Below are 66,558 nucleotides of genomic sequence, written 5' to 3'. Positions count from 1 at the left end.
GTAAGTGGCTTCCAAGACGGGGTCGTCCCCATGGTACTTGATGTTTTTTCCTCTTCCAATACTTCAAGTGCTGGTTTGCAACACTCTGCTCATGTGACTGAGTCTCCCACCACCTTGTAAACACGTGTGTCCAGGAGGCGCCATGTTGGTCCATCTTTGCATTTCATTATCCTAGTAGGTGCTCACTGCACACACTTGCCCGAATGGGAGTGGAGAGTGTGAGGGAGCACATTGGGTGAAGGGGACCCCGGGAGTGTGTGGGGGCCTCTTGGCATGGCGAGGCTCTGTGCCACAGTGAGTGGAGTGTGCCTGCTCCAGTGGTCACTGTGGGTTGCTGTGGCCACAGTGTATGCCTGCACTGGGGTCTGGATGAACCTCTGGGTAAGTGATGACCTAAGAGGGTGTGTGACTGAGTGAGGGCGTGTGTGCATGTGTGTGTGCGTGTGCATGCTGGTGGAGGCTCTGTGTGTGTGGCTGCATGTCGTGCTCTGTTTGGGAGGAACTATATCTACCTGTGAGGGGCGGTTGGGGGGGACACAGGCAGTGTGGCTGTGCCTGAGGATCTGCCAAAGGCTTCCAGTGGGGGTGAGATCTTTAGAAGGGCAGATAAAGTCTTCAAACAGATTCTTCCTTCCTAAGCTCCTCACCTCAAAACTGGGAGAGGAAAAACAGTAAGAGCCCATTTTCTTCCCCAGAGTGGGGTAAGCGAGAGGGAGCTACACCATAACCATAGTGCCTTACTCCGCTCCTGGTCCAAAGGAACAGATGAAATGCCAGCAGTGGGTTTCCATGGAGGCCCAGGAAGCTGAGTGGTCCCATGGGGTGGGGTCAGAGCATGGGAGCCTCCACTGGCTGTGTGGCCAAGTGATGGTCTACCCTTGCACGAGAGGCGTGATTCCACAGTTTCTGAGATCATTGTGGGTTCTTCTCTCAGTCTCTTAAGGTTCCTACCACCCAAAAGCAAATAAGTTTTGGTGTCTAACCCAAGTCCTCTAGAGGTATTCCAGACCTAGCCAGGGCCCTGCCCTCCCACTGTCAGAATTCTTAGATAGACACGAAGAATTGACAACCGGACCCTGAATCCTCAAATCAGGGTCACTGATATGATGGTTTCTTCACTTTCCCTCTAAGCCTCATCGCTTCTCTTCATCCTCCCATATCCCCTCTTCTGACCCCGCCTGTCTCTGGGAAATGTCATTCCCTGAGCTCCTCCTGACAGCAGGTCCTTCTGGCATCTAACCGACTTATCTCATGCTCTCAGGCCCTGTTTGGGGACTGGTGCAGGGGGACCCTCACTGGGGCAGAGCGATAAGACGGGGTCTGACGGCCTGGCTGAGGTCATCAGCCGCCGAAGTACGTCAGCGATGGGTGTGTACGTCCCAGCCGGCCGCACAACCTCGCTTTCATCCTTTGTTCCTGCCAGCCCGGCCCATTCCCACCACAGATTCTCAGATTCCCAGCGTGGCGTGTCCGATGAGCAGGAGTCTTCGCCCGGACACGATCCTCTCCTGGCTCTGCCCTCTGCTCACCTCCCCCTCCCTGTCTCCCGCCCAGCCACTTTCAGAGGGGCAGTCGCTTTCCATCTCCCCGCTGCCCTCTCCTTGCCAAGCCTCCAAAGGCCACCAGAGGAATTGTGGTTGGACACAAGGGAGAACGTTTGGGGTTGCTGCCAAGCAGGGAACTTGGCAGGTGGTGGGCGCCCCTTTCCAGAGTGCCGATCAGCGGGTTGGGTGGGAAAGAAACACGTGTGCCTGCGGGGAGAGGGGTGGGCAAGGTGATTTCTCCATCTCCCATCAGGCCTCAAATGCGATCCCAGAGCCTTTGTTCACAGTGGCTGTCTGGCTGCTCCGGTCCGGCAGCCAATCCCCAAACATTTCTCCATTCACCCTGGCTTAAAACTAGGTTTCCACATCACTGGAATGGTTGTTTGTATTTGGCCCTCCCACTTGCCTGCGTCATCTCTGGCAGGGATTTGAACCCTATCTCCTGGCTCCCAGCCCCTTCCCAGGCATCACCGTGGCCCCCAACCTGGGCCCATATTCCTCCTTGTCTCCAAGCAGTCTGTAGTTTTGATTTTCTACTCCATACCCCTCCTCACATCTTCCTTGCCCTCCTTCTCCAAGAAACCCTCTCAGACACCCCTCCCTGGCCCTGCCTCTGCCTTTCTTCCCTGCCCTCCCTCTCCTCATCCTGATACCCACGTTCTTTCCAGCCAGAGTCTTCCCATTTCTCTTCTCTTCTGGGTGCTTGTGAGTGTTGGGTCTATATACCCTCCTACCCCAGTCAGGTGCTCCTCAGGGAAAGGAACCTTTATATTTCCCCCAATTCCTAGAAAAGCCATGAGACCAGAGCTTGGAGAAGTGAGGGAGGAGAGGAGGGCAGTTATCAGGGGAGGTGATAAAAAATTGGTAAGAGGCCGGGCGCGGTGGCTCAAGCCTGTAATCCCAGCACTTTGGGAGGCCGAGACAGGCGGATCACAAGGTCAGGAGATCGAGACCATCCTGGCTAACACGGTGAAACCCCGTCTCTACTAAAAGATACAAAAAACTAGCCGGGCGAAGTGGCAGGCGCCTGTAGTCCCAGCTACTCTGGAGGCTGAGGCAGGAGAATGGCGTAAACCCGGGAGGCGGAGCTTGCAGTGAGCTGAGATCCGGCCACTGCACTCCAGCCTGGGAGACAGAGCCAGACTCCGTCTCAAAAAAAAAAAAAAAAAATGGTAAGAGCTGAAGCATAAAGATGAAGCATGTCTCCCCTGAGCCCTGGCCCGGTGATCAGCATACAGAAGAGAAAGGAAGAGCTATGAACATTTAGTGGGGTAGATGGGGTGGGAAAAGAAAAATTACCCATCATTCCTCTTGTGGGTCTGAAGGGAGGTCCCCTGGAAGTTTTTCAAAGCGAAGACCAGGAGAGGTGAAAGGGCATGGTTGGGGCAGAATGGGGGCCTGATGACTGGGGGTGGAGGGAGCCCACTGCACCAGCTCCTCTTTAGACTTTGCCCGTAGGGATAGCAGCAGCATTTAGATGCTGTTTGCTCACAGGAGCAACCCAGTGTCACAAAGGTGCTAACAAAAGTCCCCAGGCACCCACTGATCCTGGCCTGGAAGAGAACCCACTGGTTCTTATCCTGGATCTGCCATTAATTAATTTGCTGAGTGATCTCTGGCAAGTCTCTCAACTTCTCTGGGCCTCCCTTTCCTGTCCTCACCCCTCCACAGCAGGAACAGGTGCCTGAGGTGGGGAGGTGGAGCCTTCCCCAGGCTAGCTTGGAGGCAGGAGGATGGAGGAGGGATGGACCCTCTCAGAGGCTCTTTCAGTCCTGGTGGTTGGAGCCAAGCGGTACCTTCTTGGATCCTTTCCCTGGTCAGTCGGGGAGGTTGACAAGGGAGACACAGTGCCGTTTCACTCCTGAGAGGAGCATGAATCTCTCCAAAGCTTCTCTTCCTACCCCTCCTTAGGGTGGCTCCCGGGAATCCCTTTTGCACCCTAGGTCCCCTCCCCTAATATTTCCCCTCCTCCTGCACAAGAGCAGGAGCACACCCTCAGGAGAGAGACTAGCCCAGCACTCCTGATGAGCAATAATTTGTTTTATGACAGAAAAGGAAATTGTCTTCAGTTTCACAAGAGCGAAACGAATTCGTTTGAAGTAGTTTGCCCTGCGGCAGGCAGGAGAAGAAGGTTTCTCTCTAGAGCTTGCTTTCGCTCTCCTTCTCTCCTCCTCTCTCCCTCTCCCCTTCTAATTACTGCAGCTTCCAAGCTGTTGGCATGAGTCGATGCCAGGCTGTCAGATGCCAACTGCCCCAGGATCTCACCTCTTGGGTGTGGATAGGGGGATGGAGCCACAGTCACAAGGTGGAGTGGCTCTCAGTTCAGCCTCTGCCATGCCTGAAGCCTTACCTGACACCATCAGGTAGGGAGGAGGAGGGCAGGGGCAAAGGGCAGCAAGACAGGGCCCAGAACAGCAATCACATCCTGGACCTTGGAAGGCCACTGTTGGAAGACCACTGTTGGAAGGCCACTGTTGGAAGGCCACTGTTGGAAGGCCACTGGCACCGTCGATGCCCAGAGACGGCCTGTTAGAGGCTGGGGGGCTTTCCTGTAAGAGTTACCCATATTTCTAGATCAGCATTCTTTCTTCATTCTCTGTGATTGCAGCCTGGAAGCTGAAGTCCCTATGGGCATCTGGGCAAGGAACTGGACCATGACCACCTACTGGTGTCAAGACTCAAAGATTCGGCAGGGTGCCGTGGCTCATATCTGTAATCCCAGCACTTTGGGAGGCTAAGATGGGAGGATCACTTGAAGCCAGGAGTTTGAGACCAGCCTGGATAACACAGCGAGACACCCATCTCTACAAAAAAAAAAAAAAAATTAAAAAATAGCTGGATGTGGTGGCACACCTGTAGTCCCAGCTACTTGGAAGGCTGAGTCAGGAGGATTGCTTGAGCCCAGGAGTTAGAGGCTTCTGTAAGCTATGATGGTGCCACTGCACTCCAACCTGGGAAATAGAGTAAAATCTTGTCTCTTAAAAAACAAACAGAAAAACAAACAAAAAGGAAAAAAAGACTCAAAGATTCATTCAGAGGTGGACAGAATGGAATGGAGAGGACAGCACTTGTGGATCATCAATGCTGTCATTAGGAAGTCCAGTGTAGGCCGGGCGTGTTGGCTCACGCCTGTAATCCCAGCACTTTGGGAGGCCAAGGTGGACAGATCACCTGAGGTCAGGAGTTCGAGACCAGCCTGACCAACATGGTGAACCCCCATCTCTACTATATATATATATACACACACACATAAAATTAGTCGGGCGTGGTGGCACATGCCTGTAATCCCAGATACTTGGGAGGCTGAGGCAGGAGAATTGTTTGAACCCAGGAGGCAGAGGTTGCAGTGAGCTGAGATCGCACCATTGCACTCCAGCCTGGGCAACAAGAGGGAAACTCCATCTCAAAAAAAAAAAAAGAAGTCCAGTATACTGAAAAATCATGGACCCTCCTATGCCTGCTTTAAGGGCCCCCTTCCCCCCCTTTCCTTCTTTCCTTCCTTTCTTCCTTCCTTCCCTCCCTCCCTCCTCCCTCCCTTCCTTCCTTCCCTCCCTCCCTCCCTCTCTCTCTCTTTCCTCCTCCACCTCCTTCCTTCCTTCCTTCCTTCCTTCCTTCCTTCCTTCCTTCCTTCCATCCATCTATTGATCCTTCCATTAACTTATTCAACAAACATACAAAGCACTTATAGAGTCCCAGGCACCATTCCAAGCACTGGGAGTAGTGCAATGAGTGAAACCCCCTGCCTCCATGAAGCTTACATTCTAGTGAGGACAATGTTAGCTTGTAACTCAGTACAAGAGGCTGTACCAAGCACATGCCTGGAACAGAGAAGGCACTTAAAAATATTTGTGGAATGAGTGACTAAATGCCCAGAATGAATCAGAGGTGACACTGCAGATGTTCAGCTGGTGGGTAAAAAAGAACCACTTGCTTAACCCATTCCCTGCCATGTTCCACCCCATCCTCCCTTCCTGTCCAGAGGGCCCTCCTGCTGTGGTCCAAGGGGCAGCTGGCTGTGCAGAGAGCAGGCAGACATCAGTCTCCAGGGCTGCCAACCTGGCACCGCTGCTTGGCGCTGGGCGCCCTCTAAAACAACAAACTTCGTGTCTCTAATTTGGCGCTTCCTGTTTATCTTGATATTATCTCCTGTCCTTGAAGCCCACAGGCCCAATCAAGGATGAGGCAAAGGGCCAGAACTTTGGGGACTCAGAGTTGGAAGAGGCAAGAGTGCCCTTCCCCCTAGGGTTCTAGGCTGTGCCCACAGGCACTGGGCAGAGGTCCGAAGTCCAATGCTCCAGCCACTAGAGGAGGCTGAGTCTCCTCTGCACCTACACAGCAGGAAGTCCCACATGCTGGATTCTAGTTGTCCCAGGTTCATAGATCAATGCCACTTTTTCCCCTCTATGACTCTTGGTTTTCTGAACACCACAGAACAGGAAGGATTCAGCAGGGGACTCCCCTAGCTTCACTGCTCTCTCTTTCTCATCCCCACATGGCTTGGAAGCTCTTCTTAATGAATGACTTCAACTCTTCACAGTCTTTGAGAAATGGATCGAACTTTGGGTGGTTTACGTTTTTTTTTTTTTTTTTTTTTTTTTTTTTGAGACAAAGTTTCCCTCTGTGGTCCAGGCTGGAGTGCAGTGGCGCGATCTCGGCTCACTGCAACCTTTGCTTCTCAGGTTCAAATGATTCTTGTGCCTCAGCCTCCCAAGTAGCTTGGACTACAGGTGTGTGCCACCATGCCCAATTCTTTTCTTTTTTTTTTTTTTTTGAGACAAAGTCTTGTTCTGTCACCCAGTCTGGAGGGCAGTGGCATGATCTCATCTCATTGCAGTCTCTGCCTCCCAGGTTCAAGCAATTCTTCTGCCTCAGCCTCCCAAGTAGCTGGGATTACAGGTGCAAGCCACCACACCTTGCTAATTTTTGTATTTGATAGAGATGGGGTTTCACCACGTTGGCCAGGCTGATCTCGAACTCCTGACCTCAAGTGATCCACCCGTCTTGGCGTCTCAAAGTGCTGGGATTACAGGCATGAGCCACCACCGTGCCAGGCCTTTTTTTTTTTTTTTTTTTTTTTGGTGGGGGGGCAGAGTCTCATTCTGTCTCCCAGGCTGGAATGCAGTGGTGTGATCATAGCTCACTGCAGCCTTGACCTCCTGGGCTCAGGTGATCCTCCTACCTCAGCCTCCCAAGTAGCTGGGACTACAGGCACCCCCACCATGCCCAACTAATTTTTGTACTTTTGTAGAAAAGGGGTCTGGCTATGTTGCCCAGGCTGGTCTTGAATCCCTGGGCTTAAGCAGTCTGCCCACTTTGGCCTCCTAAAGTGCTGGGATTATAGGTGTGAGCCACCATGGCTAGCTGTCTCAGGTTCTTTTGTTTTTTTCCAAAGGGAATCTCACTCTGTCTGAGTGAGACCCAGACTGGAGTGCAGTGGTGTGATCTCAGCTCACTGTAACCTCTGCCTCCTGGGTTCAAGAGATTCTTGTGCCTCAGCCTCCCAAGTAGCTGGGACTACAGGCGCGCACCACCATGCCTGGCTAATTTTTGTATTTTGGGTAAAGATGGGTTTTTGCCATGTTGGCCAAGCTGATCTCGAACTCCTGACCCACCTGCCTCGGCTTCCCAAAGTGCTGGGATTACAGGCGTGAGCCACCGCGCCTGGCCCTTCAGGTTCTTGAATCCATAATCTAGGCACTTGAAAGATGAAGCTTCCTCTAGACATTGAAGTCTGCCTGGGATCAGCTGACTCTTGGAACCAAGTGAGTGTGTCCACTATGCTGGGCATCAAGATGGCTGCCCTGTGGGTGGAAGGATCAGGGCAGATTCCAGACAGGCCCCCACCCCGGCCAGAGGGGCAGCCTCTGCCACCCCCAGAGCTCCAGGTAATAACCTAGGGGCCACGCCAGGCTCGCCAGCACCTGAGCCACCGGCAGCAGATAATGACGGGGGAGCTGGGCAGTCAGAGCCAACCCCTCAATCAGGAAGCAAATTAAAAAGGGGAGGAATCTCCCAGACAGACCACAACAATGAGACCGGCCCCCTTTGCAGGGCACTGCCCTCCCTCCCCCTACCCGCCTGATTCCGCCTGCCAGGTCCTGATACCCAGCCTCCTCTCTAATTCCCCTCTCGTGGGATCCTGCTGGAGGTTCTCTGGATGACCCTGGCTGAGGGTTGGTGGCCGTGCCCAGCTGGCCAGGACACAGGGCCTCTTATGGAGCCTCATCTGCCAGCCCTGACCTTGGATACCTGACAGGGCACTGGGCACAGTGTCAGGGTGAAAGAGGAAGGGTCAGGGCATGTTTTTGATGCAGTGTCTTGAAGGTCATGAGGCCAACTCTCAGTGACATGACAAAAGGGATTTATTTATTTATTTTAACTTTTTTTTTGTAGAGTCGGAGTCTCGCTATGTTGTCCAGGCTGGTCTGCAACTTCTGGCCTTGAGTAATCCTCCTGCCTCTGCCTCCCAAAGTGCTGGGGTTACAGGCGTGAGCCACTGCACCCAGCCGACAAAGGGATTTATAGAGAACTCACCAACCTCTGACCTGGCTGCCCCTTGTCCTCTGCAAAGGGTGTAAATTCAATCCAGTGCAACATGTATTCATTGCACACTCAGTACTAGTTGCTGTATAAGATGCTGGGGGAGATACAAAGATGAACAGAAATTTCCAGTCCCTCAAGGAACCCATGATCTGACACATGCATATAGCTAATTGTATTACCCATCAGAAAATATTAAATGCTCTATATTTTACAACTATGGGGGCACAGAAACGTATAACTTGAAAAACTGGAGAAGGCTTTAGAGAGCATGGGGACATAGGAGTTGGGATTTAAAAGATCAGTAGGAGCTCATCAGGCAGAGAAATGGGGAAGAGCATTTCACACATGGAACAGTGTGGGGTGTAAAAGTATGTGGATGGTAAGGATGGAGTAAAAGTCTCCTAGGGAATAGGAAGGACTCCTGGGGAGTGGGAAGGGATGTGGCTGGAAAGGGAGGCTGAGGCCAGATGGGGAATGGGGCTTCAATTCTAGGCCTAAGAGTGTAGATTTTCTCCTGTAGGTAATGGGGAGCCATTGAATGTTTTTGAGCTGAGGCATGCCATGATTGGGATCTTTCCATCCTTGTAAGAAGTTTAAATTCCTACTGAGGGACTAAGGGGATTCTCCTTTTTCTACCTCTGCCTGTCTCCGTGACTGACACCCAGCCAGCCTTTTCTCTCAGCTCCACTTACAAGCCTTGCTCCTTTGCCCCAAACCTCCAATTCCTTGTTCCAGGCATCCCAAACCTCCAATTCCTTGTTCCAAGCAGGGTGACAGGGTTGGGGGGCTTCACTCTCCCTCAGCCCCCACTCCAACCCTGCATGTCCCAGATACTCTCTGGGTCCTTCCACCTCCGTCACACAACCAGGCTCAGCCAGGGGGACAGTAGGAAGTTGTGTGTGCCTGCTTCACGGATCTTTTGGTTTTAAGTCCCCCTGACCCAGGATTCTCCCTTCACTGATGCCTTCCCCCAGCTGAGGAGCTTCTGGAAGCTGGGATTCTGGGGAGCCCTTTCTCTAATTCACTCAGCTGTGGCTTATCCACCCCTTTCTCAAAGAAAGGCTCTGGGCTGAGGACCCTGTGGCATGAAAAGGATATAGTTCTTGCCCTCAAGGATCCAACCAATAGAGGAGATAAGAAAACAACCCCATGGAAGCAGAGCATGAGGCAATAAGTGCTGAGGAAGTTCAGAGAAGCACGCCAGTGATGTGCTGATAAGAGAAGCCTTTGCAGAGAAAGCCGCCTATGTACCAGCCAGGAGCTTGAAGGATAATGTGCTTTCCGGAGGCAAGAATGGCTGGCAGGGGTGGAAATGATTTCAACAAAGGTCGGAAGGTTGGACATGTTTGGCGAACATTAAGTCCCTTGGGCTGAGCTGGGCTGTAGGGTTTGTATGACGACCAGCGGGAGACAAGACTGCATAGGTGAAGTAGGAGGGTCCTGGATGGCACAGTTAGCACTGTGGAGTCACTGGACGTGTTGGAGATGGAAGTGCCAAGATGGAGTGGCATTTTAGGATGCTTAGACCAGGCATCATGTCTCACGCCTGTAATCCCAGCACTTTGGGAGGCTGAGGCAGGCGGATCACTTGAGGCCAGGAGTTCGAGATGAGCCCAGTCAACATGGCAAAACTCCGTCTTTACTAAAACTACAAAAATTTGCCAGGCATGGTGGCGGGTGCCTGTAATCCCAGTTACTCAGGAGGTTGAGGCATGAGAATCGCTTGAACCTGGGAGGCGGAGATTGCAGTGAGCCAAGATGGTGCCACTGCACTCCAGTCTGGGTGATAGAGGAAGACTCTGTCTCAAAAAGAAAAACAAAAAAAAAGGGTGCTTAATCTGTCATTGATTAGGTGCAGGAAAGCTTAGGTTGGTAGGTACAATAGGAGACCTAAAAATTAATCGAGACAAGAAGTAATTTTTGTCAGCAAGTTGACACTTCCAGAGAATTTCCACAGACCAGTGCCCATTTCCACCTCATTTGTCAATTCAACGAATATTTGTAAAATACTTGCTAAGTATCAGACACCATTTTAGGCTCTTTCTTCATCATCTTTCCCTGCCCTAAGATAAAAAGATGAAGGTAAACTCTCACCTGCACACACTTGGGAGACCTCACTTAGCCCAGCCTCCCCCTTGCAGCCTAAGCGAATGCAGTAGCTTCTGTCTTTGGAGCAGGTATATTGAGAAAAATCAGACAACTACATGCAGTAAGGATTTGGGGGACAGTGAGGTAAGCAAGCTTAGGGGTGGGAGGAAGAGTAGCTTGGAAAGCAGAAAGCAGTTGGTGGGTGGGAAAAGAGAAGTTGACAGCCAAGTGTAGGGGAGCCCTGGGATCTTTAGGGGAGGGAGGCTGGGCAAGGAGGAGAAAGATGGAAGGAAGAACAGTAGGAGATGGGCCTCTGGGGCTGAGGATGGGGGCCGGAGGGATGAACAAATTAGAGAGCTGAAGAAGGAAGTAGAGTCTTAGCAGCTAGGGGCGGGGGGAGGAGGTGGGAGACCGAGAGGCGAGGGCAGAGGAAATAGGCCCAGGCACTGGAGACGAAAGTCTGGGAGTCTGAGCCGCTGAGGAGCCACCTGGAAGGTGCAGGCAGCGGCAACATCAAACCTGAGATTCGAGGGTTGGCGCTGGGAGTGAGCTGGAGTTGGGGGAGGTGGCTCGGTGTGGGGGGCCAGGGGGTGGGTAGGGGAGCTGAGATCAAGAGAGAGGGGCTTGAATTGAATCTACCCTTAGCCCCACTTGGTCTTCAGCTTCCTCAGCCCCCTCCCCTCTTCTGGCTCCAAAGGCCAGAAGCCAGGACTCTGGAGTCCCGCCCCCCACTCCAAGCTATAGGCCCCATGGCACCCACCCCTGGCTTTCCCAGCTCCTCTCTCCCGCCCATCACTGGTGTTGGGAAAGCACATTGTCTGGAGGTGTGAATAGAGGAGGAATGGGGGTCTCCTGCCAAGTAGGCTGCTGGCTGTGTTCATTGCTGTCCAGGCAGGGTCTCCACACACCCCTGACTGATCCAAAGGCCAGGGGAAGGTGTGTGGGCCTGAAGGTCCAGGTTGAGGGCTGGGTCTTTTTCCTCTCCCAAACTCCCCCCAACCCCAAGATTCTCCCATCTTTTGGACTGGACCTGCTACCTAAGCATATGGAACCGATTGAAAGAATTTGTATGCTCACCTTATAATTTATGCAAATCAACTCTGTAATTAACTATAATTTGGAGGCATCCTTTGGTATTTGAGACATTTATCCATGAGGAAATGCCCTGGTGATAATGCTCCCGTATTAACATTATTTACTCCACCTGTGTGGTCTCCTCAGCTTGTTCCCCTCCCCACTCTGATTTTCTGTGCTGGAAAGTGGGGAGGGACAGGGAAGCCCCTCCCTGGAGCCTGCCTCAGTCCTGACGCCTGGGTTCCCCCAGGGGATTGTGCTGGCTCTGTCCTCCCAATTTTGCCTAAGATTGAAGAAAGGGGTCCAGCTGTGCCTCCTAAGCTCTCTGCTACTCTATTCTCTCCTGCTTGATGGGTGGCTTTCTGCTGACCTTTTACCTCTTTAGGGCCTCAGTGTTCTCATCTCTGAAATGGGGAGAGGAAGGACCTGTCGGGGCCTTTATGGGATAATTGCTGAAAAGTTAATGAAGAGACTGGGAATCCCCAGTCTAGGGGTTGCTGAGGGTATAGGGGAGGAGCAGGAGAAGAGTTTTGGGTGAAGACTCCCTGGCTCATCCTGAGAGGGAGGTAGCATGCAAGTCTTGGGGTACTGGGTTCTGGTGTGTGTAGAGGGGGTACAACTGCTCCTGTCCTCTGCCAAGGGCACTGGGCTATGGTCAAAAATGGGATGTCATTCCAGGAAAAGTCCTCAGGCCACTCTCCTATGAGGGTCAGGGTTCCCAGCTTCAGTGAGCTTTGGGAAACAAGTCTTACTCTGTTTCATCTCCATTCCCCTTCCTGGTCTTTTGTCCATCTCTGCCCTAGGACATGTTTTTGTTAGCCAGTATACCTAAACTTACAACCACCCTAAAATTAGGCTCATATAAATAGAGATCCAGGGGCTCCCCCTAAATTCACCTTCAGGTCCTTTCTCCCTTTTCCAGGCCACCTTCCCACCCTCTTCACCCTCCTGGAGTTCCAGGAGTCCTGAACTCTCTGTAACAGTTCTTGGCTGGACACTGCCTCTGGTCTTTCTGGTCTTAGGTGACCTCTTGTCCATCCTAAGCTGCCCCACTCCATCCGAAGTCAGGGAAAAGGTCCTCCCTTCCCGTTTGACAAGAAGAGATCCCAGGTCCAAAAGAAAGATTACCCCAGGTCCAAAAGACAGATTACCCTGGGTCCTCCTGGGGGATCCAAGTTGGGAAGTGAGTATGTAAAAAGAGGATGAAAAGGGAGAGAGAGAAATTGTGACTCTGAGAGGCCAAAAATACTGACATGAAGCTCTGCAAGGAGGAACTGACTTGAAGCTGTGTGGTGTATGTGTGTTGGGTGGGGGGCATGCGCCTTTTAGGTCTCAAAAATGGAACTTCTTTCTTTCTTACCAAGTCCATGGAGGAAACCTCAGGAAGAGGGGATGGAATTTGGAGAGTTCCAGCCATCACAGCTCTCTACCCTAGCAATGCTGTCATTTCCTCCATCCTGCAAGAACTGCTTTGTCCCTCTCCCACTGCCCAGCCAACTCTGGGGAAGGAAGGAAGTGCCCCCAGCCCCCACTCCCAGCTGAAATCCTCCTTTCCTGGCAGATCTCACGGACTCAGATCTCACCCCCTACCACTCCCCTAGGAGAGCTGGGGGCCACTGTTTCCTGGATTATCCTAAAAGCTTCCGAGGCCGTGAGGACTTGGCAGCATCCCTGCTCCCTCCTTCACCTCCGCCTTTGGCACTGCCTGTCGCCTCCTTTATAAAGCCTGGCTCTTTTATCACTGCCACTTGGCCCTCACTGCTGCCGCCAGCTCTGGGCTCCATGGACTGGTAAGAGAGGCTGTTCCCTGTCCAGTACAGGGAACCTCCATAAAGAGGATCAGGTCTCCACTCTAAAGTGGAGGTCATAGAGAAGGCTCTGGTTCTCTCTGAACTGGGAAAGGGGAGATAAGAAGGAGATCTTGGTGGGGTTTGCGTGGAGAACCAAAGGGATCCCTTGGAGGTCTTTTGACTGGGCTGGGGTAGTCAGCCCAGTGGAGAAGTGGGGTAGGGATTCATAGCTGGGTACTTTATTCTGAGAGAAAGGAAAGGCAAATAAATGTTAATAGAAATACAGGGCGCACACACTCACTGCCTGGAAGATCCTGAATGACAGAACACCTGCAAGGATAATAAGGGAGAAACCACTATCCACATCCTATGGGGAACTGCGTTTATGGTGGAGGAGAGAAGACACTCTACACTCAAGCCCACAGGCACACACAGGCATGATACGTACACACATTTGTAGATATGCACACACCAACACACAGATGCACTACCCTCAGGCGGGTTCATCTTCTAGACTGAAAAGGGATGGTGGTAGCTAGCAATTTTGAAATTTATAATAAAATTAGTGTCCAGCATTGTGCTTGACCTTAAATATACCCTCAGTAAGTGTTTGTTGAATGAATAAAGGATGAATGAAAGAAACTATTTGACCCCAGCTCTAGGCTCTACCTGGTTTTCTAGGAATCAGAGAAGTGTGGTGAGGAGAGGAGGGGAAATAAAGAATATGTTGGCATCCAGGGTCATCAGCTTGCAGGCTTGGAAGTGCAGCCTGGAGGTGGGAGTGGGAAATAGAGAAGTGAATGAGAAGAGGAAAACAGGACCAGACTCTGGTCTGGTTTCAGCTCTGCTTCTAACTTGCTACTAACTTCCCTGTTTTGGGGTTTGGTTTCTCTACCAGTAAAACGAGGGCTTGGACTAGACAATTTGGGGCTAGACCAGCTTTGATAGTCTCATAGTGCAATCTCTACAGGACAGTTGAGGTTTGGAAGAGATCACAAGTGCAGAGTCTGACTTGTCTCAGCAATTCAAGATGGGATCAGTTTGTCCATTAGACTCAAGATAGGAGATGGCTTTGATCTAGGCATTCATTTAAGAATGCTGTCTCCTCTGCCTTCAGGCTCTAGGGGAGCCGGACTTCCAGGGTCATCAATTCTGCCATATTGAGGCCAGAAGGACTAGCAGGCAGAATACAGGCTTTGGAACCTGAGAGATCTGAACTCAGTTTCTTCTTCTGTCTTTCAACAACTCTGTAATCTTGGGTAGATCATTTAACTTCTTTGATCTTTGGCTTCCTCATGTGTACAATAGGAATAATAATAATTACTTTGCTGCATGCTCATGAGAATTAGAGATATTTGTGTAAAGCACCTGGGACATAGTAGGTGCTCAGTAAATAAATGCTGGTTGTGATAAACACACAGACTAATGAGGTTTCTCAGGTACAAAGTGGGTCGCTGACTATAGATGAAGCTTGAGAAGAAGTGGGGTGGCAGGAATGGGGGTTGGACACTTGCAGGGGAAATCTGACTATTTATTTGAGGGAATGAGGAGGAGCAGCAGAAACGGCCCAAGTTCAAGACAGATCTCAGTTTATACAGGAGATATGATGGGCTGCATTGTTCAGTTTTGAGTAGCAGTAAGTATATGGGCAATGGGCTGTGGTGACCTTGCTCATTATGTCAGCATCAGACCACGGGCCATCATTCAATGGGAAAACATTTAGCAAGTGCAAACCAAAAGGGCTGGAAGCAGAGGACTGCAAGTAGAGGGGGACTGGAGGAAAGATAGTGCCAGTACCCTGAGTGAGCAACAGAAACCTAGGCAGCGCAGGAAATCAGAACGGCTGAGAGTTTCCAGAGACAACTGCATTGTTGTTGAATTTCCTGCTGATGAGCTGCAGGCAGATGGAAGGTCCTTGCTCATGGGATTCCAGATGGTTACAGGTCTGGCTGGATCGGGGTAGGGCTAAAGGGGGCCTAGAGTGAAAGTAGCGGGGAATGTCTACCATCCTCGGGCTGAATCCCTGTTGCTTTCCAGGGAAAGACAGAAGGGGCCAGGAAGAGAAGGCAATCTCATGCATATAAATGGGAGGGGGAACTTGGTCCCCCTCACCCAGAGTCAGACCCCTGCACAGGCTTTAGCACCTTAGGAACACTAGATGCAGCACCAGCAGACAGCTTGGAGGAGGAGGCAGGAATGCCCAGAGGTCAAATCAGGAACCAGAGTCCCCCATTGGGAGATGTTTTGGTCCTGATGAACTTCTACTCCATCCCAGAGGTAGCTGTGAACTAGGATACAAACCCAACTGGCCAGGATTTGTAGGCTGAATGGATGGAGAGAAAGCTGCGTTGATGAAGAGGATTGTCAATTTAGCCGTGGCCACAAAGATCCAGAGCAGTTCCTGTGAATCCACATCCAGGGCCCCAAGTAACAAGAAGGCAAAAAGCAAACCCCGACTGATCAGAAATCTCAATCTCCCGATGTTAGGCGGTGCCTCCCGCTTCCAAATGCCTGTCAGTTCTCTAGCATGGTGGCTGCTCTTACAGCATTTCAAAAAGGAGGAAACTGAGGCTTAGAGGCACCTGACCTGCCAGAGTCAGGTTAGCAGGTGCAGGGCTGGGGCTAGAATTTAAATCCGTCAACTTCCAGTCCACAGGTCTTTGTGCATATACCTTAATCCAACAATATTTACTGGGAACTGACTTATTTAATAATTATAACAAGGATATCTTCCATTTACCCGGTGCTTACCAGGGGCCCCGTGGGCTAAGCATTTTTAGGCACATCAATTCCTTTTAGCCCCCAGGAGACCCTACCAGTGTGTACCCAGGTTGTCCGGATGAGGGAAATGAGCCTTAGAAAAGAGGGACATGCACAGATGAATCCGACGTCGATTCTGGATGAGAACTTGTGCGTGTCTGGGGGGTACCACACACATACGCATACACACATGGATTGATTTTCACCCCACTTGTGCACTCCGTTTAGCTATTTTTGAGTTACAGTTTGAGTGTGTCCCAAACGGGGATGCAGGACAGGTAAACCAATGGTGGTGGAATAGGGGCTGTAGAGGCGAGATTAAATCAGCCTAAATTCAAATATGAAATCGACTGTAAAGAGGAAAACGAAATTTTAAAAAGCCGACGGCAAAGCGCACAGGGGAGACCAACCAGCAAAATGAAAGAAATAGGAAAATTAATTGGCATTCCTCTGCAAAAAAAAAAAAAAGGGGGGGGGTCACATGGAGAGATCAACACTGCTGCATGGGAGGTATCAATCCAGAAAGAAGCATGGGGCCACCTCGGCGCCCAGGCAGAAGGATGGGTGGTTGGGGTGGGGATGGAACTTCCCTACCCACTGGTGCTTGGCGGGCCTCGGAAATGTGGACCCATCCAGATCTTGAGAGAAGTTTTTGTGAACTCCGCAAGCGCGCTGAAATTTTACCAGAATATTGCACTGGGCATGTGCATTTTTCTCAAAGGAATCCAAGACCCCTCCCCAAAGTTAAGAGCCTTGGGTTTAGACATTCCGGTGAGAATTAGGAAGGAATGGTGGCAAGGGATAGCTCAATTCCTTCCAGAAGTGTCCCATCCCAAGGCCATTCAGGCGCCTGCCCATTCTTCAGACCCTGGTGCTGGGGGCGAGGGTGTGAGCAGGCTGAGCACTTCCCGAAGGACAGGAGGGCGAGGAGAGGCGGATTTGAGAGGTGGATTTCGGAGGCACTGGGGTTGCTGCCTAAGGGGAGGGGCAGAGTGAGAGCTGCTGGGACCTGGGACTGGAGTAGGGGCAGCAGAGACCGGTTGCGGGGGCGGAGGCTGGGAGAGGGGAGGAGAGGAGGTGGTCACCCAGAAATGTCGGAGAGGGAGACCCCGAAAGCGAGAGGGAAAAAAGGACAGGGAAGGGTGGTGGTGGAGAGAAGCGGCTCGGGATGCGGGGGTTGAGGCGAGGCAGGCGACCGGGGGTCGGAGGAATGGCGAAGGAGGGCAGCCAAGACAAATTTCACACGGCCTAAGCCTGGAGGCGAACTGGACACATACTTGGCGCTCAATCCTGTTTCCTTCTTTCCTCCCAGTTCCGGGGCAGCGCTGCCTAGCCAGAGAGGGTGGGTCAAGGGCCATCGGGGCAACTAAGGGTTGCTGCCTAAGGGTGGCTCCGTATCACCCCCAGGACCTGCCCCTTATCCATTCCCCCCAGGTCTTAGTCCTGCGTCCTCTGATAGACCAAGCCAGCTCGAGGGCAGTTTTCCACCCGGCGGGGCGGGTCTTAGAACCTGGGAATCACCCCACCCGGGCCCCTAGCCCTGGGAGTGGAGGGGACCAGGGAGGAGCGAGGGAGCGGGCGGCGTACGCCCTACTTAACTTTCCTCCCCCAATCCCGCCCGCCCCCTCCTCGAGGCCGGGCTGGGCCTCCAGTCCAGCCGAGCCCGCAAGGGTTAAAGGCGGCAGCAGGTGAGGTGGGCGGGGCTGCGAGATCTGGGGAAAAAGCATCGCTGGCGAGAGGATGAAGGCAGAGAGCGCGGGTGAGTCACGGGCGGAGCTGGCCTCGCTTGTTCGCTGGCTCCTGCCCGCCCTCCGTCCTCCGCCCTCTCGCCAGCGCTCACCTCCTCCGCTGCCCGCCGCCCGCCGCCTGCCGCCAGCTGCCGGGTCTGGCTCGCCCTGGGCTCCTGCCCCTCACCGCTCGAGAGCTCACCGGCGCACAGGACCCATGAGTGCCTGTCTGTAGTGCACCAGCCAACCGTGCCCGGAGCCCGCCGCAGCCTCGAGGTAGGAGCGCGGGTCGGGGTGGCCAGGGGTGAGCGCTACGGAGATCGTCTCGAAAAAACGCACTCCGAACGCGCCCCAGCCTCCTTTGGCCTTGGGAGCGGGGTGGTCCTAAAGGATTTGAGGGGTTAGAACCCCGATAGAGGGAAAACCGGGCAGAGGGGAGAGACTGGAGGGACCGAGGAGGCTGGAAACCGGGGCAACTGGAGAGACTGGGACAACCGGAGGACCGGGACATTGAGAACTGGGAGTACTAGCCAGTGATCCGGAGAGGCAGAGCGGAATGGGGCATAAGGGTGCCCCGACTCGCCTTCCCACTTCAGGGCTTGAGAAGCCTGCGATGTGCGCCATGCTCTCTCCTTTCCTAAAATCTTTCTAGGCCTGGAAGTGAACCGGACACATACTTGGCACTCAGTCCTATTCCCTTCTTTCCTCTCAGTTCTGGGGCAGGGCAGCGCTGCCCATCTGGGGCAGGTGGGTTAAGGACCATAGAGGCAACCTAAGGGTTGCCACCTAAGGGTGGCTCCATATCACCCCCAGGACCTGCCCCCTCCTCTATTCTCCTGGGTCTTAGTCTTGCATCTTCTGCTAGACTGAGCCAGCTCCAGGGCAGTTTTCCACCCAGTGGGACCGGTCTTAGAACCTGACAATCACCCCGCTTTGGGTTTCTGAAATCTTGGTAGCAGGCCATTGCATCCCAGGCCGGGGCTCTCCAGCTCTCTGCCAGGAGAAGCCACTCCAGAGCCCAGATTATCCTAGGCTTCCCACTCTCCAGCCCTTGGGGCAGTTCCCAGGTGCCAAAAGCTGTTAGGGTCCCTGGCCTCACAGCTCCCGCCAGCCCCTTCTGTGCTTCCCCGCCCCCAGCTCGGCTCCATTCCTGCAGCTTCACCCTGTTTTTGTCTTGTGGTGAGGCTCTCCAGAGCCTGAGTAGGCACCCCATCCTCCTCTCCCTCCCTCTCCCAGGTTATCAGTGCCACCTCCCTGGTCCCAGAGGCAGAAGATGGTACGGTCAGCTAAGCCCTGCTGTGGGAAGGAAACAATCCTGCCCTAAGTCACCAGTCTCCTCTCCCACCAGTAGAGAAGACCCAGGCACACAAACCTGGCCAGCTGAGGCACCAGGTCTTCCAGGCCTTAGGGAGAGGTGGTGAGAAGAGAGTGACCTTCAAGCCACAGATATGTGGTTGAGAAAGGGTTGGGGGTCTTTAGGGTTCTAATGGTTTACAGAAAGACTGGTTTACAGAAAGCAACAGACTGGGAGTCCAGGAATTAGGAGACCTGGTTGATTGAATGAAAAAATGAATATCCTTGCCCAAGTCACTGTGGCAAGTCATTCAGTCTGCTTCCTCCTCTTCAAAATAAGAAGATTGGCCTGGAGCAGTGGTTCTCAACATTGGCTGCATGGAAGACTCACCCAGGGGTGATCCATGCCTGGGATACACTCGCTCATGTAATCTTTTTGGGCAATTCTTGCTCTTAAGTTCTGTTATTTTGACTTCTCTTGTTGCCCTCCTCTTCCTGCACTCTAACCCTGTATCACTTAAAGGGGTGCAACTGTACCTTCCAGAGCTTGCTATCAAGCTCTTCTCTGGGGAAGCCATTCCCTCCCAACTTTATATCTGGGCCTCCCTAGCATGGAGAAGAGGATGGGTAGCAGTCAGAGAGTTGCCTGGCACTGGTATGAGTCAGGAGAGGGATGGGAATTTGGTTTTCTCTGGTGGGGTATCTCCCAGATTCCAGGGGGTATCTGGTGGCCAGAAAGCTGCTCCCCAGGGAGGTGAAGTCCCTGCTTGAGGGAAGGGGGTGGGGGCATGGGAGTCTGTTTAGTGGGCCTGATGTGACCAGGACAGGCGGGGAGCAGCATAGACGGTGAAATGCTTTTCATTACTGAACATGCTTTGGGAATGGCATGAGAACTCTTTCTCTAAAGACTCAGGACCCGTTTGGGGCTTTATGAGGGGCAGGTCACCTGAAGCTTTGGGTTTCAGAAACAAACCATTCCCTCTCCCATCTGTATCCTGAGTTAAACTGGGGAAGCTGAGATGGCTCTAAATCCTTCATTTGGGCTGACAGCAGGTCTGCAGGGGGAAAATGCCACTGACCTTGTGCTGGCCTGGGCAGCTGGGGTGGGATGGTTCTAGCACTGTGCTGTAGGTGTATCTGACCTACCATCCTGGGAGTGGCCGAACTCTAGAGATGAGCTGGGTCATATGGCAGGGATCACCCAGAGGACGGTAGACCTCCATCATCCTCTGTGCTTGGATGAGAACCTCACATCTTGGACCCTTCCTAGCACTCCCGAATTCTCTGAACTGATCTCTAGTCCTCGTCCAGAGGTGCATCCTTCTTTCACAACTGGGGCCAGAGAGGAGGACTTTGCAGGGCTGGCACCTGGGTTAGGAGGTTAAGTGAGCTGGTTATTTCCCTTACTTTTCTGCTTCTTGGCCTCCTTTAGGTCCCGTCTGAGGTGCCCCTGACCGTCCCTGCCCTCACCCCACCCCGGATCCCGGCAATGCTAACCGCTGTCTGCGGCTCTCTGGGCAGCCAGCACACGGAAGCGCCGCACGCCTCCCCGCCGCGCCTCGACCTGCAGCCTCTCCAGACTTACCAGGGCCACACGAGCCCTGAGGCCGGGGACTACCCCTCCCCGCTGCAGCCTGGAGAGCTGCAGAGCCTCCCGCTGGGCCCGGAGGTGGACTTCTCGCAGGGCTATGAGCTGCCAGGGGCCTCCTCGCGGGTAACCTGCGAGGATCTGGAAAGCGACAGTCCGTTGGCCCCAGGCCCCTTTTCCAAGCTCCTGCAGCCGGACATGTCACACCATTATGAATCGTGGTTCAGGCCGACTCACCCAGGCGCGGAGGATGGCTCGTGGTGGGACCTTCATCCGAGCACCAGCTGGATGGACCTCCCCCACACTCAGGGCGCGCTGACCTCACCTGGCCACCCGGGGGCGCTTCAGGCGGGCTTGGGGGGCTACGTCGGAGACCACCAGCTTTGTGCCCCGCCACCCCACCCGCATCCGCACCACCTCCTTCCAGCTGCCGGAGGGCAGCATCTCCTAGGGCCGCCCGACGGGGCTAAGGCCTTGGAAGCAGCCGCCCCGGAGTCTCAAGGGCTGGATTCCAGCCTGGACGGGGCGGCGCGTCCCAAGGGCTCCCGGCGGTCGGTGCCCCGCAGCTCAGGCCAGACCGTCTGTCGCTGCCCCAACTGTCTGGAGGCGGAGCGGCTGGGGGCTCCGTGTGGGCCCGATGGGGGCAAGAAGAAGCATTTGCACAATTGCCACATCCCGGGCTGCGGGAAAGCCTACGCCAAGACGTCGCACCTGAAGGCGCACCTGCGCTGGCACAGCGGCGACCGTCCCTTCGTGTGCAACTGGCTCTTCTGCGGCAAGCGCTTCACGCGCTCGGACGAGTTGCAGCGCCACCTCCAGACCCACACCGGCACCAAGAAGTTCCCCTGTGCAGTCTGCAGCCGCGTCTTCATGCGCAGCGACCACCTGGCCAAGCACATGAAAACCCACGAGGGCGCCAAGGATGAGGCGGCCGGGGCGGCCCCGGGAGAGGGCAAGGCCGGCGGCGCAGTGGAGCCCCCCGGGGGCAAGGGCAAACGCGAGGCCGAGGGCAGCGCGGCTCCCTCCAACTGAGCTCCTCGGTGCCGCCTCCGTGCGGGTCTCCCGGGGGGCACAGGATACGAGCCCCCAGGTCTGACATCCTTGGGGGTGGCTTGAGGAAGAGGGGAAGGTGCATATTTATTCAGCGGGGAGGAAGAGTGGTGCAGGGACAGGGAGATGGGGCACTAGGAGTTCTTAGTCTCTGGGGCTACTAGGCAGGATGCATTATGACTGGGCCGGTAGGAGCTGCGCAATGCCCTTCTGTTCTCCCCTGCCTCATAGTTTCCCTCGCCCTTGGGCTGGGGGGCTGGGGTGGGACACCCGTATCGCGGCTGGCTGGCGGGGACTGGCTAGAGGAGACAGCAATGCAGGAGCAGAGAGAAGTGGGGCCGGCCTGGGGCGCTGGAGGTGGCTGTCTGGACACGTCCTTAGCGCCTGGGAACCAGGACATAAAAGCGCCTCCGGAGCCGCCCTGCGGCAGGGTCCCTTTCATCCCACTTATAAGTGCTTCTGCCCCTAGGGTTTCCGGAGGGAGAGCCGAGATGGGATGGGGGTGCCTGGGGGTCCCCCTTGGCAGGGGTGTCTCTCTCTGGTTTGGAAGGTTGTTGCTGTAAAAATAACTCCTTGATGAGCTTCCTTATTAACCCTTTCAGACCCAGTCTGATGGAGTCATGAAGGAAGAGGGGAAGAGGGCTGGCATTCCTGACAGCCTCCCAGCCAGGGCTGGCAATAAAGGACAGAGTTAGACGTAGGGGGCGAGTAGGGAAGTCCCCTTCTAAAATGAGAGATAGGGATTTGGTGGGGTATGGAAGGAACTAACCCCTTCCCTCTCCACCTCTGATTCAGCCCTTAATGCTTGGTCTTTATGATAAGTAAAGTTCAGTAGTCACTTTCCCCATCTATTACCCTAGGTGTGTTTTCAAGGCAGCCAGCGGTAGAATCCATGTAGTTCCCACCAGTTGCCTTCCCCTCGGGGATGGAAGGAAGAGGGTTTCTTGGGCTTGTTGGGGGCAGATTGGGGGTGTCTCAGCAGAGGGACCTCCACTGGTTCCCACTCAGAGTGGAGGCCTGCGGCCTTCCTGACCATCTCTTTAGCTGTCACCAAGAAACCAAACCCCACTGTCTCTCTAGCTTGGCCCTTGTTTTTCCCTTGCCCCTGCCATAGCATGTTCATTGGGGGATTCCTTCCTCCCCCTCATCTCACAGGGGAAGGGAGAAGAAAGAGTTGTTCTCTCACTGGAAGGGGTTCTGCCTTCTGAGGTGACATCCAGGAACCTGTATCCATTCCCTTTTCCTTTAGATGTTAGAAATACATTTTGATTCTGATCATGGGGTGGGGGAGAAAGGAAGGGAGGGAGGGAAGAAGCCCAGCAGAGGCTGAGCCAGGCAGAGGGGAAAGAAGCTGATATGAGGAAGGGTCTGGCAGGCCACAGCCTCTGTAGCTGGAGGATTTTCCCACGCTTGAGAGAGGGGCCTTAGAGTCCCTCTGACACCCCTCCCTGACACTCCTCCCCCTTCCCCTTGCTCCCTTTCTTCACCCGGAGCCCTCTGCGGAGATTAGCTCTGTATTGATTTTTAAGTTATAAGCAAAGGGTATTTTATTTAATATTAGGTTATGTGTGTGCATGTTGTATGTACCTGTGTGCGTGTGTGTGTGTTTCTCTACTGAGCCTGGGGTCTCCAGCCAGGGAGACCCCATCTTATTCACCATGTCCAAGATCCTGGGATCTGGGCCGAGCATCTCTTCCTCCCTTGTAGATGCTGGAGCCCAGTCCAAGGTCTGGGAGCTATATGGGAAGTGGGGGCTGGGATCTGGGTGGGAATATGTGTTTGTATACAAAGGGAGCCTCCTTAAAAGGGACAAGATGACCTTCCCTCCCGAGGGACTCACTGGCCTGGGGTAGTTTAAGAAGTAATGTTCTTTCTTTCTCATTTCCCTACCTCCTGCTAACCCAACCAGAGATCCCCTTCCTTGCTGAGAGGGTTGGGGGCAGAAGGAGAGTTGGCAGTGCCTGCAAGTTGCCTGGCCAGGTGAAGAGGGGAGAGAGGAAGGGCACTGTGGGTGTAGGATGCCTTTCTCCTCCACCCATCGAAACCAGCCACCCCCTCCCTGTGCTGCCAATACAGCGTTTTCCAGTGGCCATCCTAAGGGGAACTCCCAAATGGGTGTTGGTGGTGGACACAGATGCTCCCCCCAATGGAAGCCCCAAGCTCTGAGGTATGCGGGTAGAGACTTTGGATAGGTTTTCTTCTGCTCCCCTCTTTTATAGATCTAGGCTGCTTGGCTGCCTGTCTTTCTAGGCAGCCCCCCTAGAGGAAAAATGTAGGAATTTATTTTTTCTTTAACTGCTGTGAACTCACTTTGAGGGGGTAGGAGGAGGGAGAAACAGCCTGTGTTTTTTATGCAATAAAGTCATCAACTACATCATGCTTCCTTTGTGTTCCAGCTCTGTTTCCGTTTTGACTCAGTGTCCCCCAGCAGTGAGGACCAGGTCCGGGCCACAGAGTGGGGTGGATGCTTCCCAATGATCCTGCAGCCCCTTGGAAAGCCTCATGTCTATTGAGTTGGGTTGGAGCTGGGATCTGATCCTGCCCCAGAGGTGGCTGGTACGGAACGAGGGAGGTGCTTCCTCTGGGTTGATACCGGGGCTGTCCCTCCCTGGTCTCATACCTGTGGTTATGAGAATTTTCTAGATACTTCTTTCCTCCTCCACATACAAGCCCCTTCTTTCACTTCTCCTGCTAAGAACACTGGTTCCCTCTTTTCCTAGGCATTGGCTCCCTCACTCTATCCCCATGGAGGGTGCATGTCAGTCCATCCCGTGGCTGTGACTGAGCTGGGGGTGACTGGCAATGATTTCTTCACCCAGGATGATCCTTATCAAGGACAAGGCGATGAAAGGCAGCCGAGCTATCTGATGGGCTCCCGCCCAGCTGGAAAATATGAGGGAAAGGCTCCTACTGCAACTCACAGCTAGAGACCCACCATGGTTACACAACCACAGGGCACACAAACATACCTGCACCAGACCCGCGTGCACCCGCCCGCAGAGATATGCAGAAATATTCATCTATGTACATCTTCCCAGGTCTCCCGGTGCTTGATACAAAGTTGATGCCTAATTCACATCAAATGAGTAAAAAGCCTCATGATTCCAGAGCCCCAAAGTTAGGAAGGTTGACAGAAGTTAGGTTTTGGGCTCCAAGGGAGCTGGGGGCAGGGGTTACTGTGTTCTTTCACCTTCTTATTCTACCTTTTTGCCAAATTTATTATGTTCCCCTAGTGGAATTTCTAGATCCACCACTCTAACCCTAATCCAATTTCTCGAAGCCAAATCTGGTACTCAGCCTGGCCCATCCCATAATGGGGTCACAACGTTTATGGCTACCTTAGGACAGGGGCATCAGAATGAATGATTTAGGGGTTGTAGAGGAAACCAGACTGGTTTGGGGGCCAATTGTTTGTTTCCATCTGCTGCTGGATTTAGAAGGCTGGGAGGAGGAAGGACAGGTGTGTTTTCCTGAGACCTCATGCCAGCCCCACTTCTCCAGGTGCCTCTTTTGTCTTCCTGATTCTAGGAGAGTTAGACCCCAGGAACTTGGTGAGTCCCCTCCTCCTTTACCCCCATCGCTGCCCCCAGGGACAGGAGGGCAGCTGTGGGGCTGGCTGGGCCTGTCTGGGCAGGGCTGGGGCCACCCCTCCTCCCCATGCTGCTCCTCCCGCTGACCTGCATTCTTAGCAGGGGCCTTTGGTGGGGCTCTGACGCTTGCTTGCTTGCTGCAAATGCTGCCTGGCTGGCCTGCCCCCCACCCCCGCTCAACCCCAACGGAGCCCAAGGCCACCTCTGACCCTCCTCAGATGGGGTGCCTGGCAGGAGGATCATGGAGGGCCCAGGAATGGGTTAGGGAAATCAGAATATCTGGGCTGGCTCTCTAGGTTCCTCTCCTGGGAAGTGGAAGTAGAATCTACTCCCACCCTCTAGGGTGGGTGAATGAAATAAATGAGAAAGTGACAGAGAAGAAGACAGCCTGAGAACTGCAACCTGGGGGTGCGCTGTGGCCTCTCTCTGCGTCTCCTCCTGCCTGTTGCCGCCCCACAGTGGGCAGTTGGGGAACTGCAGGAGATGAACCCGCTTTCCTGCAAGTTGCTTTGGGTGCCCAGATTTGTCAGCACACAGCCTTGATGTTTGCTTCTGGAATGACATTAATTGGCAACCTCACAACCCCTCCGCGACATTGTATCAGAAGCAGCCTTCACCTTCCCATTAATCCTAGCGTGACTGACGGCCAGCACGCTAGCAGAGTAGGCTTGAAAGAAAACCAAACTCCACTAAAACACTGTTAGAATTGTTTTCTTTTCTTTTTTTTTTTTTTTTTTTTTTTGAGACGGAGTCTCGCTCTGTTGCCCAGCTGGAGTGCAGTGGCCGGATCTCAGCTCACTGCAAGCTCCGCCTCCCGGGCTTACGCCATTCTCCTGCCTCAGCCTCCAAGTAGCTGGGACTACAGGCGCCTGCCACCTCGCCCGGCTAGTTTTTTGTATTTTTTAGTAGAGACGGGGTTTCACCGTGTTAGCCAGGATGGTCTCGATCTCCTGACGTCGTGATCCGCCCGTCTCGGCCTCCCAAAGTGCTGGGATTACAGGCTTGAGCCACCGCGCCCGGCCAGAATTGTTTTCTTTTCTTTTCTTTTTTTTTTGAGACGGAGTTTTGCTCTTGTTGCCCAGGCTGGAGTGCAATGGCATGATCTCAGCTCACTGCAACCTCCGCCTCCCAGGTTCAAGCAATTCTTCTGCCTCAGTCTTCCCAAGTAGCTGGGATTACAGGCATGTGCCACCACGCCCAGCTAATTTTGTATTTTTAGTAGAGATGGGGTTTCTCTATGTGAGCCAGGCTGGTCTCGAACTCCCAACCTCATGTGATCCGCCCATCTTGGCCTCCCAAAGTGTTGGGATTACAGATGTGAGCCACCATGCCCGGCCCACTGTTAGAATTGTTAAGCAACTACAGTAAAGTCAGAGGATACGAGGTCAATGTACAAAAGTCAGTAGTGTTCCTATACACTAATAACAAACTATACAAAAAATAAATCAAGAAAATAGTCCTATTTACAATAACTATCAAAATAATGAAATATTTAGGAATAAATTTAACCAAGGAGGTGAAAGATCTGTACTCTGAAAATAAGACATTGATAAAAGAAACTGAAGAAGACACAAAGACATGGAAAAATATTTCATGCTCACAGATTGGAAGAATTACTATTGCTAAAATGTGCATACTACTCAAAGCCATCTATAGATTCAGTGCAACCCCTGAAAGCAGATAACCTGCAGCATCTCCCCTCCCTCCATTCCTGGAGGGCTCCATATAGCAAAAGGGTGTAAGATGCATTTGTCTTAATGATGGCTATGGACAGATGGTTTGTAGAGAAAAATGAACTGAAAATCAAAACATTTGGGGTGACAGTATACCCCCACATGACTGTGTGTCACCTTTGGCCAAGACTTCTTTGTGGTTTCAGTTTCACTACAGGTAAAGGCACTAAATCTTTGAACTAGAAAGTCCTACATTTGCTTTTAAAGCTATCTTCCTATGGGTTTGAGCACTATTGGACAGATAGGCCCTCTGGGATCAGATGGGTTTTGTGCACCTGTTCCCTTATTTATTTTAAGAGACAGGGTCTTGCCCTGTCACCACGGCTGGAGTGCAGTGGTGTGATCTTGGCTCATTGCAGCCTCGACCTGTCTGGCTCAAGCGATCCTCCCACCTCAGCCTTCTGAACAGCTGGGACTACAGGCACGCAACACCACGCCCAGCTAATTTTAAAATATTTTCTGTAGAGGCGAGGTCTTGCTATGTTACCCAGGCTGGTCTTGAACTCCTGGGTTCAAGTGATCCTCCCACCACGGCCTCCCAGAGTGCTGGGATTACAGGGGCCAGCCTCCCGCACCTAGCCTCCACCACTCTTGTATTCTGTATCTTACTCCCTTGGGTGCCGCCAGCCTGGGATTGCGCCTCTGGGATTCAAACCGGGACTCAAGTATCTGAGGTTCTTCCTTAGTCTCCAGATGTCCCAGCAGTCCCCCTTCTCTGACAAAGTCTCCCTTTTCACCCGGGATCCTTTCCACCCCTAGCTCCAGCTCCCCGCAGTGACTCCGTGGGGTTAGCAACCTTTGTCAGGCCTGAAATGGGCGCCCAGGTAGGACAGGAAGCCAGGTGTGACTCGCAAGGCCGCTCCGCTCCGGGAAGTGGTGCAGGCGCGCGCCCTGGTGGAAAACGGCGGAGCTGCACGCTCGGTTCCGGCTCCTACCCCGAGGCCGAAGGCCTTCCAGGTCGCCTGGGAGTCTCCGCCCAATGGGGCGGCCCTGGCCAGAAGCGGAGGAGGTGGCACCTGGGACCGAGCTGGGGTCTTGGAGGGAGAGAGAGTGAGGGGAATACAGTATTGGGGGTGAGAGAAGGGTTGGATAGAAGAGGGTCGGGTATCTGGACATGCGCAGGGCCGCGGGACTCTTGGTGGGGTAGCGAGGGTGACGGTCCCACGACTGCTCCCAAGGGCCGGAACTCCCAGTGGGGGCAGGACCCTCGGAGTGCCGACCTGCGGACTCCCAAGCCTGGAGCCTGGGGAGAGGGTGGGCACCTCTGCTCCCGCACACCCGTGCATGGTGTGTGCGCAGAGCGTCCAGGAGCCACGGCGGTGTCTTCCCTGCGCGTCGTTTACACGTGTGGGGGTAGGCGGCTCCCCGGGGCTGAGCTGTGGCCAGGTTTATGGAGAGGCCCGCCTCTCCCCAGATGGCGTCGTGGAGCCCTGACTCTCCATGTTCCTGCGACTGCTTTGTCTCCGTGCCCCCGGCCTCAGCCATCCCAGCTGTGATCTTTGCCAAGAACTCGGACCGACCCCGGGACGAGGTGCAGGAGGTGGTGTTTGTCCCCGCAGGCTCTCACACTCCTGGGAGCCGGCTCCAGGTAGGTTAGGCCTTATGGGGTGCTGGGAGGTGTGACAGATCTCTGCATTCTTCTAAGACCTTTTTCCCTGCTCCCCACACCTGGGAGGCTGCCAGAAGTAGTTGAAGAGCATGAGCTTTAAGTCTACCAACCTGGACCTGAGCCCATTATGTAGCCTCAGTCTACCTCAGTTTCCTCTTCTGTAAAATGGGAATGAGACATTCCTCAAAGGGATCTATAAGGTGACTGGCAGAGTGCCAGCACTCGAGGAGCTGCCCCTCTCTGAGTGGACACTTCCTTTCTCCTCCCTCACCTCCAGTGCACATACATTGAAGTGGAACAGGTGTCGAAGACACACGCTGTGATTCTGAGCCGTCCTTCTTGGCTATGGGGGGCTGAGATGGGCGCCAACGAGCATGGTGTCTGCATTGGCAACGAGGCTGTGTGGACGAAGGAGCCAGTTGGGGAGGGGGAAGCCCTGCTGGGCATGGACCTTCTCAGGTGCAGACCCTGCCCTTCCTCATCTGCCTGAAACACCAGAAATCTGGGGGCTGAGTTTTGACCTGGGCCCATCCATCCCTCCCCCAGCCTGGTTCACAGGGGCCTCTTCCTCTCTGCAGACTTTGCCCTCGTGCCCTCGTGAGGAAGGTTGCAACAGCAGCCACCTTTGGGCCTCTCCTGGCCCAGAAATAGAGCAGTGCTTATTTATTTTCAGTTGAAATCTCACGTAGAGTCCCGATTTATAAAACCAGTAATAGTGGATGGAGCAGCTCTGGGTGGAGAGAGGTTGGGGGCTCAGGACACTTTTCTCTCTGAAACTGTGTTTCAGGCCTTTTCATGGAACCCTCAAAGCATAGCACATGGAACAAGAGCATTGAAAGCCACTGGCGTAATTGTGTTTGATACGATCAGTGCCAGCAGATTTGCAGTGTGACTTGGGCCTATCACCAAACCTCTCCAGGCCTCTTCTGTCCCCTGGAGCTTCTGCCACCAGCTATTGATCCCTCTGTCACCCTTCTGTCCCTTGGCCCTCTCTCTTGCCAGGCTGGCTTTGGAACGGAGCAGCTCTGCCCAGGAGGCCTTGCATGTGATCACAGGCTTACTGGAGCGCTATGGGCAGGGGGGCAGCTGCCTGGAGGACCCTGTGCCATTCTCCTACCATAGCACCTTCCTGCTGGCTGACCGCACTGAGGCATGGGTGCTGGAGACAGCTGGGAGGCTCTGGGCTGCACAGAGGATCCAGGGTGAGGCATTCCCTTTCTGCCAGCCTTGGGAAGTGGGAGAGATGGTAGGGGCCCGATCCAGGTGCAAGCCTGTCGGGACATTCAGGGAAATGGGAGATGAGCTCACTTGGGAATTCTCCTCCCCTTCACTCGGTTAAGTCTTCCTTGTGCTACAGCCTGCGGCTTCCTCTCGGAAGCCTTCCTGGACTTCCCTGGGTGGTCAGGTTTCCTGCTTATATGCAAGCAGCTACTTCTTTTTCATTGCATTCAACACAGTTGCATGCTTATATTTATCTCTGCGACTATTTTTTCTGCCTCCCCCACCACACTGTAGGCTCCATGAGGGTAGGTCATTCTCTTTTCCACCATGTTCTCAGCATCTCGCCCAGTGCCTGGCATAGAATAGATACTCAATAGTAAATGAACCGCTCCCCCATCTCCTCCACAGAGGGGGCCCGCAACATCTCCAACCAGCTGAGCATTGGCACGGACATCTCGGTCCAACATCCGGAGCTGCAGACTCATGCCCAGGCCAAGGGCTGGTGGGATGGGCAGGGTGCCTTTGACTTTGCTCAGGTCTTCTCCCTGACCCAGCAGCCTGTGCGAATGGAGGCTGCCAAGGCCCGCTTCCAGGCAGGGCGGGAGCTGCTGCGGCAATGGCAAGGTTAGTGAGCGGTGGAGGGGGCTGGGGGCCAGAAGGGCCACAGCAGTGCTAGCCACTCTCCCCTCCCACAGCTTCCCCCTCTTCTCTTTGGCAGGGGGCATCACAGCAGAGGTGATGATGGGCATCCTCAGGGACAAGGAGAGTGGTATCTGCATGGACTCGGGAGGCTTTCGCACCACAGCCAGCATGGTGTCTGTCCTGCCCCAGGATCCCACACAGCCCTGCGTGCACTTTCTTACCGCCACGCCAGACCCATCCAGGTGGGAAGAACGAGGGTGGGGAAGGCTGGGGAGAAGAGAGGATCTGATATATCTCCGTCCTTCCATCCGTGCCCTTTTAGGTCTGTGTTCAAACCTTTCATCTTTGGGGTGGGGGTGGCCCAGGCCCCCCAGGTGCTGTCCCCCACTTTTGGAGCACAGGACCCTGTTCGGACCCTGCCCCGATTCCAGACTCGGGTAGATCGCCGGCACACCCTCTATCGTGGACACCAGGCAGCCCTGGAGCTGATGGAGAGTGATCAGGTATCCCCCAGGGAGTAGGGGCTACCCTGAGGGGATGACAGACCTCCCACTCCCAGTGGGACTCTGGAAATATGAGGGAAACTGGGAGTGGAAGAGATTCCAGAGCTGGGGAGAGGGGTTCCTTCCTTCAAAGCTGGCAACTGCCTTTGGGGAATGTTGGGGGGTCTCTCCTTTCTCCTGCTTGTGTGAGGTGGTACACAGTCCCCCTTCACCTGGCGGGAAGCCTCTCCTGGACAGACTCATCTCAGCTTTCCCTTGGGGCAGGATCGAGGGCAGCAGCTCCAGCAGAAACAGCGGGATCTGGAGCAGGAAGGCCTCAAGGCCACACACGGGCTGCTGGCCAGTGAGTGGGCCCCACCCCTCCAGGAGCTGGGCAGCCTCTTCCAGGCCTTCGTGAAGAGGGAGAGCCAGGCTTATGCATAAGCTTCATAGCTTCTGCTGGCCTGGGGTGGGCCCAAAACCCCTTGGACCAACTGCCCTGAGTGGTGGTAAAGTTGGAGCAATCCCTTCACGCTCCTTGGCCATGTTCTGAGCGGCCAGCTTGGCCTTTGCCTTAATAAATGTGCTTTATTTTCTCTTCAGTGAACTTTATCCCACATTCAGTGGGGGTGGGAGAGCCAAGTGAGGCCCAAAGGCAGCTGTGGGCTGGCTGCAGGGCCTGTGGTTGTATACTCATTCCTGAGTGGTTGAGTGATGGGGACTAGGCAGGAGGACAGGGAAGGGACAGGAGCTGGCTGCTGTTGGGGATGACTAGGACCACAGCTCCTTGGTCCTTGGCTTGGACTGGGGAAGGGCACTCCCTAGGGGTGGCAGTGAGATGGCATCCTCTATGAGGTGGTGCCTGCTTCTTGCCCATGTGGGAGCCAGGAAGCCAGCGGGGGGCCTGAGGCATGCCTGCCCTGTGGGTAGCTCCCGAAAGATTCCAAACTCGCTCCTCAGAATCAGGTGGCTCACTGTGCTCTGTATTTTGTTTCCTGGAGCTTTCACTGGTTGCTTCCCCTGAGATATCCCCCAAGTAACACGAAAAGCATATTCAGGGCCTAGAGACACTTTACTGGGGATGAACTCCTGACACAGGTCATTGGTCTGAGAAGTGGGTCCACTCCACTCATAGAGAAAGGTTGACAGAGAATCATTTCTTGCTTCTCTTGGCCATAGTTTTGGTTGTGCTGGGGGCCTCAGCCACAGAGGCCTTGGGGGCTGTGGCTGCTGGGACCCCCTTCCTTCCCCATAGAGAGTTTTGGCGGCCCCTGGGAATCAGACTGCATGGTTTCTTGGTGGGAGAGGAGGCCTGGGGTGAGGAGACGGCCTCAGGGACTATCTCCTCCCCTTGCCCAGGAGTGGCAGAAGGGCTGCTGTCCCCAGCCATGGGCACCCCAGGTAGCAAGGGCAGGTTGGTGAGGGTGGGCTGCATCTCCATCCTCAGCAGGTGCTGTGTCAGGGCCGCCTGTTGCCGGTGCTCCCTGTGCCTGCCCAGCTCCTGCTCCAGCTCCTTGAGGAAGCCTGTGAGGGGCCAGGGGGTAGAGGGTGCAGGGTGGGTGGAGCCCTGGGCTCAGCAGGAGGGCCCCTGAGCTCAGGGAAGTCTCTGGCTGGCCCCTGCCATCCCTCTTGGGAAGCAGCCTGAGGCTGGGGTCCCGGACTGATACCTTACTCTGGCCCAGATGTTGATCTGAACTTGGGGCTCCCCTCTCCAGACGCCACCGCCATCTTAGCTTCCCTCGTGTCCCACAGGGCAGAGGTGGGCTCTGGGGAAGCTGAAAGCCTTGGAAAGCAGGGTCACCTCGTTCTGAGCAGAATGGGCCACTCAGCTCTGGGAACTCCTCATCGCTTGAAGCTTCATCCTCCTCGTCCGAAATCCAGCGCTCCATCACAGACTGCCCATCCAGGTCCAAGAGAAGTGGCAGGGCTTCTATCACTAGCTCACTGCAGAGCAGAAGGAGCAGAGGTTACCTAGGAGGGCACCCTGGCGTGGAGGATGCAAAGACATGCACCACAGCACCCACACCTGGAAGGGTGGTGGCTCATGAGCTAGGTAGGAGGTTGGGGAGAAGGTGCCATGGATAGTAACCCCAGGATTGCAGGCTGAGAGGGGCCTGGGCTGAGTTAGCAGGTGGAGCCCAACCAGACCTTTCTTCCCACCCTCCCCTCCTTACCGGTAGCCATCCTGGTTGGTGCAGCTATTGCCAGACAGCTTGAGGATGAGAAGGCTCTGGGGGAACTCATCTGCACACAGCAAAGAGAGAGGAAATGGGGTTCTCACTTGATCTTAGCCAAAAGGCCATGAAGCGATGGGAATGGGGTTCTCATACCCACTTTCTAGTCCAAAGCCACTACCTCTAGGCACAACCCCTTGAACTCCCTGAGGATGAGGTGTGGACCTGCGGGGGTGTGGCTAATGCAAGCACAGGCAGATGGGTACAGAGGGGAGGGCAGGCCCCACAGGGGATGTGTTTGGTGAGCCAGGGCAAGTGGGTTCCTACCCAGCTTCAGCGTTTCTATCAGGTTCTCAGAAAGGTCCAGAAACTGGAGGCATGGGAGGTCGAGGAGGTTTTCCACCTGCCTGATTTGGTTTCCTGCCAGAGACAGGAAGCTGTAGGGGAAGGAAGGGGTAGAGAGGCAGAGCTGAATCATGGAACAGCTGGAGGAAAAGACGAGGGCACCTGACACTGGGGCCCCTGGGCTAGGCAGCTGATGACCAGTGGGGACACATGGCCTTCTGGGGTGAGGGAGTAGAGCTAGGCTTGCTGGCCCTTGGCTGAAAAGGACCCAGGCTTGGAGAAATCTGAACCAGTTCTTTGGGGTGTGGCTAGGTTCCCCCGACCCCTCTTCCCCTGCCTGAGCCCTCGCACCACGTACCACAAGGAGGGGACGCAAGCCAGGTTCTCAATTTGCTGGATCTTATTCTGCAAGAAGAAACCGAAGTGGGGAAACCAAGCTGAGATCAGATGGGTGGGAGGCCCTTTACAGGGACAAAGTCCCAAGACCATGTCTACTCCTGCAGCTGGAGATCTGGCACTTTGGGAATGATAACCCCACTCCTTGAACAGGTTGCCACTACCTTAAGAAAGATGATTTTCTTTCTGCAGGTGGATGGTTAAGGGTGTAAACCTGGGGTATCTAAACCTGACTAAGTATACTCTTCTGATTCCACAACCAAAGAGTGACCTGGGAATCAGAAAAGGAACCAAGAAGCCACCAGGAAAATGGAAAGGGCCTTGGTGGTGGCTTGCATACATAGAGAGAACAATAAGCATACATGAACTTGATGGGTAAAGTTTCTATGGGGAAAGTCAAAGCGAGCTGGGAATATTCAACCAGGGGAGGGCTGAAGATCAACCAACCACCACCACCACCAAACAGCCTTCAAGTAGGATCTGAATGATGTAGAGGAATCTTCATAGTTTCCTCTTCCTCTTCAAAACAGGAAATGGGCCGGGCGCGGTGGCTCAAGCCTGTAATCCCAGCACTTTGGGAGGCCGAGACGGGCGGATCACGAGGTCAGGAGATCGAGACCATCCTGGCTAACACAGTGAAACCCCGTCTCTACTAAAAATACAAAAACTAGCCGGGCGAGGTGGCGGGCGCCTGTAGTCCCAGCTACTCGGGAGGCTGAGGCAGGAGAATGGCATGAACCCGGGAGGCGGAGCTTGCAGTGAGCTGAGATCTGGCCACTGCACTCCAGTCCGGGCGACAGAGCGAGACTCCGCCTCAAAAAAAAAAAAACAGGAAATGGGCTGGAGCTATTTAACGTGAAAGATTTAGAGTAAATGCCAAGAAGAACTTCTAGATCAAGAGAAGTGCCTAAAGAACAGTGGAGGGAGCAAAGGTCATGTTCAGGATCTATTTTGGGGGAATTAGTCTTTCAATTCAGGACCCTACGTCATTCATCTGAGAATGGTTTAACTGAAGGTCTGCCTGCCTGAACACCAGGGAATGGGCAAAATGATCTGGTTGGCTCCTTTCAGATGAGACAGATTAGGTCCACAGGGGTCAAGGGGAGGGGAAGGATGGAGAAAGAAGTTACCCCTTGCAGATAGAGGCTGTGAAGATTCTTGAGGCCCTCTAAGTTCCTGATAGTAGTAATCCCCTCCCGGTCCAGGCGGACAGTCTGCAGTTCATCAAGAGTGTGAAACCTGGGAGAAGAGTCAGTAAGGGTGGTGTTAGAGCACCACTCATGTGGTCTGTTAGCAGGGAGGATGGGAGAGAAGGAGGAGGGAAGGGGTTTCAAGAAGGGGTAGTTGGCTGAGTGATTTTAATCAAATGTGAGAAACATCATCTTGACATCTTGAGGTGGTGTCTAGATCATGAAACTGTCTTGACTTGCAGACTTGTATCTTTATTGTTAGCACTGGGAAGGGTGAGAGACAGGAGTAAGGACCCTCTGGGAAATTGGAGGATGGGAGCTTATGGTTCCTGGAGAGATTCAGTGGCAAGAGAAGCCTTCCTCTGGCCAGCCTGGATGGTGGAGGCAGGGGTAGGACAGAGATGAGACACTGCAGAAAGATCCTTCCTCACCTTCCTTTTGAGTGGTTCAAGGAGGAAAAAGCACTTGTTCCATCCACCCATTCATTCATTCCACAACATTTGCTGAGTGCCTACTAGAGACAAATGACAGAGTCTCTGCCCACCACTATTAAAGAAGCAGGGCAGGCTGACCATGGTGGCTCACCCTGTACTCCCAGCACTTTGGGAGGCCGGGGCAGGAGGATCGCTTGAGCCGAGGAGGTCAAGGCTGTAATGTGCCATGATTATGCTACTGCACTTCAGCCTGGGTGACAGAGCAAGACCCTATGTCATTTAAAAGAAAGAAAAAAAAGAGGCTGGGCGAGGTGGCTCACGCCTATAATCCCAGCACTTTGGGAGGTTGAGGCAGGCAGATTGCCTGAGGTCAGGAGTTCAAGACCAGCCTGGCTAACATGGTGAAATCCTATCTCTACTAAAAATACAAAAAAAATTAGCTGGGTGTGGTGGCGCACACCTGTAGTTCCAGCTACTCAGGAGGCTGAGGCTGGAGAATTGCTTCAACCCAGGAGGCAGACGTTGCAGTGAGCCGAGATCGCGCCACCACACTCCAACCTGCACAACGGAGTGTGACTCTGTCTCAAAAAAAAAAAAAAAAAAAAAAGAGGAAGAAGGCGAAACATCTATGACAAGTGGATAACAGAGGCAAGTACAGGGGAAAGGAAGAAGGAAAAGGAGGAGGAGGAGGAAGAAGGGGAAGAAGGAGAAAGAATAAAGAAGAGGGCACTTTGGGAGGCCGAGACAGGCGGATCACGAGGTCAGGAGATCAAGACCATCCTGGCTAACATGGTGAAACCCCGTCTCTACTAAAAAATACAAAAAACTAGCCGGACGAGGTGGCGGCCGCCTGTAGTCCCAGCTACTGGGGAGGCTGAGGCAGGAGAATGGCGTGAACCCGGGAGGCGGAGCTTGCAGTGAGCTGAGATCCAGCCACTGCACTCCAGCCCGGGTGACAGAGCGAGACTCCGTCTCTAAAAAAAAAAAAAAAAAAAAAAAAAAAAAAAAAAAAAAAAAGAAGAGGAGAAGAAGAAAGAAGAAGAAGAAGGCCAAACATCTATGACAAGTGGATAACAGAAGCAAGTACAGGGGACAAAGGGAGTACATAGTCTGTGCACTAAGTTCAGAGTAGGAGGAATCAGGGAATGCTTCCTAGAGGAGGTGACAGATGAGTAGGCATTAGCCATGAAGATAGGGGGATATGGTGAGAAGGCATTTCAAGTAGAAGGAATAGTATGTGCTAACACAGCCCTTCTGAAACTCCAATATGCCCATGCAGACTCTAATTCAGTAGATCGGGCAGAGGGGCTGAGATGCTCCACTTCTAACAAGCCCCCTGTGATGCCAGTGCTGCTGCCCTACCCTTGCACCCTCTCCCGCCTACACATACTCTGAGTAGTAAGGTACTAAGGTGTGAGTACGCAGTGTGGGAAATTATACACTTGTGGAAAGTGGCCAGAAAGAAGGCTGAAAAGCAGAAGACAACTTAAGCTTAGGCAGTGGGATTTTATTTGGGAGGTAACAGCCAAGAAAGTTTCTGTCAATGAGTGCCTGATTAGATTTGTTATTTAAAAGGATCACTTTGGCTACTCAGGAGGCTGAAGTAGGATTGTTTGAGGAGTTCAAGACCAGTCTGGCCAACAGAGCAAGACCCCATCTCTTAAAAAGTAATTAAAAATACTTTATTTTGTGTTTGTTTTAGAAATAGGGTCTTACCCTGTTGCCCAGGCTGGCATGCAATGGCATGATCATAGCTTATTGCAGCCACAGGTACCTGGGCTCTAGTGATCCTCCTGCCTCAGCCTCCCAAGTACCTAGGACTACAGGTGTGTGTGCACCACCATACTCAGCTAATTTATTTTTATTTTTAGAGATAGGATTCTCACTCTATTGCCCAGGCTGGTCTCAAACTTCTGGGCTCAAGCGATTCTCCTGCGTCAGTCTCCCAAAGTGCTGGGAGTATAGGAGAGAGGTGAACACGGACTTATCTAAGACAGTTGAGTGAGGATGGTGAAAAAGAAATGGAATTATTTTTAAAAAGGGAATATCAACTGGGCATTACCACTGATTGGATGTGTGGAGTAATAAGGAGAGAGACAAAGATCAGTTGACAAATCAGTACAGCTCAGGGGCCTGGTCATTCTGAGTGTTTCAGCCTTCAAGCACCCTTTTTCTCCCCCATGCACTCACATCTTTTCTGACAGTTCCTCATCCTCAGGGAAAGTCAAGTTCCGCTTAGTGATAAGGGCTTCAGTGATGCAGACGCCCCCTTCCTCTGGACCCTGGGCTGACTTCGCTGTGAAAAGATGAGTCCAACTGTCACATTTCCTCATCCTTGGAGGACTTACCCCGCTGTTTTCCAACTGCTCTACCCACCGTCCCCCCTCCCTACTCACCTCCAGACATGATCTAAAATAAAAGACTGCTGGTCTGAGGGGGGAGAGGAACGAAAAGGAGCCTAGCAGCCTGGGCGGCCCCTAAGGATGGCAGAACCCAGGATGGCAGGAAGAGAGAGAAACTCAGAGACTTGGGAGAGGAGGAAAAGGGGTTGATTCAGAGAAAATTGCTGGGGTGAGGTCGAAGATAACAGTAAATTGATGTGAAGGGTCTGGAGTTTGAGGGGTGTGGAGGGGCTTTGCTGGCAGCAAGCTGGGGCGCAGTGGGAAGGAATGGTTGAGAAAGGGGCAGTTCCTAGGAAGCCGGAGTCGTTGCTAAGAGACTGGACGCTGAGCGAGGCGGTAAAGACGGGATCCGTTGGCCCGGCTTAGCGCATGCGTGTTACAGCCACCGCTGACGGGTACGCCCACTGCTTCCGGCCCCGGGGTTCGCTACCCCACAATCCTTAGCCCTTTCCGTCACCACTCGGCTTCCGTCCGTTCTTCCGGTGGAGATGGCTGCGGCCGTGGCTGGGTTGCTGCGAGGGGGTTTCCTGCCCCAGGCGGGTAAGGAGTGGCCCAGGTCCTCACGGCGTGTCTTGCCGCCGCTCTCTAGTCCTCATCTGCCCTCCTCTACTACTGATTCTTCCCATAATCTCTGACCCTAGCTAGATCGCTGGCCCCGTGCAGTTCCTTGTGACTCCAGACTCTGGTAATCACAGCAACAGCGTCCAGCTGTTGCCTTTCTACAGCGTTTATTTTGCCTGGACCACTCCTCGCCCAGACCTTTGCATTATGTCTGCATCTTAATGTCTCAGCCTAAATTTCACCTCAGGTCTACCCTTGACTCCTTAGCCCCATCGCAATCTGTAATTTTGCATTTAAACTAAACAGTTGCTTGTTTAAACTTAAAACTCCGCAAGGGCAGAACCATGTTAATTCAGCATAGCCAGCAGGTGGCATGGTGCTTGATGTTAGTAAGGGTGTAATAAATATTTGTTTAATGAATGGATTCGAGCACTCAATATAGGCCAGGCACTGTGATAACTATTTTTATATGTGTTAGCTCATTTAAATCTTTTAAATCATTTAAATCTGAAGCACCCTGTGAGAAAGACATTCGCATCTCCTCTTTACAGACGCAGCAACTGAAGTTCAGACCAGTTGGGTGGCCAAGGTCACAGCTAGTAATTGGCGGAAGAGAGATTAAAATCCAGTTTCGGCTTGGCGCGGTGGCTCGCGCCTGTAATCCCAGCACTTTGGGAGGTTGAGGCGGAGGGATCACCTGAGGTCAAGAGTTTGAGACCAGCCTGGCCAACATGACGAAACTCCAACTCTACTAAAAACACAAAAATGAGCCGGGCGTGGTGGCACGTGCCTGTAGTCCTAGCTACTCAGGAGGCTGAGGCATGAGAATCGCTTACACCAGGAGGCAGAGGTTGCAGTGAGTTGAGATCGCGTGGCTGCACTCCAGCCTGGGCTACAGAGCGAGACTCTATCAAAAAAAAAAAAAAATCCAGTTTCATTTGATTCCAAAGCCTGCCTCCAGTCTTAACAGTTAGGTTTTGTGGCTGCTGGCAATAAGACCTCTTACCCCAGCAAATATCTATACTCTCTGACTGTTAGAGCCGCCTTCTATCTGGACCCTTTTCTGAGGTCACATCCCAGTCTTGGGAATGGCTGAAAGTGGGAAGTTCTAGTCTTGGCCCTTGTATTGAGGATGAAAGGGTCACTTTGGCTCAGGGCTTTTGAGTGCCTCCCTTGTTTTCTGTGGGGTGCTCTGTAGCATTACCTGTAAACAGGAAGAGAGGAGGAAAGAGAAACTTGTCTGAGAGCTGTGAGAATGGTGTAACTTTTTTTTTCTCCTCTTCAAATCATAGGAGAGGATGTCAGAACAGTGGTTAGAGCAGTGGTTTTCAAACTTGAGTATGCGTCAGCATCACCAGGAGGACTTGTTAAAACACTATTTGTGACCAGCCTTGGTAACATAGTGAAACCTGGTCTCTACAAAACAAAACAAACAAAAAACACTATTTATTAGGCTCCATCCCAGAGTTGCTGATTCAGTAGGTCTAGGCAGGGCCTGAGAATTTGTATTTCTTTTTCTTTTTCTTTTTCTTTTTGAGACAGTCTTCCTCTGTTGCCCAGGCCGGAGTGCCGGAGTGCCGGAGTGCAATGGCACAATCTCGGCTCACTGCAATCTCTGCCTCTTGGGTTCAAGCAATTTCTCATGGCTCAGCCACCTGAGTAGCTGGGACTACAGGTGTGTGCCACCACACCTGGCTAATTTTTGTAGTTTAGTTGGAGATGGCGTTTCACCATGTTGGCCAGGTTGGTCTTGAATTCCTGACCTCAAGTGAGCTGCCCACCTTGGCCTCGCAAAGTGTTGGGATTACAGGCGTGAGCCACCACACCCAGCAAAATTTCTGTTTCTAACAAGCTCTCAAATGATGCTGATGTTGCTGGCTGGGGTAGAGATGGGGCATACCTTGAGAACCACTAGATTAGACCAGGGGTTGGCATATTATGGCAGGGCCAGTCACTGTGTTTTATAAAATTCTATTGGTACATAGCTTCTGCTGTCTGTTTACATATTGTCTGTGACTGCTTTTGGCAGAGTTGAGTGTTAGAGACAGAGTACATGGGCCCCAAACTTAAAATATTTACTATTTGACCATTTTAAGAAAGTTTATTCAACCTCATCCCCTTTTTCTTTCTTTCTTTTTTTTTTTTTTTCCGAGACGGAGTCTCACTCTGTGCCCAGGCTGGAGTGCAGTGGCACGATCTCGGCTCACTGCAACCTCCGCCTCCTGGGTTCAAGCGATTCTCCTGCCTCAGCCTCTGAAGTAGCTAGGATTACAGGTATGCACCACCATGCCCCGCTAATTTTTGTATTTTAAATAGTAGAGATGGGGTTTCACCATGTTGGCCAGGCTGGTCTCAAACTCCTGACCTCAAGTGATCTCGCCCGCCTCGGCTTTCCAAAGTGCTGGGATTACAGGTGTCAGCCACCACGCCCGGCCTCCCCTTTTCTTAATGTGTTCAAAATATTTTCTCCTTTGTTCTCATTTTGTTCTAGCATTTCTGCACATTAAGAAGAGCTGGAGAAATGGGAGCCTCAAGAGATTAAGTAATTGACCTCAGGTCACTTATTGAAAGAGAAGAGAAGCTTTGGAAATTTAGGATTTGGGGTAGACAATTCCTTGTCCCACTCTTGTGCTGAGTCTAGCTCTATGAACTGTGCTTTTCTCTGCTAGGGGGTGTGTTTTTTCTCCATTTGGGACAAACTAGGGCCTCTAAGAGGTTGCATTTAACCATGTTGCTATATCCCCTCACAGGCCAGCTGCCTGCCCTCCAGACTGTCCGCTATGGCTCCAAGGCTGTTACCCGCCACCGTCGTGTGATGCACTTTCAGCGGCAGAAGCTGATGGCTGTGACTGAATATATCCCCCCAAAACCAGCCATCCACCCAGCATGCCTGCCATCTCCTCCCAGACCCCCACAGGAGGTAAGGAGGAGTTTGGATACGTGTCACTTGGTGGTGGGATGGTGGATTAAAGTAATCTTGTCTCTGGCCATAGTGAAGTAGGACACTCAGCCATTGTCACTCACGTAATTATTTCACTTTGACTGCCTGATCCAGATACTTTAAGATGAAATCCGCACTTGATTCTGTATTGGCTTTTGGGCTCTGGATTGGATGGGCCTCATGAATTTCCTTCTTGTCTCCAAAAATGTGTGTGAGAGCTACCTGAGCCAATGGGGTTGGGGAGAGTATCTCTCCAATCTTTTTTTCTTGAGACAAGAGTATCGCTCTTGTTGCCCAAGCTGGAATGCAGTGGCGCGATCTCGGCTCACTGCAACCTCTGCCTCCCAGGTTCAAGTGATTCTCCTGCCTCAGCCTCCTGAATAGCTAGGATTACAGGCGCACGCCTGTAATGATAAATAAATTAGCCACACCTGGCTAATTTTTGCATTTTTAGTAGAGACGAGGTTTCACCATGTTAGCCAGGATGGTCTTAATCTCCTGACCTCGTGATCTGCCTGCCTCGGCCTCCCAAAGTGCTGGGATCACAGGCATGAGTCACCCCGCCCAGCCATCTTTTGTGTGTGTGTGTGTGTGTGTGTGTGAGATAGAGTCTCGTTCTGTCACCCAGGCTGGAGTGCAGTGGGACATTCTTGGCTCATCGCAACCTCTGCCTCCTGGGTTCAAACGATTCTCCTGCCTCAGCCTCCTGAGTAACTGGGATTATAGGCGCATGCCACCATGCCCAGCTAATTTTTTGTGTTTTTAGTAGAGATGGGCTTTTGCTCTGTTGGCCAGGCTGGTTTCGAACTTCTGACCTCAAGCAATCCACCCGCCTTGGCCTCCCAAAGTGCTGAGATTACAGGCATGAACCACCGCACCCAGCCAAATTTCTCAATTTTAAACTAACACTGCAAAAGAGTTGTATTTATGATTGGCAAAATGATTCAACATGAGTATAGTGTCAGATTGATAGTCGAAGTAATTTTAACAGTATTATTGTCAAGCACTGTTGACTAGGGCAGACTGCAGACCTGTTTTCGGGGGAGTGGAACTGAGCATTCTCAGGTTTGAAAAACACTGCTAAAGACTGCGATTATCTAATGAAAGTGAAAAGGTTAGAGGAGTAGGAGATGTTACATGTCTTGAGAGTCAGGGGCCCAATTATCCTACTTGTTCCCCGATCTTTTGCACATTTGGGCATCAGTGGAAGCCCTAGAACCTACCACAAAGGGAGCAAGGTTGCCAGGAGAAGTCAGCTGATATTTCCTTGGTCATTGCTTTCCAACTTCAGGAGACAGGCCTCATCAGGCTTCTCCGCCGGGAGATAGCAGCAGTTTTCCAGGACAACCGAATGATAGCCGTCTGCCAGAACGTGGCTCTGAGTGCAGAGGACAAGCTTCTTATGCGACACCAGCTGCGGAAACACAAGATCCTGATGAAGGTCTTCCCCAACCAGGTCGGGAGCAGGCCCCTTGGCATGGGTTGCCCATCTTACCCCAACCCCCACCAGACTCAGACCTCACCATCTGCTCCCCAGTGGTGATACTTTTTATTCCTCCTCTCCATGAGTCACCCTCTGATCTGGTGTCTAAGCTATGATTAGGGGCTGAGAAGAACCTTGGGCTGCACCCTCAGCCTAATGTGGCCCATGACCCATGAGGTGGCTCTTCCTCCCACTTTTTCCTGATAAGTCATTTTTCCTGCTGCCCCAGGTCCTGAAGCCCTTCCTGGAGGATTCCAAGTACCAAAATCTGCTGCCCCTTTTTGTGGGGCACAACATACTGCTGGTCAGTGAAGAGCCCAAGGTCAAGGAGATGGTACGGATCTTAAGGACTGTGCCGTTCCTGCCGCTGCTAGGTGAGCAAGCACCCCTGCCAGTTAGGGGTGGGATGAAGAGGGGCAGGTGCTACAGCAGCCTGCTGCCATCTGCTTAGCTTGTCTTGGTAAAACCGTGAATGTTCTTGGAGAGAGCATCCTTTCACGGATGGGGCCTGAGTCAACAGCACATTTATTGAGGGCTGACTGTCACTCTCACACCTGTATTGTCTCACTACCCCAGGTCACTTCTGCACTGGAGGGAAGACTAGGAAAGGCAGACATGGAGCAGGGAGAGAAAATTCAGATACCTTGAGTCTAACAGTGGGGTAGTAGGTGCTGAAACCCACACAGATGAAGATATTTAAAACAAGTAGCCCAAGTAAAGGGTGCTGAGGGCCACTGACCAGTGTTTCTCAGACTCCCCTGATGCTGACTCACTTAAGGGGCAGAGAATAGTGCATGTGTCCCTTGGAAATCCAGATTTCATAGGTCTCTGTGGGGAGGGGCGGGACAGGAATCTGATTTTTTTTTTTTTTTTTTTACTGTATCATCCAGGCTGGAGTGCAGTGACGCAGTCTCGGCTCACTGCAACCTCTGTCTCCTGGGTTCAAGCAACTCTCCTGCCTCAGCCTCTTAAGTAGCTGGGATTACAGGCACCTGCCACCACACCCAGCTAATTTTTTTTTGTATTTTTAGTAGAGATGGGGTTTCACCATGTTGGCCAGGCTGGTCTTGAACTCCTGACCTCAGGTGATCCACCCACCTCGGCCTCCCAAAGTGCTGGGATTACAGGCGTGAGCCACTGCACCTGGCCTCATCCTGATTCTGTCTCTCTCTTTTACTTTTTTCTGAGTTGAAGTTTCGCTCTTGTCACCCAGACTGGAGTGCAATGGCATGAACTCAGCTTACTGTAACCTCTGCCTCCCCAGTTCAAACGATTTTCCTGCCTCAGCCACGCGAGTAGCTGGGATTACAGGTGCTCGCCACCACGACTGGCTAATTTTTGTAGTTTTAGTAGAGACAGGGTTTCACCTTGTTGGCCAGGCTGGTCTTGAACTCCTGACCTCAGGTGATCTGCCTGCCTTGGCCTCCCAAAGTGCTGGGATTACAGACGTGAGCCACCACACCTGGCCACCTGATTCTTACTTACAAGGAAGTTGGCCGGGTGCGGTGGCTCAAGCCTGTAATCCCAGCACTTTGGGAGGCCGAGACGGGCGGATCACGAGGTCAGGAGATCGAGACCATCCTGGCTAACACGGTGAAACCCCGTCTCTACTAAAAAATACAAAAAACTCGCCGGGTGAGGTGGCGGGCACCTGTAGTCCCAACTACTCTGGAGGCTGAGGCAGGAGAATGGCGTGAACCCGGGAGGCGGAGCTTGCAGTGAGCTGCGATCCGGTCACTGCACTCCAGCCCGGGTGACAGAGCGAGACTCAGTCTCAAAAAAAACAAAAAACAAAAAAAAACAAGGAAGTTTAGGAAACACTGACTTAACAGGGGTCAGGGCCAGGTGGATATATTAAGAGTTTTCTGAGGGAAGAGTGAAGAAGTAGGGATCAATCCCAAGCAGAGTGGGTGTGGTGTGGGGCACAGTGGAACTCAGGTCTTGGGGAAGGCAGGATTTTGAGAAGGGCAATGGAGAGCAAGTTCCTAGGGTCAGAAAGTTGTTTTCAGAGAAGAAAGGCATCTGCAGGGAGCCCAGCTAACCCTGTGTTCTTCCAGGTGGCTGCATTGATGACACCATCCTCAGCAGGCAGGGCTTTATCAACTACTCCAAGCTCCCCAGCCTGCCCCTGGTACAGGGGGAGCTTGTTGGAGGCCTCACCCGCCTCACAGCCCAGACCCACTCCCTGCTTCAGCACCAGCCCCTGAAGCTGACTACCCTGTTGGACCAGTACATCAGAGAGCAACGCGAGAAGGATTCTGTTGTGTCGGCCAGTGGGAAGCCAGATCCTCCTGACCCTGTTCCGGACTCGTAGCCAGCCTATTTAGCCAGCCCTGTGCATAAATACACTCTGCCCTATTGGCTGTGCTCTCCTCCACGGGAGATGTGGAAGAACTTGGGGTGGGGGAGTGTGTTTGTCACTGGTTTTCACTAACAATGATATTGTCAGGTATAGGGCCACTTGGAGATGCAGAGGATTCCATTTCAGATGTCAGACACTGGCTTCATCCTTCGTTTTCCCAGCTTGGGACCTGATAGGAGCAAAGTCTCTCCATTCTCCAGGTCCAAGGCAGAGATCCTGAAAAGATAAGGCTATTATCCCCTGCCTCCTTGGTCACTGCCTCTTGCTGCACAGGCTCCTGAGCCCACCCCCTTGGGGCACAACCTGCCACGGCCACAGTAGCTCAACCAAGCAGTTGTGCTGAGGTGAGAGCCTGGTGTGTGCCAGGCTTTGTGCTGAGTGGCGTACATGTATTAGTTCCTTTACTCCTGACCACATTGTACCCATCTCACAGAGAAGGAGCAGAGAAATTAAGTGGCTTGCTCAAGGTTATGCAGTTAGTAAGTGGCAGAACAGGGACTTGAACCAGGCCCTCTGCTCTGAAGACCGCATCCCGAATTTCTACCCTAGAGCTTCCTTATCAGGTTACCCAGAAGTGGGTCCCATCCACCATCCAGGTGAGCTTGGATGTTAGTTCTCCACCCTCGAGGTGTACGCTGTGGAAAGTTTGGGAGCACTGCTTTATAATAAAATGAAATGCATTCTACTTCTTTTATTTTGTGGTTTACACAGCTGTCCTCCCTATAAACTTACTCTCAGGGGCTTCTCTGCCATCTGACTTTCCTCACTCTTGCTTCCCTTCCTAGGAAAATCCTCTTTTCCTACACCCGTTCTCGCAAATGGCATCCCACGCATGCTTGCCCTGTTAAAGGCAGCTGACAGCTGTATACCCACTAGCTAACATGTCTCTGGTGGTTCTGGACAAAAGGCCTGTGGGAAAACTAGGATTCTCTGTTAATGGGGAGTTCTGAGAGCTCTAGGGTAGGAGGCCTCATGCAAGTCTTCATGAACCAGACATTACTAATAAAGGAGATGGGATGCTTAACTCGAAGCCCACCGTCATCCTTGATTGGAGCACATTCTGGGTGGATGCAGGGGTGACCCGGGGCGGGTGGCTGTTCAACATTATTTCTCGGACTTGAAGCAATGCCCCCGCTTCCTTAGTCTTGGACAGGCACTGTCTGGCGGGGATGATCTGCAGCAGCCTTTTTGTGGCCTGGGCCAGGACCAGCTTCCCACAGTGCCTCGCCCTGTGCTATATGCTCAGGGATGCTCAATCACTGGGAAGTGACTTAAAAGGCCCTTGAGGCTCCTGGATGCCAGAACTTGTCTGACCAGTGCTGCCCAGTGCTCTTGTCCCTCCCAGAACCCTGCCAGGTACTAACAATGCCCTCCACCTGGGGTGGCTGGAGCAGCGCTGAGGCTCTGAATAAAGGCAAGACAGTGGGTGTCCCCGAGAGATATGTGAGACCCTGAAATGTAAACCAGGCCCAGTGAGGATGAAATGGAAGGGATAAATGGCCTAAGTCACTTTTGGGGTCAGAGAAGAAACTTGAATCACAGCCTTCACCTGAGGCCCCACCTACTTCTTTCCAGAAAAGACTACTCTTTTCCAGAAAACTTTGCTGCATTTGAAGTTGTAGGTCTGTGCCACCTTCATTTGAATGAATTTTAGACCTTTGTTAAGAGCTGATTTTTCATGAGAATTGAGCAGCTGGACACAGTACTCCAGCAGAAGGGTAAAGGGAAGGGAGGGACCAGCATTGCAGCCCTTCTAACAGCTGTGACTGCCCCAGGCCTGCTCCTGATCAAGACACTGCAGGCTGTGGGGTGTCTTAGTATGCACAGGCACTTTCAGATCCCTGTGGGGCCTGACCTAGTGGGCCATCACCCCAATGAAGGGCCTCAGTGTGGGGACTGCTGGCTGTCCCTCTCCTGGCTTGACTGCCCCTGCTGACTGTGCTCTTGGCACTGTCTTATGGTCCCAGAGGGGGCATCTGTCCCTCCATCATCAACCTGATACTTTTGCTGGCTCCAAATTTTGTAGTCTATTTTCAGATGTAAAATGAGAGGTGGGGGGCAGGGGTTAATTAGGAATTGGCCTTGGGCACTAACAGAGTCACTGCCGTGGTAGTCTGAATAAAGCCTTTACCACCACTGGCGTATAGCCAGCAGTTCCCTAGTCCTCTGATCTATCTGGAACCATGCCCAATGGGGACTGTGCCCCCACTCCCAAGCCACATGGATACTAGGGCGGTCTGCTCAGCCCTGAGTCCTCCAGGGAGCAGGGGGGCAGAGCTGAGCGGTTGCCCGGAGCTTGGCGGGAGGAGGGGACAGGGGAGAGGGAGGTGGGGAGATCCGGCTAGAGGAGAGGCTCCGACGTCTCCTTCCTTCCTGGTTCCTGCAGCAGCTGCTGCCACTGCTCAGCTCGGTGAGGAGGGAGCCGGTGACTTGGAGACGGAGACGGTGACTCAGAGGCAGAACGATGTGAGGGCCAAAGAGCACTGGCGTCCATGGACCCTGGGGTAAGGGGGCTGCGTGGCAGCAGCTGACATTCCTGAGAAGAGCTTCCTTCCACCTGAAGCTGGTGGGTCTGCTCCCGAGATGGTGGGAATGGAGGTGGAGAGGGGGCACCCACCTGGCTCGCCTAGACCCCTCACCTTCCTACCGATAGAGCCTCCCCCTCCACCCACAAGCAGTGAGGGGCCGGGATCCCCACAGGGCCTGGAGAAGGGCACAGAGATACCTGAACACCGGAAGAGTTTGGGAACTTTCAATGGCTGAATGCAGGAGTTTCCTCCCGGGTCAGCCTCTTGCAGCAAGGGTCCCTCTGCCCCAACCTCCTGGGCAACCGTTCCTGCCACATCCCTGTCCGTTCTGGGCCTCAGTTCCTCAGGTGCTTGCTAGTTCCATTAGAAGATCTGGGCTGCTTCCCCCACCTCAAACCAGCCTTGCCCCTCCAGTCCCCTCCCCCGTCTCACACACGCAGAGCCTCATGCATTATTGATCTCCCTGTGGAGCCAGGATGGCCAGGGCCAGTGCCAAGGGCGCCTGTGGGCACTGCTGCAGGACCTGTGCAGACCTGGGCATGTCCTGGGCCCCCTCTTCTCTCATGAAGTGTCTGTTTTAGCCCAGTGTCCTGCCCTCTCTGGGTGGGTGGCACTTCTCAGACCCCTAAGGACTGGGATGGTAGACAGGGGATGGTGAGGCTATAGGGGGCACTGAGGGTCCAAAGAGGGCATCCTAGGGGCATGTTTGCTAGGAGGAGACATGGGAAAATGGGGGCTATCTCAGGCCTCAGTTTCTCCAAGCACTAGAGAATATGGAGACTAATTGGTGGGAGGCTGGGGAGTTTTCTGCAAGGGGGTCATGGCAGAGAAGTCTCTGGGTCGCGGTGGCAGGTGGAGGGTCCTGAAGGCAGAGGCAGCTGGATTGAGGAGGTCTCGCTTGTCCAGTCTCTGAACCCCTCTGTCTCTTCTTGGAGCCTCTTCTGTCACTCCCTTTCTTCACCTCTGAGCACTCCCAGGGAAGCCTCTAAAGAAAGCACTGAATATTTCCTGGAGTCCCAAAGTATGTGCCCAAGGCAGGCTGGGCATATGTCTTGTGGTTTTCCCTGGACATCTGCCTGTCTGCTGTGTGCTAGTTCATGTCTCAGGGCTGTGTCCATATCAGGTGAAAATGGGTGGGGTCAGGACAGAGGGGCAGACTTGGGAGAGGCATGGCAGGTGAGCAGAGGGTGTGTTGGTGAGCCCTTATCTCAGAGGGTGTGGGAGGGGTTGGAGGCGGGGAAGGTGATCAGAATTTGTGCCAAGTGGGTCTTTCTCTTGCTTCAAGGACTCCATCAGGAGCAGGTGACATCCTTCCCCTTCCACCCTGCTCCCTGCTCTACATCCCCAGCAGGGAGTGGCCTCTCCCTTCTCCATGGACTTCCAAGAGAGGGACCCGCCCTTCCTGCCTGAGAGCGCTCAGTCCTCAAAGCCCAGCAGTGCTCAGCAGGTCAGAGAGCGCGAAAGCAGTGGTGGGTGGGCCAACCCTGAACTGGACCGGGAGGGGCCAAGGCGGCCATCTCACCAGTGCTCCCCTCCCTCTGTCCTGGACTGCAGGCCTCTGAGCTGTGGGAGGTGGTGGAGGAGCCTCGGGGCAGGCTGGGGACAGAGGGTGTCATGCCTGAGAGACAGGAAGGTCACCTGCTCAAGAAGAGGAAGTGGCCTCTGAAGGGCTGGCACAAGGTAGGGTGGGCAGGCAAAGGGAGGGGCCAGACATGAGGGTGGGGTGGGAATGGGGGGCAGCTGCCAGGCAGTCCAATGGCGTTTGCATGATGAGAAAGAAAAGAAAAACTAATTTGTCTGGTTGCCCTCTCCCTCATGCCCTTCCTCTTGGCCTCCTGGGTCCTGTCACTCCTGGGCAACATCACAGAGATACTTTGTGCTCGAGGATGGAATCCTTCATTATGCAACTACCCGGCAAGACGTGAGTCCGGGCAGTGGCTTGGGGTTGTGGGAGGAGTCTGGCCCCAGTATGCCCTGGGCAGGCATGGGGTATCCGGAATCGACCAGAGCAGGGTCTGAATCCCAGGTCCACCACTTGCTGAATGTGTGATCTTGGGCGAGTTACATCCCTGGGCCATAGCTTCCTCATCTCTAACAGGAGAGTACCTTCCCCCAGGTGCAGAGCTGTCATGTTAAGGGAGGTCATACACACAAGGCTCTCTGGACAGGGCAGAATAAGTGCCCAAGAAATGGGGTCTTTACCACTCTCATCCTGGTCCCATTGTCAGGCTGGGAACAAGGAACTGAAGGCCTGAGTACCCAGGATCTCTCTGGGAGGGCGTTACCTTCCACAACCCTCCAGACCCCTGAGGGTGGGAATCGTTTTTCTTGATCTGTGACTTCTTAGAGCTCAAGATGTGACTTGACATAGGGGAGCGCTCTGCACACGGGAGGATGATTGGCAAGTCTCTACTGATAGTGTGACTTGGACATGAGGGTGAACCTGCCACCTGGCCCTTGAGCCTAGAATGGCTTCAGGGAGATGGTAGCTCTATGGCTCTGAGAGCCTAAAATAGGTCTCTTGTACGCCCACCAACACTTCACTCCCAGATCACCAAGGGGAAGCTCCATGGCTCCATCGATGTCCGGCTGTCGGTCATGTCCATCAACAAAAAGGCCCAGCGCATTGACCTTGACACTGAAGACAACATCTACCACCTCAAGGTGACATCCCTGGGAGACAGGACGTGTGTTGGCCCCCAGCCTGGCAGAGGCATTGGAACACACAGGGGCAGGGGCTGAGGGTCTGTGGAGCTCAGGGTCTGTCTCTGAGTTTGACAAGAAGTAAGTTTCTATCCTGTAAAAACCGCCAAGGGCAAACCTGCACTTCTTGGTTGTTGCATGGACAGGCACAGATCTAAGGGCTCAGAAACCTGGGCACCTTGCACTCTGTCTCTCTGCAAGTGAGCTTTGCACAAACCTGGCTCTGTAAGAAGGGACTCTGCTTGTCTGGGGACCAGAGCCCTGACTTCTTGCTCTTGGAAAGTGGTCCCTCCCTTCAGATAGCCCTCCCCCTCTCCATCACTTCTGCAGATCAAATCCCAGGACCTATTCCAGAGCTGGGTGGCACAGCTGCGTGCCCACCGCCTAGCCCACCGCCTGGACATGTCCCGTGGCACACTGCCCAGTACCACTCACCGGAAGGTAAGGTGGACCCTGGGGTGCAGGCAGGTAATGTGGCAATTCAGGGGCAGGGGCTATGGGGAACTGTGAGACCCAGGGAGGTGGGCACCATCCTTCCTGACCCTGGGCTCACCCCACAGGTTCCTGGTGCCCAGCTTCCAACAGCAGCTACTGCCTCAGCCCTACCTGGGCTTGGACCGCGGGAGAAGGTGTCTTCCTGGCTGAGGGACAGTGATGGGCTAGACCGTTGCTCTCATGGTGAGGAGCCCTAGGCACAGCACCTCCAAGGGTAGGGCCCAAGCTGGCAGGTCTAGATTGCATTAGCAGGAGGGGAAAATATTACTTCCATCCCCACCTCAGGGAGACCCAATTTAATGAGACAGCCTCTGCCTCCAAGGAGATCCAATCTACTTGGGCCCTGTCCCAGGCAGTCCCAGTCTTACAGAAGAGTAAGAGTCTGTCAGGGCACATAGACAGACATGGATGCAGGGACGGGAATCATGACAAAGCAGATACTGAATGCCCACACAGGGTAGGGTCCTGAGGAGTAGTGCCAGGGAAGGGGTATGCTCTAGAAAAGGGTTCCTGCAGTAGGGGCTGTGAAGTTGGCCTAAAGGGAGAAGCGTAAACCAAGTAGAGAGAGGCGGGGCGGGGTGAGCACATCCCCGGTCTGCTCAAAGGCAGCAGAGGTGAGGTGTGGTCTAGAGACAGAGTAGAAATTAGGCTTCATGCCCTCCCAGGAAACCAGGGGGCACCACACCCACAGGGGTAGGGACCCGAGCTCTTGAGCAAGTAACAGGGAGCAGTATCAGGATCTCCATGAAGTCAGTGTTGGGAGAGTCATGTCCTTGAGGCTGGGCTTGGTGGTTTACGCCTGTAATCCCACCACTTTGGGAAACCAAGGTGGGCAGATCACCTGAGGTCAGGAGTTCGAGGCCAGCCTGACTAACATAGTGAAACCCCATCTCTACTAAAAATACAAAATAATTAGCCAGGCGTGGTGGCACGTGCCTGTGATCCCAGCTACTCGGGAGGCTGAGGCAGGAGAATCACTTGAACCTGGGAGGCAGAGGTTGCAGTGACCTGAGATCATGCCATTCCACTCTAGCCTGGGCAACAAGAGCAAAACTCTGTCTCAAAAAAAAAAAAAAAAAAAGAAGAGAGAGTGATGTTCTTGTTCTTTCTCGCCACAGAGCTCTCTGAGTGTCAGGGGAAGCTCCAGGAACTACACAGGCTCCTCCAGAGCCTGGAGTCCCTGCACCGAATCCCCTCAGCCCCTGTTATCCCTACACACCAGGTAAGATCCGGGGGAACACACAGGATCCTGCTCAGGCCCCCGATCCCATCATTTCCCCAGGATGGGTCCTATTCCCACATCGCTGCAGTTTCCTGGAGAGCCACGCATCACCTGGTTTCCTCCCTACCCCTGCCCCATGTCCAAATTGTGTCAAGGTTGTCTCTGTTCTTCCACACCCATGCCTCTGCCGGGGTGGCTGTCATCTTCCACTGGGATGTCAGTTGTCTCTGTCCACTGGCCTGAGTGGCCCCACCCTCTGTGCTGGGTAATCTGCGCCCTCCTCCATGGCGCAGGAGGCCATCTACCTCTCCCAGGCTGTGACGGTTGCTGCCCCTTTTCCCCACCCTGTGAGTAAAATTGCCCCCACCTTGACTTGCCAGGCCTCAGTGACAACCGAAAGACCCAAGAAGGGGAAACGGACCAGCCGCATGTGGTGTACCCAGAGCTTTGCCAAGGATGACACCATTGGAAGGGTGAGGTGGGGCATGCACCTCACATAGCTGGGGCAGGATGCTCTAAGGAGGCCGGCCCCTTCAGCCCTTCCCCTTCACCAACAGGTTGGTCGTCTCCATGGCTCTGTTCCCAACCTGTCTCGCTACCTGGAGTCTCGGGACTCCTCGGGCACCCGTGGGCTGCCACCCACAGACTATGCCCACCTGCAGCGCAACTTCTGGGCCCTGGCCCAGAAGGGTAAGTGCATGCTGGGAGAGGCTGATAGGGAGCGGGCAGGAGAGAGCGAGGACTCTGATGGTCTGCCCTACCCCCTTTAGTGCACAGCTCCCTCAGCAGCGTCCTGGCTGCCCTCACCACGGAACGGGACCGACTGAGGGATACGCACCAGGGCTCAGAGTTGTCAAGGATGGGGGTGAGGCCTAGGGGACAGGGTGGCTGGTCGGGGGAGAGGGCTTGAAGCTGAGGACTGCCAGCCTGGGGTCCGATAGCAGATCTGGGTGAGGGTGGGGGTTTGGCAGAGGCAGTCTCTGCAGAGATGAGGTGGCAAGGTGGGGAGGACCTCATCCTCCTGGTACCGTGTCCCTCACCCTCTCCTTGCAGGTCTCCGAGGCCTCCACTGGCCAGAGGCGCCTCCACTCATTGTCCACCTCCTCCGACACCACGGCGGACTCTTTCAGCTCCCTCAACCCTGAGGAGGTGCGGAGGCAGGGTGGGTTGTGGGGGCCGATTCTCCTGTGCCTTCTCTCCCAGCGGGAGCCAAGGCCCAGGGCAGTGGGCAAGGTTGATTTTTAGTCCCCAAGACAGCCCCAAAATTTGGCTCCATTGTCTTTCCCATAAGGTTGGCGACAGCCCCATCTCAGTCATTGTGTAACAATGTGCAGGGTACTTTTTCTTTTCATTCAGAGTCCTCTGATGCCGTGATTCTCACCCTCAACATAACAAAACTGAGGCTCAAAGGGTCTAATGGGTGGGCTCAGGCTCCTGCAATTATAGGTGGGCTGAACTGAGACTTGGGCTCTGAGCACAGACTCTGGAGCTGCGTTCCATGGGTTCAAATCTGGCTCTGCTGCCTGCCAGCTTTCTGATCCTGGGCCTCAGCGTTCCAATCTGCAAATTGGGGGTGATAATTGCACCTACCTCACAGCGTGGGTGTCAGGATTGAGTGGGTTAGTACACACAGAGGGCTTGGAGTGGGGCTCAGGGTCAGTGCCAGGAAGTGTAAGCAGTTATCATGGAGCCTGCGTGCCCTCACTCCCAGGCAAGGGCTCATTCTACTATGCCTTTGTCCCCTGCTCACTCCCCTCTGCCTCTTCTGCTCAGAAGGTGTCTGACTCAGCAAAAGTGCCCGGTTATGCCTCCCTCTCAAGGGAACTGTCAGGCAAGCGGGTGCCCAACCTGATTCCCCCTGCTTGGCCCTAGAGCCTGACATCCATCTGGTTGCTCCCACAGCAAGAAGCTCTGTACATGAAGGGGCGCGAGCTCACCCCCCAGCTGTCGCAGACCAGCATCCTGTCCCTTGCTGATTCCCACACAGAGTTCTTCGATGCCTGTGAGGTTCTCCTGTCCGCCAGCTCTTCTGAGAATGAGGTGAGGGAGGAGGGAAGCTGGCAGTGAGGCGGGGCAGTTGGGGGGACCTTGGGAACAGAAGGGTGGGGTCCACAAAGACCATAGATTCCTCAGCCCCTTCTCACCACCTCAGCTACTGTCTCTGGGAATATGTCCAGATCATTTGGGTTTGTGTGGCCCTGCTCAGAAATCTCTGCTGGGGACTCTTCTCCTAGAGGAGTGTGACATTTTTATCCCTATGGGGTTCTCCTGAAACTACTGCCACAGTTGCAACCCCAGTCATCTTCCTATGACCCTGTCTCAGCTTCAGCGCTCCCTTGATCCCCTCTTCTCAGACCCTGAACCTCAGTAATCCCCAACTTACCTTTTCTCTGTGTCCCACCAAGTCCCTGAGCGTTCTCCCACCAGCCGCAGGGCCAAGTCCCTGAGCTTTCTCCCACCAGCCGCAGGACCCGGCCCTCCCTTTCCCAAGGTGGCTGGGCACACTCTGTGATGCCAGGTGTCCTGGGGCAATGTCTTAGGGCTCAGAGCTCCCCCAATACATTCTCTTCCCCTTCCCACCAAAGGGCTAGCTGGGCAGATTCTTGCCAGGCCCTGGGCACTGCCCAGCTGCCCGGGGGAGGCCCAGTCTGCCCGGCCTGTCATCTGTCCCGGCCCAGGGCTCAGAGGAGGAGGAGTCGTGTACCAGTGAAATCACCACCAGCCTGTCTGAGGAGGTGCTGGACCTCAGGGGAGCTGAGCGCTGTCAGAAAGGTGCCAGCTGGGTGGGCAGGCAGGGAGGGGTGGGAGGCAAGTGGAAAAACAGGGTATGTCCACGGCCCAGGCCCATGCAAAGGCCATCCCTTGTGGTGACTGACGGGCTAGTGGCTTTGGGTGCTGACCCCAGGAGCTAAGGAAGGCCAGGTCATGAACTGGGAAATATTCCAGGAGCAGCTCTGCTGGGGGGCCAGGCTCCGGCCTTGGGGCTGGCCTCTGTTGCAGCAGGCTTGCCTAGGGCCTTGGAGGGAGGCAAGAGATCCCACTTTCCTGCTTGTTAGCAGTGTGGCTCTGGACCTGTCAGTTTACTTCTGAGAGCCTATTTCCTCATCCATAAAATGGGCTGGGTAATCTGCACTCTGACCTCTGTTTCTGTGTTTATAAAGGGAACAAAAGGCAAGAGTGAGGACTCAGGAGGGGCTCCTGGGGTGCAGGGTTTCTGGCAGTGGGAACCGTCTGCCCCTTTGCATAGCTCCCACCCCTGCCAGCCAACTCAGTCCCTGGGAACTTGTCAGCAGTTAGAGCCCCAGTCACCCCGCCCTGCTGTGAGTCGAGACACGGGCTCAGGGGGGAGTGTCCCGGGGGCTTGGGAGGCAGCTGGGCCCTGGACTGGGCTGTGGGCTTGCCGTGTCTGGGATGGCTGGTGCCCAGCTGGAGAGTGACATGGCAGGGTGGCCCCAGGGGGGTGTGTTCCAGGGAGACCCATGGGGCCACCCCGCCGTCGCTGCCTGCCGGCGGCCAGCGGACCTGGGGCTGACGTGAGCCTGTGGAACATTCTGCGCAACAACATCGGCAAAGACCTGTCCAAGGTGTCAATGCCTGTGCAGCTCAATGAGCCGCTCAACACTCTGCAGCGGCTCTGCGAGGAGCTGGAGTACAGCAGCCTCCTGGACCAGGCCAGCCGCATCGCCGACCCCTGCGAGCGCATGGTACCTGCTACCTGTCCTTATGCCCAGCCCAAGGCTGCTTCCTTCTCCCTGGGACCTTTTCTCCCAGAAAATCCTGGCTGGGCTGTTCTTTGCTGCTGAAGTTCCACCCCAAGATCCCATACTTTGCTTGCTTGGGGTGGCGGCCCCATCCTCAGTACCCTGTACCTGCCTTGCCCCCCGCAGGTGTACATCGCAGCCTTTGCTGTCTCGGCCTACTCCTCTACATACCACCGAGCTGGCTGCAAGCCCTTCAACCCCGTCCTGGGGGAGACCTATGAGTGTGAGCGGCCTGACCGAGGCTTCCGCTTCATCAGTGAGCAGGTGTGGCCTTGGGAGAAGAGGGCTGGCCTTGGGTGTCTGGGGCAAGGAGAGACCTGGGCTATGGGACCAGAGCTGGGGCAGAGAGACCAGGGCCTGGGAGAGGAGCATGGGCAGTTGGCTCTGTGCCGGGCTCTGTGGTGCTCCTGGCCCACATTCTGAGGTCCAGCCATGGGATCCCAGGAGTTCCACCTGGGAGCTCATGCTCTAGGGGCCAGTCTTGGGCTAGGATGAACTGGAGGATGAATTGGAGAGAGCTGGGAGTACAGGGGCTGGGGAGAATAGGATGTTCCTTCTAGATGGTGTAGAGGAATGCTTGGAGCAGGCTTGGGAAGGTTGGAGATGGGGCTGGAAGAAAAGGTGGGCCAGATGCTGAGGAGTCCTGCCAGTGAAGGGAAAGAGGCTTTGGGCTTTTGTATGTGTGTTTTTAAATCCTGAAGGCATTGGCACCATGGAGGATTTGAGGCAGTGGAGTGGCTGCTCAGAATCTCAGTGTGCAAAGCACACCCGGGTGGCATATGCCTGGTTGGTGGAGGCCAACAGGGTCCGTCTTGTCATCTCTGTAGAGCTAATGAGGTCCTGCGCTTAGGCTGCGGTGTTTGGTTCAAGAGCTGTTTATGTGCTGCCCCTGACAGGGCCTGGTGCTTAGCAGGGTACTCTCCTGTGTAGGGAAAGGGGAGGGTTTTGTCGACAGGGAGAAATCTGGGCGGCCTGATCTGGGGAATTCGGTGGGTGCATGGTGGTGCCAGTTAGCAAGGTAGACAGTGTGTGTGGGAACACACTGACTATGTGGGCTCGACTTCCACGGGAGATGGCCACGAGGCTCTGGAGTCGCTGGCTTGGAGCTCCTCCAAGAGCACCAGGTGGCACTAACAGGTCGAGGAGTCGCCAGCTTAGAGGGAGGAGGACATCAAGGGAGGACTGCCCCCAGTGTCTAGGGAAGAGGGCAGGCAGGAGGACTGGGGAGCCCCAAAGGGGAGGGAGCGCGGGTCCCTGGGACCTGAGGGGTGTCATCGGCTACCTGCGTGAGGAAGGTTTCCGAGACAGGATGGGGACAGAGACTGGAGTGCAGAGGGTGTAGAGTGTAGGTTTTATAAAAAATAGAGAAAAAAGCAGACTATTTTCCAAAAATTTTACCATGAGGGACAGAGGAGAGAGAAGGTGGCAGTTGGTGGGGGATAAAGGTCGAGGCAGTTTGTGTGTTTGTTTGTTTGGATTGGAAGTGTTTTTGAAAACATGGTGAAGATTGACACAGTATGCTCGTGTGTACAACAGAAAATAAGCCTCCCTCTCATCTCAACGCTCCGAAGGGACTACTGCTACCAGCTTTTGGGATTCCTCCCAGAAATGTTTTACGCATATGTGAACAAAGATGTGTGTGTCTAGAAAAGAAAGGTTTGCTATTTTTTAAGGTGGAAGAAACAGAAAATCTTTATATTCAGAGAGAAAGAGAAATAAAGAGGGAAAGACTGAAGGTGCGGAAGGAAGAGGACGGGGGAGCCTGGGGGGCATCGGTGGGAGCAGGCTGACTGCGGCCAGAGCAGAAGGAATCACCTTCCTGACCCACCTCTGTTCTGCCACAGACTGTGGGAGGCGAATGAGGTTTGAAGGGCCTGGCTTGTGCCTAGGTCCTCAGAGAAGGATTGGTGAGGGATATCAAGGGCCCAGATACAGGACATTGTAGATTTAGCACTTTCTTAGTGTGAGTCGTGTCTGTGTTTTGGCACCCGAGGTCAGAGCCAGGGGTGTACAAAGGAGGCCAGTGCTGGCATTTCTGGCAAGTGGCGGAGGTGGCTGAGCGTATTAGGTGAGAGTACTGTGAAGGGCAGGATGCGGCTAGCAGACCACGGGAGGGCAGTGCAGTCGGGGACCTGGACATCTTGGCTGGAGCCGTGGGCAACAGGGAATGGAGAGAGAGGCGAGGCAGGCAGGCTGTGAGATGTTGGAATTGAAGGCTTCAGATGTGGAGCCATTCCAAGTGGGGACAAGGCCAAGTGTTTCCAAGGGCGTGGGGTAGAGGTTGTAGGGCGACGATCAGCTTTGGGGTGGGGTGTGGGGGAGATGCTGGGGAAGAGGATCATCAGCAAGGGCTACATTTCAGGCAGGGGATGGGGTCCCCACCTGTCAGGTGGTTACAAGGCAATGATCAGTTTTGGGGTACGGTGAGGGGAGATGGTGGGGAAGAGGGTTGTCAGCGAGGGCTGGGTTTCAGGCAGGGCATGGGGTGGAGGCCCTACCTGTCACTATTGCGGGGAACTTTTCAGACTTGAGCAGGGGTTCTGGAGGATGCCATTGACGGGCCAGCCAGGGGAGCTCCTGAGGAAGAGGGAGCGAGAAGGGAGAACATAGAGGCCTCATGGGAAGAAGAGAGGATGATGGGTTTGGGAGATGGCCAAGGTTGATAGGGACAAGAGACCTGGAACCAACTGGTCTGGTGGTACTCAGGGGAACTGGGGTTGGGAGTAAGAGACTTTGGGGTGCCCTAATGGTGCTCAGGGACAGCCTCAAGAGAACTTCTTTGCTCACCAAGGTCTCCCACCACCCCCCTATCTCGGCCTGCCATGCGGAGTCTGAGAACTTCGCCTTCTGGCAAGGTGAGGAGTAGAGGGCAGGGCGGGGTGGCCCTGGGCAAAGGGAACACCCTCTGGCCTTATCTCTGTTGTTCTCTCTCCCTCCCCTAATCCAATTCCAGATATGAAGTGGAAGAACAAGTTTTGGGGCAAATCCCTGGAGATTGTGCCTGTGGGAACAGTCAATGTCAGCCTGCCCAGGTGGGATTCTTAGACTCTCAGCAGCCAGGCCAAGCCACAGGCAATCCTTCAGGCTGGAGGGGACGTGGCCTTAGGGACAGTATAAGGACAGGATAGGAAGGTCTGTCCTGAAGCTGCTGGCAGTGGGGTCAGTGTCTGTAGGTTTTACACCTATATTTACAGCAGTCGCCAAGAGAGAAAGATGAAAAGCCTTAGAACATAGTAGAGCTGGAAGGGCCCACCGAGGTCATCTGACTCAGCGGCGTTCACACTTTTTTGACCATGACTCACAGTCAGAAGTGCCTTTGAGACTTCAAGCCAACGCGCACACATACACGCACACAGAAACCTAAACTGATCTCAGGACTTAGGGGTCACAGACAAAATTTGAAAAACTCTCATCTAGCTAATTGTACAGGCAGGGGACTGAAGCCAGAAAGAAAAAGGGTGTTGAGAGTGGTCTGGGTGTTGTGGGAGAGATCCTGGATTTTGGAGTCAGAAGCCGTGAGTTCTGCCACTCAATAGTGATGCAAATTAGCATGAGCCTGTAGTCCCAGCTACTGGGGAGGCTGAGGCAGTAGAATTGCTTCAACCTGGGAGGCGGAGGTAGCAGTGAGCCGAGATTGCACCACTGCACTGCACTCCAGCCGGCCCAGGCAACAGAGCAAGACCCTGTCTCAAAAAAAAAAAAAAAAAAGTAGTGATGCAAGCAGCAAAAAGACTTGACACCTCAGAGCCTTGAGCCTGCTTGCCTGTGACATGACAGTAAAAAGTAAAACCCAAAAGAGGTGAGGATTAAGCAGGATAAGGGATGTGAACATACACATGGTTCCTGGTGCCCGAGGGCAGGACACTTTGTGTATTTTCATCCCCGTTGCTCAGTCACTCAGGGGCATTGTAGATGAGTGGAGATGTGTTCATTGAATACGTTCTGTGAAGGCCACTCTGCCTTGTGAATATAAGTCATCCTTCACTGCAGAATCAGAGCTGGGACCCCAGGGTTCCTGTCACAGACCGACGTGACCTGCTTCAGCAAGACAGGAGGCCCCTGACTCTCTGGGGCCAGCCAGCTGCCCTTCCATTCCTTGTCTCTCTCAGGTTTGGGGACCACTTTGAGTGGAACAAGGTGACGTCTTGCATTCACAATGTCCTGAGCGGTCAGCGCTGGATTGAGCACTATGGGGAGGTGCTCATCCGGAACACACAGGACAGCTCCTGCCACTGCAAGATCACCTTCTGCAAGGTGCATGTGCCACCCTGACCCTGCCCATTCACCCCCGGCAACCTCAGTCTCTGGAGGTCACCCTGGCTAAGGGGGAGAGGACACCTCCCTAACCCCTGCCTTCCCCACCCCAGGCCAAGTACTGGAGTTCCAATGTCCACGAGGTGCAGGGCGCCGTGCTCAGCCGGAGTGGCCGTGTCCTCCATCGACTCTTTGGGAAGTGGCACGAGGGGCTGTACCGGGGACCCACACCAGGCGGCCAGTGCATCTGGAAACCCAGTAAGTGGAGGGGTCACAGAGGGCTGGATGAGGCTGGAGCAGCTCAGGCATGGTGCACCTACCCCAGCCCCTTGCCTTCCCCAGACTCAATGCCCCCCGACCATGAGCGCAACTTCGGCTTCACCCAGTTTGCCCTGGAGCTGAATGAGCTGACGGCAGAGCTGAAACGGTCACTGCCTTCCACTGACACGAGGCTCCGGCCAGACCAGAGGTCAGTGCCGGATGGGTGCTAGCCTAGAACCACCTGGCTCACTCCCTCCACGGAGTACAGAGCTGGGGCTTTGTCCTTCCTTCACTGAGTGGCCTCAGAGAAATGGGGCTTGTCAGAGGACAGAGCTGGGCAGGGACAGAGGCCTTGGGTTTGGGGGCCCCTGCAGATGGACAGTTCAACTGAGTTTGATCTGGATCCTCAGGTACCTGGAGGAGGGGAACATACAGGCTGCTGAGGCCCAGAAGAGAAGGATCGAGCAGCTGCAGCGAGACAGGCGCAAAGTTATGGAGGAAAACAACATCATACACCAGGCTCGCTTCTTCAGGTGCCTCGGCCTCGCCCTCCACCCTGGGTCTCCCCTTGAGCCCTGCTTGGAACAGGGCAGGTGTGGGAGGCAGCACCTTAGGACCCTAGCCTGCCTTCTAGATGTTCACCCCTCACTGCCACCGCCTTCTCCCGCCAGGCGGCAGACAGATAGCAGCGGGAAGGAGTGGTGGGTGACCAACAATACCTACTGGAGGCTGCGGGCCGAGCCAGGCTACGGGAACATGGATGGGGCCGTGCTCTGGTAGCCCTGGCCCCGGGGGCAGGAGGCTCTGGTTCCTCACTCCTCCTGCCTCCACCCCCTACCACGGACACATGGGTGAGGCCAGGCTCCCCCCTTCACTGCCCTTGAGACCAAAGGGGCAGCCCTGGCCCTCCCTCCCCTCTGCTGGCCAGAGGGCTGCATATCAGCCCACCCCCCACCCCACCGTTTGGGGTGAGAAGCAGAATCTGTGCTTCCCCAGTCTCCTTGCCCCAGACAACCAGCATGTAAGACCCTTTCTGCTTCACCGTCCCCGTTCCTGTCCCCTTTGGGGTACTTGGGGAGACTCTGGCTCCCAGGATCTGTTCCCCATTTCAGTGCCTTCCTAGGACACAGGGGACCCCTTGATTCTCCCCAGGCTTTCTGTGCCCAGGGCTCTGTCCCTGGCAGTGACGTTGCAGTGAGTGAAGGAGAGATGATCTGTTCTCCCCTCCCCTTCCCCTGCCCATCTCCAGCATCTTCTTCCCTTCCCTGGCCCTGCAGGGCCTTCTCCAGCTCCCTTTGGTTGGTCCCTGGCCATCCCTCCTGTCCTGGATCCCTTCTCCCTAACTGCAAAATGCCTGCAGCTTCCAGCTCCTTCGTCCCTGATCCTCAAGTGGTTCCCTCCTGTCTCAGCTCAGCGGATCCCCCAGAGTGGAGGAGGCCTCTCCGTGAGGAGTGAGCAGCCCAAGGCGCCTGGCCTCCGACCCACCGGCAGCGAGTGCGCAGGTGTGAGTGTAAGTTCATGTAGAAGAGTGTGTGCGTGTGCATCTGTGCCCTGCTTGCAGGCGAGCAGGGCTCCCTCATGTAGCCCGGCCTTACCCCCTGCTGGGGGTCCGCCACATCGCTGCTCTTTCTCACAGTCTGCCTCTGATGAGGGCGAATTGCTGTGACATTCCAAGCTCCAATAAAGACTGTCCCAGACTTTGGCCTGTGATCATTCATTGAAAAACATGTGGGCTCAAGGTCAGCGGAAAGCCCTCAGCCACTGTCATGGGTAAAATGAATTGTGTCTCCCAAGAAATGTTTCTAGTCCCCAGGCATGTGCATGTGACCTTAGTTGCAAATAGTATCTTTGCAAAGACAAGTTAAAATGAGGTCACATTGGATTTGGGTGGCTCTACTCCAGTGACTGGTGTCCTTATAAGTAGAGTGAAATTTGGGCAGACAGACGTACGCAAGGGAAGACAAGTGTGTGAAACAGACACACGGGAGTCGGCCATGTGGAGACGTAGGCAGAGATGGGAGCGATGTATCTGAAAGCTGAAAGTGCCAAGGCTGCTGGCAACCGCCCGAAGCTTGGAGAGTCAGAGAGAAATTCTCCTACTGAGCCTCAAGAAAGAGCCAGCCCTGCTAACACCTGGCCTCAGCTATGAGAGATTACATTTCTGTTGTTTTAAGTCACCCAATATGTGGTGTATTGTTACAGCAACCTCAGAAATTGAATACAGCCATCACCAACCTGAGCCAAAAGCCCAGAGGTCATCCTCCCTCCCGCTTGATCCCCTGTCACTTCTACCCCAGGTGTCTCTCTGCACTGGCCCCTTCTCTCCATTTCACTGGCTAGGCTGGGCCCTCATCAACGCTTGCCTGGACTATTGCGGTGGCCTCCAGGGCGGTATTTCTTCTTCTTCTTTTTTTTTTTTTGAGACAGAGTTTCCCTCTTGTTGCCCAGGCTGGAGTGCAATGGCGCAATCTCAGCTCACCGCAACCTCCGCCTCCCAGGTTCAAGCAATTCTCCTGCCTCAGCTCCTGAGCAGCTGGGATTAGAGGCATGCACTCCCACGCCTGGCTAATTTTGTATTTTTAGTAGAGACGAGGTTTCTCCATGTTGGTCAGACGGCTGGTCTCAAACTCCTGACCTCAGGTGATCTGCCCGCCTAAGCCTCCCAAAGTGCTGGGATTACAGGCATGAGCCATCGCACCGGGCTTCCAGGGTGGTATTTCAAGAGAAAATGTGGCACTTCATGTCTGCTTAAAATACATCCCCTGCTTCCCAGTGCCTAGAGGAAAATCCAAACTCTTCAACAGGTACAAAACCACATGGCCCCTGGCCCCCTGTCTGGCACAGAGTGCTGGCCCCCACACTCAGCACCCTAAGTCAGGTCTGTGCTAGTATCCCGCTTTGACCCCCAGGATCAGTGTTCAAGGGCGGAAGGGAGGGAGGAAGAACAGGAGCAGCTGCCTTTCCTCCCCTCTGCTCTTGCCCCTGGGGTCAGCTCTGATTCTGAAGCTGTGTGATCTTGGTCAGGTTGCCTTCCCCTTCTGTTCAGAGGCTTCAGTCTCTCATTTGGCTTCTTTTGTGTCTTAAAGGAGAACATCTGTGAGGTGACCCAGGCTCCTCATTTCATTCGTTCTCTCTTAGCCCCTTTCCCCCACTCCCACCCCACCACCGGCAGCAACAGCGACTCCAGTCCTGCTCTGGTTCGATTAGTGTCCCAGGAGGAAGTCATGCTTTCTTTGGGGAGTGGCAGAGTGGCAGGAACAGAGGGGGCCCCTGAGCTACGACAGCCCTTCACATTGTCATCTTTTTCTTCCTCCTCATCTTCTGCAGAGGAGCGGTGGTCCACATTTCCAGTTTATTTACAGTGTCAAAGTTAAAATGAATACACTTGTCCTGACACCACATGCCAGAAATAACCTCAACCCATTCCAAAAAAAACCAAGGCCGCACACATTCAGAATTTTTTTTTTTTTTTTTTGAGGCGGAGTCTTGCTCTGTCGCCCAGGCTGGAGTGCAGTGGCCAGATCTCAGCTCACGGCAAGCTCCGCCTCCCGGGTTCCCGCCATTCTCCTGCCTCAGCCTCCCGAGTAGCTGGGACTACAGGTGCCCGCCACCTCGCCCGGCTAGTTTTTTGTATTTTTAGTAGAGACGGGGTTTCACTGTGTTCGCCAGAATGGTCTCGATCTCCTGACCTTGTGATCCGCCCGTCTTGGCCTCCCAAAGTGCTGGGATTACAGGCTTGAGCCACTGCGCCCGGCCCAGAATATTTTTAAACAGCATGCACTGCCCTTCTCCGGGCCCTTTCCCCTCAGAGCACCATAGCACCTGACCTACCAGCCTGTGACAAACTGCCATGTATTTTAAGAACTGGGGTTTAGGCTGGGCACAGTTGCTCACACCTGTAATCCCAGCACTTTGGGAGGCAGAGGCGGGTGGATCACGAGGTCAGGAGTTCAAGACCAACCTGGCCAAGATGGTGACACCCCCGTCTCTACTAAAAATACAAAAATTAGCCAGGTGTGGTGGCGTGCACCTGTAATCCCAGCTACTCGGGAGGCTGAGACAGGAGAATTGCTTGAACCCAGGAGGCAGAGGTTGCAGTGAGTTGAGACCATGCCACTGCATTCCAGCCTGGGCAACAGAGTGAGACTCCATCTTAAAAAAAAAAAAAAAAAAAAAAGAACCAGAGTTTAAAATAGACCAAATTCCCAAGTTATTTTTCCAGGGGAGACAAAAAATCCTCAAAACTCCTCTGCCTCTGTGGCTGTGCCCTCTAAACCACCATCCTCCCCCGAGTCCTTTCCCAGGCACAGCCCAGGTACCACCTCAACAACTGGAAAGGGAGGTAAGGTTGTTTTTGCTCCTTCTGGGGCCCAGCAGATGAGGGGGCAGTCCCTTCTGAAGGACTGTGGTCTCCTTAGAAATGTCCCCCATCTGGCCAGGGCTTTGTGGGTCACTGCTGATGGGAGCTCAGGCCAGGCTGAGGGAGCCTAGGGTTCTGGCCCCAGGCTGTGCTCCATGGACAGAGTGTGAGGGGCCCACACTAGCCAGGGGTTCAGGAAGCAGTGCCACCTCCTGTCCACCAGGAATCCCAGGGTGGGGTGCTTAAGTCAGTGATCTGAGAAGGGAATGGTGGGCCTCCTTCTCAAGCCTGTCAGCCTAGTCCAGATGTCCCACAGGAGTACCCATCCCCACTGGGTCATGGGGAGCCAAGCACAGACCCAGACCTCCTGCCTTGGTTGGAGGACATGGTGGGCTTGGGGCAAAGGGGAGAGTTTGGGGGCTTAATGGCCCTTGACCAGGCTTGGAGTGCAGTAGTTTGGAAAGCCAGGGACCCGCTTCCCTAGATGAGCAAAGGAGGATGGATCTTGCACAGCAAGGGAAATGCTCAGGTCAAGCAATGCTGGCAGAAGGAGAGGAAGGTAGGCAGGAGGTGTCTCAGTTCTCATTTTGCCTCCTTGGCTCCTCCAACCCCAAACTACTCCACCCAGAGGGATTTAAGCAATCTTTTAAAATTTTATTAATTGTTATTGAATAGCTGATAGGGTCACCTGGGTTGGAAGGAGGAAAAAAAAGTCAAAAATACATAAAATCACCAATTTCCTGCATCTTCTGAATAAAGGGTGTGTGTGTGTGTGTAGTAAACAGAGAGGGGAAAGAGTGCTGAACCAGGTTAGAGGCCCAGGCATTCATATTCCGACCATGAGGTCAAAGTGGAGTGGGTGTTCAGGGCAGGAGGAGGCTGCTGGGCCAGCACTGTGCCTCCCAGCTTCACCTGGATGGCATGCAGTCCAGGGGGATGTGTGCAGAGGAGTCCCACCCTCTTTGTTTTGGGGAGAATGAAGATAGTGGGGACAGTGGTGGGGTAACCCCCAGCCCCTGACCAACACCTGCTGAGAATGCAGAGATCTTACATCTGATCTCAATTCCACTGGCTCCAGTCTGCCCCTGGAAGGGTGCACAGCTCTCTTATTCTAGGCTGCCCTATTCTAGTCCCAGTTCTGACACAGGCACCGTAAAGATCCTGGATTACATTGCCCAGCCATGTCCAATCCCTTTAGGGAATGCTCAAGGGACCTTGCCATTTGGTCATTAGTTTAACGGTGCCTCCTTACTGCAAAGGACACATTTTATAAGTGATTTCCCCTTTTAGAGACACTCTAGTTCTAGCAGGGGTAGAAAAGGAGGAGAGGCTTGGCACTCTTCCCCTGCGATCCATCTCTGTTCCCCTTAAGATGGTCAGGGAGGGCAGTGTAGGACTTCAGAGAGACCTTCACAGGCTGGCCTGGGTCGAGTCTTGCTCATCCAATGACCTATTTCTGGTATAGACACTTGACCAGATCACCTGGCCTTATGTGGTGGATCAGGGACTGGTCTTCCTGATTCTTGCCACACACACCCTCATCTTCTCTTCATCTGTACCCTAAGAGGCATTATCATCAGAGGGGAACACTGAGAGCTATCAAGATCCCGACAGGCCAGAGTTAGATATGCATGGGACTCAGGCAGGTGGTTCCAGGGGCTGGGAGAGCGTGGTTCCACGGGTGGGGGTTCTAGAGTGCTACTCAAGTCTCTCTCTTTTCTTTTAGAGACAGGGTCTCACCCAGGCTGGAGTGCAGTGGCATGATCATAGCTCATTGCAACCTTGAACACCTGGGCTCCAGCAATCTTTCTGCCTCAGCCTCCCAATTAGCTAGGACTACAGGCGCACATCACCACACCTGGCTGGTTTTTTGTTTGTTGTTTGTTTGTTTGTTTTTGTTTTGTTTTTTAATTTTTAGTAGAGATAGGGTCTCACTATATTGTCAAGTCTAG

General features: G+C 53.9%; 5 protein-coding genes across 17 annotated transcripts; 4 read left to right on the top strand and 1 right to left on the bottom strand.

Annotated features, from left to right (window-relative positions):
- Positions 1 to 17,445: 17,445 nt before the first annotated feature.
- On the top strand, positions 17,446 to 23,836 carry SP6 (Sp6 transcription factor). The gene is made up of 2 exons (XM_033183304.1): positions 17,446 to 17,802; positions 20,252 to 23,836. The coding sequence occupies exon 2, from the start codon at positions 20,309 to 20,311 to the stop codon at positions 21,437 to 21,439; it is 1,131 nt and encodes a 376-aa protein (XP_033039195.1). The 5' UTR covers positions 17,446 to 17,802; positions 20,252 to 20,308; the 3' UTR covers positions 21,440 to 23,836.
- Positions 23,837 to 27,683: 3,847 nt separating this feature from the next.
- On the top strand, positions 27,684 to 31,336 carry SCRN2 (secernin 2). 3 transcript variants are annotated; one of them, XM_033183295.1, is made up of 8 exons: positions 27,684 to 27,786; positions 28,195 to 28,368; positions 28,667 to 28,848; positions 29,392 to 29,591; positions 30,019 to 30,234; positions 30,329 to 30,494; positions 30,575 to 30,755; positions 31,020 to 31,330. In XM_033183295.1, exons 1-8 carry the CDS (start codon positions 27,760 to 27,762, stop codon positions 31,176 to 31,178), a joined length of 1,305 nt encoding a protein of 434 aa, XP_033039186.1. In that variant the 5' UTR covers positions 27,684 to 27,759; the 3' UTR covers positions 31,179 to 31,330. The 3 variants fall into 3 exon arrangements, with proteins under 3 accessions (XP_033039186.1, XP_033039184.1, XP_033039185.1); XM_033183293.1 differs by having other exon boundaries at positions 27,692 to 27,853; positions 31,020 to 31,336; XM_033183294.1 differs by having other exon boundaries at positions 27,706 to 27,789.
- On the bottom strand, positions 31,309 to 38,088 carry LRRC46 (leucine rich repeat containing 46). 2 transcript variants are annotated; one of them, XM_033183297.1, is made up of 8 exons: positions 37,670 to 38,088; positions 37,464 to 37,569; positions 34,780 to 34,888; positions 33,612 to 33,658; positions 33,236 to 33,345; positions 32,909 to 32,978; positions 32,536 to 32,678; positions 31,309 to 32,258 (listed from the first exon to the last, which is right to left on the bottom strand). In XM_033183297.1, exons 1-8 carry the CDS (start codon positions 37,677 to 37,679, stop codon positions 31,888 to 31,890), a joined length of 966 nt encoding a protein of 321 aa, XP_033039188.1. In that variant the 5' UTR covers positions 37,680 to 38,088; the 3' UTR covers positions 31,309 to 31,887. The 2 variants fall into 2 exon arrangements, with proteins under 2 accessions (XP_033039188.1, XP_033039189.1); XM_033183298.1 differs by lacking the exons at positions 33,612 to 33,658; positions 34,780 to 34,888.
- MRPL10 (mitochondrial ribosomal protein L10) lies at positions 38,081 to 45,716 on the top strand. 5 transcript variants are annotated; one of them, XM_033183299.1, is made up of 5 exons: positions 38,081 to 38,215; positions 40,987 to 41,156; positions 42,469 to 42,633; positions 42,890 to 43,034; positions 44,718 to 45,716. In XM_033183299.1, the coding sequence occupies exons 1-5, from the start codon at positions 38,164 to 38,166 to the stop codon at positions 44,972 to 44,974; spliced, it is 789 nt and encodes a 262-aa protein (XP_033039190.1). In that variant the 5' UTR covers positions 38,081 to 38,163; the 3' UTR covers positions 44,975 to 45,716. The 5 variants fall into 5 exon arrangements, with proteins under 5 accessions (XP_033039190.1, XP_033039193.1, XP_033039192.1 ...); XM_033183302.1 differs by having other exon boundaries at positions 38,139 to 38,360; XM_033183301.1 differs by lacking the exon at positions 38,081 to 38,215 and adding an exon at positions 39,850 to 39,911.
- A 1,630-nt stretch (positions 45,717 to 47,346) lies between these two features.
- On the top strand, positions 47,347 to 61,948 carry OSBPL7 (oxysterol binding protein like 7). 6 transcript variants are annotated; one of them, XR_004430621.1, is made up of 24 exons: positions 47,349 to 47,526; positions 48,836 to 48,997; positions 49,105 to 49,230; positions 49,418 to 49,471; positions 50,101 to 50,214; positions 50,584 to 50,694; positions 50,814 to 50,931; positions 51,867 to 51,970; positions 52,351 to 52,443; positions 52,528 to 52,660; positions 52,741 to 52,835; positions 53,024 to 53,119; positions 53,873 to 54,010; positions 54,649 to 54,742; positions 55,427 to 55,674; positions 55,858 to 55,995; positions 58,523 to 58,586; positions 58,685 to 58,763; positions 59,841 to 59,985; positions 60,099 to 60,243; positions 60,328 to 60,454; positions 60,657 to 60,779; positions 60,918 to 61,097; positions 61,656 to 61,948. XR_004430621.1 is itself a non-coding variant. In XM_033183292.1 (23 exons), exons 2-23 carry the CDS (start codon positions 48,923 to 48,925, stop codon positions 61,626 to 61,628), a joined length of 2,442 nt encoding a protein of 813 aa, XP_033039183.1. In that variant the 5' UTR covers positions 47,348 to 47,526; positions 48,836 to 48,922; the 3' UTR covers positions 61,629 to 61,948. The 6 variants fall into 6 exon arrangements, 3 of the variants coding, with proteins under 3 accessions (XP_033039183.1, XP_033039182.1, XP_033039181.1); XR_004430620.1 differs by having other exon boundaries at positions 61,607 to 61,948; XR_004430622.1 differs by lacking the exon at positions 61,656 to 61,948 and having other exon boundaries at positions 47,347 to 47,526; positions 60,372 to 60,454; positions 60,918 to 61,101.
- Positions 61,949 to 66,558: the final 4,610 nt, after the last annotated feature.

Source organism: Trachypithecus francoisi, unplaced genomic scaffold (assembly GCF_009764315.1).
Source record: "Trachypithecus francoisi isolate TF-2019V2 unplaced genomic scaffold, Tfra_2.0 Lachesis_group20, whole genome shotgun sequence".
Taxonomy (NCBI): Eukaryota; Metazoa; Chordata; class Mammalia; order Primates; family Cercopithecidae; genus Trachypithecus; species Trachypithecus francoisi.
Note: the sequence above shows the minus strand (reverse complement) of the source record. Positions and strands in the feature narration are given on the sequence as shown.

Bases quoted from the DNA above. Each gene is read 5' to 3' on its own strand.
- LRRC46 (XM_033183297.1), bottom strand. The intron at 33,659-34,779 runs GTAACTTCTTTC...TTCTTCTTGCAG, and splicing joins ACAGCCTCTATCTGCAAGGG to AATAAGATCCAGCAAATTGA. The intron at 32,259-32,535 runs GTGACCCTGCTT...GGCCCCTCACAG, and splicing joins CCCATTCTGCTCAGAACGAG to GCTTCCTCAAGGAGCTGGAG.
- SCRN2 (XM_033183294.1), top strand. From the start codon at position 27,760: ATGGGGCGGCCCTGGCCAGAAGCGGAGGAG. The intron at 30,495-30,574 runs GTGGGAAGAACG...GTGCCCTTTTAG, and splicing joins GCCACGCCAGACCCATCCAG to GTCTGTGTTCAAACCTTTCA. The intron at 30,756-31,019 runs GTATCCCCCAGG...CCCTTGGGGCAG, and splicing joins AGCTGATGGAGAGTGATCAG to GATCGAGGGCAGCAGCTCCA.
- OSBPL7 (XM_033183290.1), top strand. From the start codon at position 48,923: ATGGACTTCCAAGAGAGGGACCCGCCCTTCCTGCCTGAGAGCGCTCAG. The intron at 55,675-55,857 runs GTACCTGCTACC...TGCCCCCCGCAG, and splicing joins CCGACCCCTGCGAGCGCATG to GTGTACATCGCAGCCTTTGC. The intron at 58,587-58,684 runs GTGAGGAGTAGA...ATCCAATTCCAG, and splicing joins GAACTTCGCCTTCTGGCAAG to ATATGAAGTGGAAGAACAAG.
- MRPL10 (XM_033183299.1), top strand. From the start codon at position 38,164: ATGGCTGCGGCCGTGGCTGGGTTGCTGCGAGGGGGTTTCCTGCCCCAG. The intron at 38,216-40,986 runs GTAAGGAGTGGC...ATCCCCTCACAG, and splicing joins GGGTTTCCTGCCCCAGGCGG to GCCAGCTGCCTGCCCTCCAG. The intron at 41,157-42,468 runs GTAAGGAGGAGT...TTCCAACTTCAG, and splicing joins CTCCCAGACCCCCACAGGAG to GAGACAGGCCTCATCAGGCT.
- SP6 (XM_033183304.1), top strand. From the start codon at position 20,309: ATGCTAACCGCTGTCTGCGGCTCTCTGGGCAGCCAGCACACGGAAGCG.